Genomic DNA, 72,089 nt, shown 5'->3' with positions numbered 1-72,089 from the left:
GCCCAATTCTCCCCTCTCCCATGACTGGGGGAACTGAGTTGTGAGTCAGAGTGATGAGGTAGATTTTATGGCCAGAGGGCCCTCCCCTGTCATCTTTACACACAAATCTATATTTGATCCAAATACATATTTCCCAAATACACAGTTGTTTTTACATCACCTACACACATCATATATCACATGAGGTAGGCACTGTTCTGACTCTGGCGTTTCTAGGAGCTTGGGTAAAGAAATGGCAACTTATTTTCGATTTTAGTGGGTTATGCAACATTGATTATTCATTAAAAATTATACACATATACACGGCCTGTCCATACATACTCCAGTAAATTCCCATGTCTCTAGCTTAAACACAGAGTCTGTAGTATCAATAAATAGCAGGGTTTTGCCCCAGAACATCACACAAATTGGAGTTTGGGCTTGAATTGTGGGCAAAGTTTTCATTTTAAGGATCCCCAAATTTCACATTTCTGTCATCTGGTTACCAAGAGTTATCAGTGTTTCTGTAAAATATATGTTTGCTTTCAATTCAAAGTACTTCAGTGTTTGAGTCCGCCTCCAAAGTTTGGATGACAGTGATCACATGTCTCTCCTGGCTGGCAGATCTCTGTTGACAGGAAACAGTCAAAATCACCATATCCTATTCAAGGGAAAAGGTCTTTTGTGTGGGCTCCAGCAAGCTGAGGTCAACAGACCAGGGGGCCACTTTGCATTTGGTTAGCATGACCATGTGATATCCTGGGCTTTCTGAGGTGAGAAGGTTTCCCAGCCTTTTGGCCTGTTAATCAAATCAGATTGTCTCTGGGAACAGCAGGTGGTTAGATTTTTAATTAGCCCACAGTCTTTTGAAGTCCCAATTGTCACAGAAGGCTGATTAGCTTCTGAAGTAGCAGTTCTCCTGTCAGAGTTTAGATCGCTAGCGCCACCTTGAGTCCAAAGCGGGTACTGCATGCATTTTTTTTTTGGATCAGTCTTGAATGAATGCATTTCAAACAAGAGATTTTACATGGAAGTATATTATCCAGGTTCAGCACATGGCACTGGTGTGGTTCTGCAGTAAAATAATTTTGTGCCCATAATTTAGCCATATTTGACCTGAAGAAAATGAATTCCCAATAGTTATGGGTTGCTTTTGGCAATCAGCATTGGCCCTTTTGCAATGGTTTCAGGCTACTGTGTGTAGCCCAATGGTGGTTTTAGGCAGTGCCCTTCTGTGCCCACAACATAGGCAAAAATGGGTGGCAGCCTATTCTTCATGCATTTCCCTGTGCATTTTCTGGGAAGTTCTGGCCATCATGATGTTTTCAATGCCAGTAATGCACAGTTTTTGTGGTAGGGCTCGGATGCATGGATAAAAACATCCCACACTTGGTGTTTAAATCCAGGCAAGGCAAATTTTCAGAGGTACAAAACACTGCAATGCGTCCATGGACTGAGGATCTGTGAAGCTCTGCTGCATGCTCCATTGCTTCTTCTTTCTTGAATGAAGACATTTTCAGTAGGGCTGGCAATGGTGCAACATTGATAGGTGGAACCAGGGCTATGGCTGGATTGGTTCCCTTAGGGGGTTCTTCCAAATCTTCCAGTGTATTGATAGTCAGTGTGATTTTCTTATTGGAAGGCACATCAGGCAAGACAGGAAACTCATTGCAATGTACAAACAAGGGCGCATATTTGTTCGTAAATGATTCTTCACTGGCATTCATGTACCTGGAAGGGTTCTTGAAGGGAACAGTATCCTCTAGAACAGTATCTGTCTCAAGGAAAGGGTAATTTGAGGGATGTAGACCAGGAGTCCATTGAAGGATCATATAGTCTTTGTGAACAGAAGGACAAGCTTCAAGAAGCATGACACCAATGACTGTGCTTATCAATAGGTCTTGGACCAGTTTGTTCAAGTTCATGTCTTCACTGTTGATTAGGGTAGTATCAGGCAAGGGCTGGCTTTCAGGTGGCTGGCCTTCAAAGTCTTGTGTGCTCCGGTTGACTGATGGATCTGGGGTATTGACTGAAGACAGAACTGGACTCCATACAGGTGCTGGGTTAAGTTCAAGAGGGTTCTCAATATCTGACTCATGGTCTGGTACTGGAATGTCCATAGAAGCAGAGTATATGTCTGACTTGGTCGCTTCAGTAGAGGCTGTAAGTGTGAGTAAAGGACTGACATCAAGGGCAAGAACTGGCAAGTCCTTCAACTCAGCGGAAACTTCACTCAGAAGGTTTTACTTGGCTTGTGGTGAAATGGCAGCTTGCGCTGTTTGTCCAACTGGAGGAGTGAATTCTTCACTTGTTTTGTAACAGTCTGAGTTACTCTGGCTGGCAAAGGTATGAGCTGTGTTAAGCTTTAGTTGGTATTCATAAGCCAATTTCAGGTCTTCCATCTGCTCTGTGTGGGTCTGTATCTGTTTCTGTGTTACCATTCCAGGCCTTACCATGGCAATATTCAAAGACAGAATGTTGGGTGTTTTACATAGTGCCTCATGGTCTGGTATTTTGTTGACCCTTGTTAGATTCCTGTTAAGCAAGTAGACAAACTCATCATAGAGGTCTTCAGTTTGTCATCTAAGGCACACAAGCTGTTTCTCCAACTGATATGTTCCTGTGGCATCTTCCAGACCTACAATGTCAGACTCTGGTGTAGCAGAAGAGCAAGGTGTTGAAATGTGAAGACTAACCTTTGTGTTGCTGTGGTTAGTAGTTATCGGGGAGGTATTAAGAAATCCTATGACCTGTATTGGTCTTTTGGGCACAGGACCAGCAGCACTAATCTCAGAACACTGAGTGTCATGTCCTATTGAATCAGTGTTTTTAGCAACCTGGAGTGACTGTGCAGCTAGCCATGCTGATATAGAGCAAATTACTTTGGCAACAGGGATCCCATTAATGTATTGCTGTGGTATGCTTTCTGAGGTAAGAGAAGCGTCTGGAGAAGGAGATTCAAGTATATTTAAATGGGGAGTAGTGTGCTCTGGTAGAGGCTCAGTGGAACGCAGATTCTGTGAGGTAAGTACGGAATTGGCAAAAGGTTCTGACTTGACATGTGCATTGGCAGCACTAAAGCTATTATGGGAATTTCTCATGGGCTGTGCTATTAATGTCTGCAAAAAGTGGTTTTCATCTTGCAATTCCTCTATAGATAGTAGCTCAGGGTCGTAATCACATATGTCATTGCAGTCTAACATTGTTGGATCACTGAGCCAGTGTGTGTAGTAAGTATCACGTAAAGAGTAATTCTTTTGAAGATTTGTCTCCCTAAGATTAGCAGTCTCTTAGCAAAGGTGCGTGAACCTACAGTCTTAGGCATGGGTTTCTTTTGCATGGATTCAGATACCTTAGACTTAAATGTGCCTACCCTTACTGGGAAAGCAGAATAATGTTGCTCTTGCATTGTGTCAGGAAGGGCCTCAGGGTAGAGGCATGCCCACTAAGCTAAATGGAGGAAGACACACAAGAAGCTGGACTACAAGGAGTCTTGTAGACAAGAAAGGATAGGCAACAGAGGATGTGAACAAAAAGGGGCAGGGAATACAAAGATACAAACACGCTGGGTTCCCTCTTGGGGTGTACGCAGAATGGGGAAAGAGTGTTCCACAGACCTTTGGAAACTCCTGCCTTCTGCACAGATTTCTATTACAGGGGCTCATGGCTGGGAGCAACAGCAGTGGGTGTCTGTACCTGAACCCTAAGGCACAAACAAGGTAACATTACTCACAAGACTGAAGCCTGTACAGGTCCAGCAGGAACCGAGCAATGACTGCTTCCTGAAACAGGAACCAGTACACTGTAAACAATGGCACAAAGTAGAACACTGAAACGCGACAAGGGAAGGGGCAGAGATTGCCTGCTGGAATCCAACAGTCAAACTCTGTACATAGGATTTACATAAAACACAAGTGAACACAAGAGCAGAAATATACAGGGAAAAGGAAGTCAAAGAGAGCAAGGTTCAGAACAGAGAACCGTAAGAAAGGAAGGGCAGAAACCTAGTATCTAAATGCAGGGAATGGCGACCGGAAACTGTACACGGGAATGAAGAACAGTAACTCAGGCCTGGAAAGGCAAGAGAAGGCTAGCAGAGGGAAATTAAGGAAACAGTAAAGGACTGAAGACTCAAGGAAGACAAGGACAGGAATCATGGACAGAGGGCTGCAGGCAAGGAAGAGAGCAAGGAAGCAGTAGCCAGGAAACAGAGGGCTTTAAATAAGAAAGGGAGCAAGGGGGCTGTAGCCAGGGAACAGAGGGCTGCAAACAAGGAAGAGAGCAAGGGGGCTGTAGCCAGGGAACAGAAGGCTGCAACAAGGAAGCAGGGCTGCAGTATGGAAGGCACAGAGGTGCAGGCAAAAGGCAGGGGAGAGAGGGCTGAGAAGCAGGGCAGCAAGGCAGGAAGCACAGGGTTCTGGAACAAGAGCAGGAACTGGAAGCCACAGGACACAGCAAATATCCAAGGAACAGGGCAACAAAGAGCTGGTAGAAAACTCGATGCAAGAGGCCTGTGAGCCTGCAGGCAGCTGCTTATATACTGAGCTGCCCTGTGCTGAAGTAGGCTACGTAGCAGCACCTGGAGCAGCACACATGAATGTAATTGGCCTCTGCCCTCTCTAGTCCTGGGAAAGCGAAAGCTGCAGTGTTCTCTAAGGCTTCTGGGAATTGCAGTGCTAGAACTGCTGTATAGGAATAGCCAGGAAATGGGAACCTCCACAAGGTGCATTATGGGACATGTAGTTTATAAAAGTAAATATGAACATTCCAAAGCCTTGTAAATGGAAAGTAAAGACAATAATATGAATAGGTGTCGTTCAGGGAGTATTACGGCAACAATTGAGTCCCAAATAGTCCACGATGGGTGCCAATTGGTGTGCCAGTGGCACAATCGTGACATTCAGCTTCACTGGACATGCTTGTGGCTCTCCTGAAGATTTACCTCATCTAGGGCTGCCAATTCCAGCTTCACAGTACCCTACATTATCTGCTCCCGTTGAGGTGAAGACACTTAGGATCTGTCCTCAGCAGAGTTACCAAATAGGATACACGTGGTGCGAAAGAATAATTGATAATTGCCAGCCATCCTTTTTGGACTACTATTCAAGTCTGGATGCCATAGAGCCATGCTGTGGTATCATAAAAAACACGGGCGAACAGGACCTTTCCACTACAAACTCTCTTCGCATCCTGATGAAGGCCTACTAATTCGCAGCTACACAGTTTAGCTAACAAATGGCCGAAACACAGTTGTGTCGACTCCCCCTCCCAGTGTCAAACACACACACTGTTAAAGCTGTGTAATTAGCTAAACTTGGTTTACTTTTTTATTTGTCTCAATGTGACCCCTTACTATATATATATATATATGTTTTGTACTGTGATCCAAGCTCATCGTCTTGGGGGAACACTAATGTATAATGTGGAGATACTGTTTTTAAATTGGTGAATGTCCTGTAAATACTTTTTATCTCAAAATATTTGTGTCATTTATTAAACCATTGAAAAAAGGAAGACATTTTGTTCATGCTTATGCTCTGATAATGTTGATCACTGTGTGAAAATCAAGAGACGAGTGTACACTGGGTTCAGTGACCCTGTTAATTTGTCTGTTTTACTGTTTTATTACTTGTGAAAAAAAACACATCAGAGTGATCCACAAGTCACTCACAATATCAAAATATCAATTAACCACAAGGGTAAAATGAAATAGATGGTGGATTCGAAGCTAGAGATCTGTGCGCTCTTGATCACACTAGAAATTATATGAACAAATAAATAATTGCGAATTGTGTGATGGCTGTGATCACACTTGTCCCTTAAGGCTGGTAGTATAAAAAATGATTTTTAAAATATAATTGTAATCAGATGAAAAATTAACATGAAAAGTAAAATCAGACAATGAATCAAATAATTATTATAGAATACATCATAAATCATGAAATTAAAAGTATCATCAGTGTGCATTCAAGGAAATTAATATTACAATTTAAAAAATGAATCAGCGAGGAATTCCAAAAATCATACCACATTTAAGGTTAAGGACAGGGCAATCAATCAATTTGATGTTGTTCAGGAGTTGCAGGAATACATTATGAAAAAGGATAACCAGAAAATGACCAACGTGGCCTGAAGACGATACATGATATATTTCCTCAGTCTCTCAATAGCACATATAAGCTGATTACTTGATAGTAGTATTAATAATTAGGCCTATGTTAGGAAAAGATGACTATTGGTGCAGCATCACGGCAAATCTGTCTTAAAACCAAGGTCCACCAACAGACTGCCTATCAGAGATACCCCTTGTGATATATGCAAATAAAATATCTGGTGCGCAGAAAAGAAATAAAGAAAATAATAATAGTCATCCAGTGATGGAGTAATCAAAAGTGCAGGAAGTGATGAGTTCCAGTGAGAACTCAGTTAGAATATAAGGTGAAGCTTGTGCTGAATCTTGGTCCCAGATGAAAATTATTAAGGAATCCTACAAAGTCATAGTAAAAAAGGGCATTCACTTAAATGACTGTCTGATATAGAAAAAGTATCTATTAATGCAATAAAGAATATCTGAATGGACAGGAATGTCTCACAATAATAAGGTGTCCACAATATATATGCTGGCAAGATCCAGATTTGGGTTTTGCACAAATGGCCAAATGCCCTGTAAATTAAGTTACAGAGGGATCCAGTAAGTAAATCAATTCAATAATTGGACTGAATTAGTGTAATATTATAATATGAGGCATAGTGATCCATACCTGAGACTCAATTTGGAATTGAACCTTTGAACCAAAGCCCATAAGGGACCCCCTTCGCCTCCCCTAGTAATTACACGATTGGGGACATCTCAAATATTGTGACTTTAGTTTCTCTAAACCAAGAGACCAGTTCAGATCAATATTCTATTTACAAAGTTTACAAAGACCTAGCAATCAATGCAAGACATCTTGATTTGAAAGAATTAAAATCCAAATCCAAATTTACTCCAAAACTTACAACAGACAATGTTATTGAGACATTTCATACAGCTTTGACAAAGTATATTCATCTTATTTGGATATGAATAACAAGGCTAACAAAAGTTCTAATCTCACAACCAATGAATGTAAAGCTTTAGAAAACCTGGCTAAAGATGATAGTATTGTCATCAAAGAGGCAGACAAAGGGGGGAATATTGTAATCCTTAACACATACGATTACATCACAAAGGGTTTGAAACACCTCAATACTCCTGATTGCTACAAGATATTGAAAATGAATCCAACTAAACGCGTGGTAGCTGATTTGCAGGACTTGATCAATTAATGGTATGCCAAAGGGTTTTTGACAGATGATGAAAAAAGATTTCTATTTATAATGGAACCAACTTTGCCCCCTCTGTATTTTTTACCCAAAATACACAAGCTCTACATTTCACTTCAAGAAGTCAGACCAATAATGAGTGGTATCAATTGGGCCACTGAAGGGTTGTTGAAAATATCTTGATGAGGCTTTGAAACCTTTTGTTGTCAAAATAAAATCATATATCAGAGACAACACCCATGTACGTCAGTTTTTGAAGACGATTAGATGGGAACCTGATTATGTGGTGGATACCATTGATGTTGTGTCACTCTATACTAACATTGACCACAGTCTTGCAATACAAATGATAGATTACATCTTTCGTAACACTTCAGTTTCATATTTATATCATGTGGACATGCTGAAGAAATTCTTGAGATTTGTGTTATCGAACAATGTCTGTATCTTTAATGACCAATACTACCTGCAATTGAAAGGGGTTGCTATAAGGGCCTCATTTGCCTCCCTTTAGCTAACCTCTTCATGTCACATTATGAGGAAACACATATTCTTACTCATGAAATGTTCAAATCTAATTTAATAGTCTGGCGACGCTTTATTGATGACATTTTTATTGTCTGGAAAGGTTCACAGGAATCCTTCTGAAGGTTTTCTGAGTATACCAATGCCAACACGTTTGGCATTAGATTGACTGGTAGCTCCAATCCCTCACAAATTGATTTTCTGGACTTACACATTTTTATTGATGAAGGAACTATTCATACCAAAAACCCACTGAGGTTAACTCTGTACTTTCAGCTCAGAGTAATCATCAACGTGCCACCATAAATAATATACCACCTGGTGAGTATCATAGGGCATGATGTAATTGCAGTCACAATACTGATTACATTATGGAATGTAATTCTCTTAAACAATGATTTTTCAATCGTGGGTATCAACCCAACATCATTAATAAAGCATGCGCCAAAATGCTGATAAAACTCAATCTGATCTCTTGGTCGACCAAACAAAGTCTAGGGATTCACCACAATTTATCTCTTTAATTACACAATTTTCCAGAGACTCTTTAATATTGTATAGATTGGTACAAAACACTGGCACATTTTAAGACTTGGCAAATATCTTTTACCATACTTGTCAGAAAAACCCAAATTTACTTTTACCAGAGCACCCACAATCAAAAACAAAGTGAGTCCATCCTACTTTAAGAGTAAAGATTCTACTTCGGATAACAAATGGTTGCACACACCCATTGGTTTCTACACATGTGGGAACTGTAACCATGTCCATAGGCACATGATAAATGTAAATCCTTTACTGACAATTTTGGTACCAAAATCATAATTCGTGAGTTCATCAATTATAAAACGTGTTTTGTGGTCTATGCCATAATCTGTGTCTGTGGCAAATTGTACATTGGTAGCACTATTCATCAACTAAGAATTAGGATTAGAGAACATCTTGCCAGTCTTACAATGTCTGAACCTAAATCTCCTCTAGCCTTACATTGGCAACTTGAACATCAGCTCAACAACAAAGCGATCTTAGATTCATTGGACTTATGAAAGTACAAAGGGGGAAAAGAGGTGGCAATATTGATTTGGAACTAAGACAAATGGAGGCCAAGCTAATTTGTACCACTAGCTGCCTCAAATGGATCATGAGATGAATCTATTTCTGTAATGTGTGATCTGTGTTGTTAGCTAGTGGGCGTATCTGTATTTTGCCTTTCTCCACCAACAGACCAGTCTGTTTGTTTGGGGCTCTTTTGCAACTTGGTATCTAACTCAACATAGGCAATCCAATGTACCATTTACTATTTATGGATTGAAATGTTTTTTTTTCCTTTCAGTGCCACCTTTTGTGGCCCCTCAATTATCATCAATAGATATTGTATCAAATATATATATATATGTTTTGATTCATTACAACCAGATGCATTGCTCTGAATTTTGCTCAAATATGCATCTGAATACTCAACAGGTAATTCTGTTAGAATAAGCAGTGATATTTTAGCCACATATTCTTCTTGAACTAGGAATGACTTTATTCTTGGAGTTTGGCTTTTCAATGATACCTCCAATATAGCATTTTCTTTTCCTGCAATTGATTCAGTATTCATTTTTTGAATATATGTGGTCCAAATCATTATGGATTTGATGTTTTTAGCTTTTACTTATGTTACAACTTGCTCACGATTCAGATGACCCACTAGGGTGCAGTACTTTCTCGTTTTCATTACGGCCGTTTGTTTACTCTGATGTCATATGCATCAGCACATGACGTCATGATGCCGAAACTTCACTTCTGTGACGTTCGCGGGTAAATCTTGCTTCTCACGGGGGCTTTTGTGTGTACGCCGGATTGTGACTTGGGGATTTGTCCCGTCTATATATTTGTTCTCCCAATTTTTGAAGTAAGGATGAATTTTATTACTAGAGCCCCTATTCAACAGTGTTTAGCAGCAGATTGAGAACATAGTTTCTCAGTGTAACTTTGCCTTTTATGACATTTGTTCAGGATATACAGTGCCCCTAAAACTTGCTGCAATAGATAATGCTTCCCTCAAGGGGTTATCAAAGATTTTGACATCCGTGCCGTGCTGGGACTCTCAATAACTACCAATTAAGTCTCAGGTATGGATCACTATTGCCTCATATTATAATATTATAATATTATACTAATTTGGTCCAATTATTGAATTGATTTACTTACTGGCTCCCTCTGTAACTTAATTTACAGGGCATTTGGCAATTTGCACAAAACCCAAATCTGGATCTTGCCAGCATATATATTGTGGACACCTTATTATTGTGAGACATTCCTGTCCATTCAGATATTCTTTATTCCATTAATAGATACTTTTTCTATATCAGACAGTCATTTAAGTGAATGCCCTTTTTTACTATGACTTTGTAGGATTCCTTAATAATTTTCATCTGGGACCAAGATTCAGCACAAGCTTCACCTTATATTATAACTGAGTTCTCACTGGAACTCATCACTTCCTGCACTTTTGATTTATTAACTCCATCACTGGGTGACTATTATTGTTTTCTTTATTTCTTTTCTGCGCACCAGATATTTTATTTGCATATATCACAAGGGGTATCTCTGATAGGCAGTCTGTTGGTGGACCTTGGTTTTAAGACAGATTTGCCGTGATGCTGCACCAATAGTCATCTTTTCCTAACATAGGCCTAATTATTAATCCTACTATCAAGTAATCAGCTTATATGTGCTATTGAGAGACTAAGGAAATATATCATGTATCGTCTTCAGGCCACGGTGGTCATTTTCTGTTTACCTTTTTTTCATAATGTATTCCTGCAACTCCTAAACAACATCAAATTGATTGATTGCCCTGTCCTTAACCTGAAATGTGGTATGATTTTGGCAATTCCGCACTTATTCATTTTTTAAATTGTAATATTAATTTCCTTGAATGCACACTGATATGACATTTAATTTCATGATTTATGATGTATTCTATAATAATGACTTGATTCATTGTTTGATTTTACTTTTCATGTTCATTTTTCATCTGATTACGATTATGTTTTGTAAATAAATTTGGATAATACCAGCCTTGAACATGACCAGTGTGTCAAAACACATGCCGGCTGTTCTCAAATTGAATTAAACTACGGATGATTGTTCACATTTGTGATTGATTGTGATTTCTCATGGAAATTAGTTCTCACTCATATATTATTTGGTGCTGAGCGCGCATCACCGTACCACACATTGAATCCCTATAACCACAAGTGTATCTGGTCACACACAAGCAAGATGAGCAACCACATGAATCTTCACTCAAGAAAACAACTTTGTATCGGTGCATGCCATCAAAGTCAAGCTCGATAGAGTATCCCATAAGTGAGATCAACAAGGTGTGGGTGGACCTGTCCTTATCACATAGGTAGTAACTCAAATTACCTAGCATCATCACTATGCTAGTGGTGCTCCCGGTGCTCACTCAGTCACCCTACAGTGATGTAGGTAACAGCTTACCACAGAATAGTAAAGTTCTGAAGCCCTTAATTACATAACTCTTCTTCTCATAGGCTCACCCCCTTCAGGCTTGCCTACTCACAATTTCAAGGCAATAAAGGTAAATGTTACAAATGAAAGACGAAGAATCTTTTGGGGTAACATCCATATCACACACCACAGATATACTGGTGCCCCACTAACAGCAACCATGCCCACTAGTAGGCAACTAGTTGGCGGGCTGACCCCTCAGAGGCAATCCTGGGCACATTCTTGACCAATATAGATAATGACAAAAAAAACGTAAACTGTTATCTTGAGAAGGAAGGCGAAGACTTTCCATATTAATGTGTATACAACAAGACATAGGTATACTAGTATTCCACCAAATGTAACAATGCCCATTAAAAAGACTCATGGTCTGCGGGCCAACTCCTCACAGGTGGGCCTGCTCACATTCTTGATGGAAATAAAGCCAATACCAATGTTAATCCGAGTTTACATTCGAACCAAAATCAATGCTAAATGTGATAGGGGTCAATATCTGATATTGACACCCTTTATGTGAGCTTAAAATGTGCAAGATCTTCTCCCACTGTGACACACACAACCAAACACAAATAGCATGTAAGATCCCAGTCACAGTTCATACCCCTAGTTGTTATGGAGTCCAAATGATCGATCCATACTAATTCTTTTTGCAGTAATCTTTTTGTAAGATCACCACCCCTTCCAGTGAGATTAACCTGTTCCAAAATGGTACATTTCATTTCAACTATGCTATGTCTGGCCTCTAGGAAGTGCATGGCCACTGGGGACTTCAGGTTCTTTGTTCTTATAGTAGATTTATGTTCGGTCCAAACCTTGACCTTTCTGGTGGTCATACCCACATAAAAAAAACACATGGGTTTTTTAGTAGCGCATATATCACATTCGCTGCGTCACATATGCACGGGGGTTTTAACTGGATTTGTTTCACTTTCCTTTACATACCTTGACTGCATGGTTCCCTTGTGGGCTAGATTTGGATACTTGAATTTTCCTGAAGACAGCATGGAAATTCTGGTGGCAGCAAAGCATATTGTCTGAAGCTGGTTTGTGTTTTTTGTGCAGACAGTATCCTGCATGTTTCATCTGCACATTCATACCCAATGCTACTGTACTTTTTGGAGTTCACCAGATCTGCAATGTATCTCCTTCAGTTTGGTAAGGAAATCTGCGTTCTCCTTGATGTAGGTAGGACTATTCTGGATCAGCGGTTGCTTAACCCTATACACCCTATCCAAAAACTGTGCCAATGGTTCCAGCAAGCTGCCCATAGCGGCTATAATAGGATGTCCCAGCGGCTTACCAATACGTTTGTGAATCTCTGACATCAGGTAAAGGACCAGCATCACTGGATTGTGCATTCCGATATAACTTTCCTACTTTCTGCTTCATCCAAGACTTCCTTAATCAGAACTCTCACTTTCTCTGATGGGTCATACAGAATCTCCTGGTAAGTTTCTTTGTCACTCAACTGTCTGTACGATTCATCCAAGTAGTCTTGCTTATTCATCAACACCAATGCCCCACCTTTGTCAGCTGGTTTGAAAACAAGATCCTGCTTGTCAAATAGACCCCCATCTCGAGAAACTCTGATTCTTCTTCACTTTCACTCTGTTGTTCCAAAAATTGTTCCCAGGGTCTAACCGACAGAAAAAGGAGCAGGATTTTCAGGGTGTAGGAAGCACAGCCCCATGCTCCACAGCTGTCCCAGGAAGGGGAATGGAGGGGCCAAGAAAGCAAGGGGAAGGGGCATGACAGGTGGGCAAACAGCATAGGATGGACACAATGGTTCCCCCACAACTGTTTCAAGGTTCAGAAGGGCTGGTGACAGGAAAAAAGGGGCAGCTGAGCAAACATAGGCAGGCCCCCTTGGAGTGGAGAAAGCTGCTCCCAGGACCCAAAGAAGCTTAGTACATGAAGGGGATGGGGCCAGGTCCGAGGCTGTAAATGTTACACTAGCTGTAAAATTGGCAGATGTTAGCTGTCACCTGAGGCGGGAACAAGTTTACAAGATGAAAAATACAGTGGGGGATGAAAAGTCATATAATACATTGAAATACAAGTGCAGCCATATAAAGTGTGATATGAAAATACACTTGTGGAAATTTAAAATAATGCAATACATTAAAATGCATCAAGTGACATGCAATACATTAAAATGCATTAAAATGCAACAAGTGTCCTATATGAGAAACACAAGTATCCACCCGTGAAGACTCATTTCCACATCTCTCTCTTTCTCTGTTTCTTTCTCTCTCTGTTTCTCAGTCTTTCTCTCTCTCTCTCTATCTATCTATCTATCTATCTATCTATCTATCTATCTATCTATCTATCTATTACATGGCCGCGGTAGTTATGGTTAAGTTGGTGTTTCTATAGGAAGAGCATTTTTTGGGTGGCTTATAACTTCGCTCCCTCTGGAAGAATCCTCACCAAACTTTGCAAAAAAAGTATATGACCCACTCTGCAAAGTTTGGAGAGGTTTGGTCCAGGAGGGGCAAAGTTATAGGGGGGGTCTCAAAACTTGTGTTTTTTTCCCATAGACATAATGGGAAAAAACTTGCGCACGCCTACAGCCCAAACCGCTGGACGGATTTACACCAAAATCGCGGTAGGAGCGGGGGCTTGGTCCCGAAAGCGTACTTTTGCAAATTTGGTGTAAATCCGTCCAGTAGTTTTTTTTAAAATTACCAAAATGTAAGGCAAAAAAATTAGTGATATCTCCGTTCGCTTTGCGTACGGACTTCCGGTTCGCTCTGCGGACAGTGCCCTGATTGGCCGAGCGGCTTGCGTGATGTCCGCGGACATCCGACGTGTTCGCTGATTGGACGGCGTGGGGCGTGGAGCGCGTCAGATTTTTGGTGGCGCCTGACATCTTGCATTCGCGGACGACCGTGTACAGCAAGGTGAAACTTGGTTTAAAAATTGTATTTAGTGGAGTGTGTTGGTGTGTAAGAGTGTTTGGGGAGGGTGGGGGAGTATGAGATAGGTGCAATGTTGTATTTTTTTAATGTGCTAGACACTTTTGTTGTGTTCGATTTGTCTGCGGACAACACGGCTGTTCTGAAATGTTTGTAAATAAACAGAATGGATTCAGTGTCAAGTTGAAAGTATTCTAAGAAGACGTGGGGTCCTGGAATGTTCGCAGGGGGTGTCCTGAAGACGTTGTCTGTATTGTTCGTTGTCAAGCTGAAAGTGTTCTAAGAACACTCGCGGTGTCCTGAAATGTTCGTACATAAAGAAAATGCGGGTGTCCTGATGACGCTGTCCGTATCGTCCTCTGGCAAGTTGAATGTGTTCTCGGAACTTCCTTGTGTCCGTGGCATTAAAATGGTTGAAATGCTTGAATCTATGGGTGTGATATGCTGCGGTGGTTGTGGCCAGGGTATAGAATGTTGGGTGCATGGCCATTTGGCCATGCACCCAAGACTCTATGCCCTGGCCACAACCACCGCAGCATATCACACTGATATGCCATGCACCAAAGAGTCTATGCCCTGGCCACAAGCACCGCAGCATATCACACTCATAGTGGCTTATAACTTTGGGTCAAAAACAAATTTATAAGGAACAATGTTATAAGCCAGTATCGGTGTGATATGCTGCGATGGTTGTATTTATCAGGTTATACTTACTATTTGGTTTAGTAACGGGAGTCCATGTTTTTCTTGTTCATTTCTGTGATAAAAGAAAATAGCATGTTAGTATTAGTATTTTATAAAGACTTATTACATTGTACAATCACAATTTTTTCTTTTTTTTGACCCTCATATTTAGTAGATGACAAACCAGAGTACTGTGCAATTTGCTCAGTTTCTGTGTTTGTTGCTAAAATCATTGGGTCTGTGGGAGAAAATAAATCCATGTTGGATTAAAAAAAACCTTTTTCTGTTATGCTGCAGTTTATTTGTTTGTTTGTTTTCAGTGTTTACTTGTTGTTTCTGGCTAATGCTTTATACATTGGATTGTTCCAGTTTTTGGGAGCAGTAAGACAATAGGTATTTGTTTGGATATTGTAAAATTTTGGAGCAGTTAGATACCAGTAGGCATATTCTAACTGTTTATTTTTTGATATAATTTCGTGGTATTGCTTTATCTATTTGGATATTTCTAAATTTTGGGACAGTTAGATGCCAATTGGCATATTCTAACTGTCTATTTTTTGCTCTATTTGAGAGGTATTAATTTATCTGATTAGTTGTTGTAGCATCTTTGGGCAGTTAGATAGCTTTTGGAATATTGTGACAGTTTATATTTTTTTACTACAAGTGTACTTAAGGTTTAAGTACAGTTTAGTTATCAAATTTTGGTTTTAAGAACATTAAATAAGTGTTTGTAAGATTTTCTGGTAATCTCTGCTTTAGAGTAACGGTACTATCATTACATTCAAACCCATAAATTCTTATCCCATAAACACTATACATGTTGTCAGGATTGTTTGCTGCATTTCTGTGAAGTACTAACATTTGCAAACACAATGGGTCTGTACTGTGTAAGTAAATGTTCTCAACAATTGGTGGTAATTGAAATAGAATATTCATTGCTACATTTGCATAGCAACTTACACCAACTATATTTGAGAGTTTGAATGGACCATGTAGTTCTGTATTTGACTGCTTTTTTTGGAGTTTATCTTGCTTCTTTGAAGAAGTACCGGGTTTACTTTCCCTAATTGATTCTTTTTTGCTTGTGGCACTTGATGAAGTATTACTTTCTTTTACTCTCTTTGGAGGATTTGCAGTGACATCCTGTTGCTTTTCTGTTTGATTTATTTTTCTTTTATAATGTTTTACTTTAGAGTAACGGTACTATCATTACATTCAAACCATCCACATTTCTTTTTTATATATGCAGTGTAGTGCCCTGAGTTGGTTGTGGCTCCTGCGTGGTAGATTATACCTATTGCTGTGAAGGCTTTCCAACCAAGTGATATTTGACCATGTGTGAATCCAGTCAGCTTGCAGTTCTTTTTGGTACCATCTGCATTGTAATGTAGAGGCATTAGTATTGCGTATTTACTATGTGTTTGTATTACTAACGTGGACCGATTATCTGAATTGCAGGTCGAACATAATCTACTGTGGTTTGCATTTTGTACAAGTTGCTGAAATGGAACGGATTCACAATTAGGTATTGATATATACACAAAGCACTCATTGGGGATTTGTTCTTGTGTCACATTGTTGCAGAGAGTGCATGTATGTTTCCACATGTATGAAATCTGGAAGATTTCATTTATAGGTATGTTTTTGTTTTCCAGTACTAATATTAAGTACATTAGAAATTCTTGTGGATCTTCCTGTGAGTTTATAGTGAATTTCACCATTCCAACACAGTAGTCCAATTGTTGTCTTATCCCATAAACACTATACATGTTGTCAGGATTGTTTGCTGCATTTCTGTGAAGTACTAACATTTGCAAACACAATGGGTCTGTACTGTGTAAGTAAATGTTCTCAACAATTGGTGGTAATTGAAATAGAATATTCATTGCTACATTTGCATAGCAACTTACACCAACTATATTTGAGAGTTTGAATGGACCATGTAGTTCTGTATTTGACTGCTTTTTTTGGAGTTTATCTTGCTTCTTTGAAGAAGTACCGGGTTTACTTTCCCTAATTGATTCTTTTTTGCTTGTGGCACTTGATGAAGTATTACTTTCTTTTACTCTCTTTGGAGGATTTGCAGTGACATCCTGTTGCTTTTCTGTTTGATTTATTTTTCTTTTATAATGTTTTACTTTTTGTGGAACAGAATATGTGTTTAGATGGGGAGTGTATAGTGAACGAAGTCTATTGAATTCTAAAATGCAAGGAATATCAGCGTTTATTTTACATGCATCAAAGTTGATTAGAAATAGACTGTCAAGTGTATGTAAGCGCGATAGTGCTACGTAGCTGATGCCTTCTTTAAAGACTGTGTTACCAATGTCTATCATTGCTTTGTCTAGGGTAAGACCTTGTGATTTATGAATGGTGACTGCGTATGCAAGAGTTAGAGAAAATTGTTCTCTGCGTACATACATGTCTTTGAAGAGAAGGAATCGAGCTGTTGAGCGTCCTATTCTTTTTACTTCTGAAAGTTTGTCAAAGAGAATATTGACAAACTGAATTTTGTTGTCACGTGGGTATGTTTGAGAGCCAACAACTGTACCCAGTGCTCCATTAACTAGTCCTTGGTCCACGTCAAGGTTATGTTTCAGCATTACTCTGCAATTTAAGGATAATTTTAATATCTTTTCCAAGCCTGCTGTGTTTGAGATTGATTTTTCTAAACTATTTAGTCTTGTTGTGGCTTGGTCATACATGGGTAGTGTCATTCCATGTACATCTAGTTTGTCTGTGGTGCTAATTTCCATTATTGGTTGCATTTCTTTACTTAACATTATTTCATTGAATTTGAAACAGCTTGCAAGAGTTGGCATTAAGGCCATACAATTGACATTTTTGTGGGCTAATTGTTCCATAACATCTGTAGCACATGCATTATCACCATAAAGTGCATGAATGTGCCGGGTTTTCAATATTGCTTCTGCTCCTTTAGAAAGTATACCAACTCTGATACTTTTTAAGATGTTGGCATAAGTGAGATCTGCAGATTGGCGCATGTTTTCTGTTAATTCTCTGTATTGGAAATGTTGCCAAAGGTTGACATTTCCAATGCTGCCAACAGTTTTACGGCAGAGTTTGTGTCCTAATGTTTTAAAAATAGGCTCACATTTTACTGGTGTCAATTGAAGAAGATCTCCGAAAACAATAATGTGTTTTCCTGCAAAGAACTCTTCATAGTTTGTTTTGAGTACTTCTTGTAATCTGAGGTGAATCAAAGCCAACATTAGGTTGGACACCATGCTCACTTCATCTATTAGTAGCATTTTCATTTGTTTCAATACTCTGCGTAGTTCCATTGCAGCTTCTGCAGAAAGTTTGTAATAATCTAATTTGTTTTGGTGTTCTACTGGCAGGAGTAGTAATCCGTGTAAAGTGACACCACCTATGTTGTAGGCAGCTAAACCTGTGGGAGCAGTGACAACAGCTGACAGTTTGTTGTTTGTCAATTGTTGAAGGAACTTACTGATGATTTTGATTATGAATGTTTTGCCAGAACCAGCTTCACCACTGACATACAATAGTATAGGTTTGTAATTTTGACAGGTGCATTCTTTGTTTTCATGTTGTACACCATGTGCAATTTCTTTTGTTACTTCTTGAAAAATGCTACGTTGCTCATTGTTTAGCTTTGATTGTAGTATAGTTCAGTCTTCTTTTTATTCATACTGACACATGGTGTTTTCTACTTCTATCATAGCTAATTCTGCCTCATTTGTTATTAGTGGGTCTCCCAGTGGTTCTTGGCTTCCTGTGACAGAAGGTTGACTACTGTCAGAGTGTCCTTATCTAGTTGGGCCTGGAGTTCTTCTTCGTGTTGCTGTTCATTGTGCAACATTGTTTTGTACTGTGCAAAGTTTACATCAGTTATACTGCTTTCATTTGCTTTGAAAGCGTCTTCATATGAGTCATAGTTATCTAGTATTTCTCCTTCTTTTCTCCATGGTTTAAAGAGTTGTTGCAGGGACATGTAATATACTTCTTTATGTTGAGGAGTCCTTAATGACAATTTGATATGATTAATTAAAATTGGTTTGGTGAGTTTTACTAAGCTACCTTCACAGTTGGTCACTTTGTATTTACGGTTTTGTTCATCAGGTTTTATATTATTTTTGTATGTGTAGTTTTGGGCTATGTGGTATAGACTCATGGTTTCCAAAGTGGTACTCCTGTTTGGGTAGTATGTGTTCAATACATTGTTTTTTAAAATGTCTTGGCTGTTCGGATCATGTTTGGCTATTGTTTCTATATCTTTGTATGATTTTAGAACTCTTTTTCTAGATTTAGCTGGACCAAGACTTAGACATACTATATTTGCAGATTTACCATACAATGCAGTACCAGTTAATTGATTAGCTGCTTCATAGGATCCACATTCTCTATGGGACAGCATTTTTATGCCCAAGCTGTATAATTTCTGAGACACTGTTTTATCTGATGACAGGTCATTCCAGAGGTCTTGGAGCTCTGTCTTTTCTGATTTGGTTAAGTATGCTGTGACATATTGTGCAACTGCAGTAGAACTGTCTGCATTGTACTACACGTCTATGTTTGCATTCCATAAGTGGGCAATGATTGCATTGTAATCATTGATATATTTTTCTTCTTCTTTTCTTTTTATGCAATATGTATTTTTAGGTGACTTACCTTTAACACTATGTCTAACTGAAGACATGAGGTTGTTCACTTGACTTGTATTTGTAACTGGTCTAGGGAAACCAAATCGGCATTTGGTGTAGTATTTCCCTTTGTTTTTGTATTTGCGACGACAATATTTGCCACATTTGTGTCTTTGGAATTGTAAAATGTTTGCATGAAGATCACTATTTACGGATTCTGATGGAATTTCACAAGTGACATATTTTTCAATAAACTGTAAAACAGTGGCATCACTGTCTTGACCAAATTTAGGAGCATCTTTAATCCATAAAAGCATGTGGACATGTGGTGCTCCTCTGGCTTGGTATTCTTTTCTCCAAAAGAAGTGTTGCACTTCTCCAAGGGGAGGAACGGTTTTGTTACAAATAAAATGTAGCATAGCAATGAAGCGATGGTGAAAATATCTTGAAACATTAACAGGATCCTGTGAACAAAGTTCTCCAGGTGTTAGTATATCTATGTTTGATTTGTTTTCGTTTGATATGCGTAGGAAATCATGTAAATCTTCCCATGCATATTCTGCACAACTTAATGTAACAAACCAAGTGGGTGGGCAAAGGTTTCTGATCATACAACGTACATCTCCATGACGTCGAAACCAGTACTCTTTAGTACCATGCATATTTGCTAATAGATTTGTAAAATTTGCTTGTAAAACCTCATCTTTTTGTTGAACTTTTTGTAATAATTGTGTAGCTGTCATATTTTGAAAGTGTGATCGTGATTTTAATATGTGTGCAACTCCGTAACATAAAGTTGCTAGTTCACTTTCAAAGAGTAGGTGGAATATGTATTCCACATTTTGTCGAAATCTGGGATCTTCAGAATACATTCGTAATGAGCGATATTCTGATGCTGATATTTGAATAGGTCTATCATCGTATCTTCCTCCTTTGCCAGTAGGAAAGAGTAGAGGAAAAGCACATGTTTCTATACTTTTTTCCCATATGCTGATTGGTGATCCTTTTGTTTGACGCATTTGGTAGGTTTCCAGTGCATCTTCTATGGTGTCATTAGAGTGCAATGGATGAATTGTATAATGGTCTAAAGTGTTTGATATTGTTGCAGGATCTAGGAGCTCAAATTGACCAGCTTCTTGTGTCTCTTGGGTTATTTCAGTTGTAGCTTTCAAGTTTTCTTCAATATTAATTTCTTTGGAATATTCATTATTCTCTTTAAGATATTGCAGGGCTTCTCTAACTTTATGTACATCTACGAGTTGTTGGCAAATTTTTTTGTCTTTTGTAGGTACTCCATTTACCAAGATAATTAAAGATTGCTGCATTGGACGTTGCACTCCTAGAGTGTGCACATTTTCTTTTAGATCTAAAGGTAAATACACTACTTTTCCACAAATACCTTTTACTAATTCAGAGGGAGGTAATTTTTGCAGTTTTTGGTTGAAGGCGTATTATTGCTTGAAATGGGTGCACTGTTTGAATTATGATGCTCTCATATAAATTAAGTTGTTGAAGGGGTTTTGGTAGTGGATATAATTCCAAGTTATTTGTGATAGCACGTGAAGGAGTTTGGTTGTTGTCAAGTTTTGAAGTGCAGTAACTGCAAAGTATTATGGGGTCAGTTATTTTGTATTTGTTTTCTGCTATAAGGTAGAGAGCTAATTCAAACCATTTAGAATCTTCATTGTCTTCTATTTTGTATGATAGGTCTACAGTTTTTGTGTTACTTTTATAAAAAGTTCTGCGGCAACATACACAAACGTGGTTTGGTACTTCAGCTGAAGTACTTTCAAATTTTAGTATTTCTTTTTTGTAAGTGTGTAGTGAAAGGTTGCCATGTGCAGATTTGTTTCGAAGTTGGTTTACAGCTAATTCATCTTGTAAGTGGGTTTCACTTCCAAAATATTTTGTCTGGATATAGTCGATTTCTTCTAGTAGGTCTTTTGCTGTACCATGTAGAAGAATGTTATTTAAATTGGCTAGTGCTAAAGCAGGGCTTTTAGCATAGTACAGTTTATAAACTAGATTTCTTATACTTGCATGATGTGTTTATATCCTTTTGATATCATGGAAGGGTGTTTTGCAAGTAGGTCCTGTAATGCAGGCCAATGAATGTCCTTGTAGTCCTGTGTACTTGCATACTGGACAAGCATCCATATTTTGCAGTAGTTTAATTTTGATTTTGTCTTTGCTTTTCACATATTAATTGAGGAATTGGCTTAAAGACTTGAACATTTTTTTGGGAATGTTACACATTGACGTGCATGGCCATTTGTACACTAGATGTTCTGATTCAGTTGAATGGAGGGGTAAATCTACGTTTTCAGGGCATATTTTTGTAAGGAGTACTTCTTGTTCCATTATGGTATTATTAACTTTTTCATAACCTCGACCACTGCTATGTATGGCAATTGTATTTGTTTGCTTTTGTTTGTAGGCTTCTTCATTAGAGTATGGTTCTGTGCTTGTAGTGTGACTCCATTCACCTCCACAGATATTTAAGAAGTTATTTCTGTTGACATTTCGTTTATTGAGAAGTCTTTTTTGTAATTTAGTTATTAGTTTTGTTAGTGGTTTCATTCTCTTTAACACTAAAATAAATAACTTTCTTTTGAGAAGAAGTGCACTGTCTATCAATGCTTCTAAGATTACTTTCCTACGATAGGTTTGAAGTGTTGAACCTGGTTTCTCTCCTGTTTTTATAAGATTTTGAAGGACTTTGTGACGGAACATTTTGGCTAAAATACTTTTCTTGGTATGCTTACTTTGTACTATATCAAGATTTATAGAAGAAGTTTTATTTGTGGTGATAGTTGATTTTCTGTTAATTGTTTTTTGGGTTGTTTTACTTTTTGATAGAGGAGGCAAAGTTTTTGTACTAGAAACTTCTTCTGTTTCACTACATGACTGTATTAGCTGTTGTGTTTCAACTTTTTTTTTACAAATTCTGCTATAGATGGATGTTTATGTTGGAGACTTTTCTTTTTATTTGCTCTACTTCTGCGTTCCTTTCTACGGAGTTGCTTTTTGGTAGGCATGCTTTAGGGTCTGTTGAAAAAAATACAGAAGGTATTGGTTGTTCTGCAATGCATGTGTGTTGTGTGCATGAGTGTTTGAGTGAGATGATAAAGATGTATGTAATGGTGTGTGATTGTGCATTGTGAAGTACAACTACTAGGGATGGGTATTCTTGAATTAATGTGTTAATAAACTGGGGTTCAGATGACAGAAAAAAGTAAGCCAGTGGTGTGGAGAAGTATAACTAGTATATCTAAAGCTACACAATTAAAACAGTTGTTTCTTCTACAACATCTAAATTCTAGTGGCTGAGTTGGGTAATTTGTGTGGAGAAAAATAGGAATTTGTGGGCCATTCTGCCAGTAAATCACTGTTTAAGACGGGAGGATTTTTGTTCAGAATGGTGCAGAATCTCTATTGTTAGGCACAGAAGTAGCATTAATTAACTTTAGAGTGTGTTTGAGTAATAATTGGAATATTATGGCAACAAGCTACTTACTTTTTTTCTAAAATGAGCAGTTTGCTTCTTAGTTGTTCTTTGTAATTCAAATTCGGCTGCTTATTTTCAGGAGAATGGTCTTCACTGCAATTGTAAAAGAAAGAAATTAGTAATTCGGTTTGTATATAGCACTGTTTTTTAATTTAGACATAGATTTTCTAAATTGAAATGCTCAGCGCCTTCCTCAAAACCATTAAAACTATCTTATGACTAACTGTAGGAAAGAAAATATCTTTACTATGGCTTTTCAAAATCATAATGTACCACTGTATACCACTATTCCTGTAACTAACCTTTTCCACGTAATAGTGAGTCCATGTGATAGCCTGCTTTTCCACGTAAGATGGAGTCAATGTCATAGCCTGCTTGTCCTATATAAATGTAAGTAATTATATAAACTAAAAAAATTAAAACCAAGTATGTGTTTGTACAAATATTATTCTTTGAGATTTGATGATAGAGTGTGCATGTAATTTTGTTTGATCATATGTAGTCTATATATTTTATTTCAAAAATGTTAGTTTAACATTATTTGCGTGTGTGTGTGTGTACGAAGAAATTAAACGGTATAAAGGTTTGTAAGTCACAGTTCATTTTAGGAGAATGAAAAAACGATTGTAGATTCATTTTACAGATTATACAAGGTAAAAGTCGGTTAGAAAATGTGTTCATGTACTGTATAGAAAATATGCACACCTGTAGTTTGTGTTCATGCATATGGATATGGACGAAGCTGCAAGTAGAAATCTTGGAGACTTGTCTAGTATTTCTCGTAGATCGTGCTTACCAATGGTATGAGACTTGTAGTCCGAGAGAGATTCATCGTACATTTGCAGTGCTGATCTATGATGATGCAGTTACATGTAGAGGTCTTGGATTTGATTGGTGGATGGTCATGTGATTTCTTAGCTACATCCAATGAGGGAATGGCACAGAGATTGAAGTGGAAATGGTAGAAGGGCTGTCCATGTTACGATACGTTTGCGGACATGGCGGTAGTTTTAGGACACCGCGTATAACATCCGGGGAATTTGGGGTGGGGAGGCATGCAAATGAGATTGAATGTAGCAAGGGATTGGTCAGTAAAGTTTAGTGAGTGTGTTGTGCTAGGAGAGGTTTTCTCAGATATTCTTTTTGCTCAGAGAAGAACAGATAGCTATGGCTGAGTGTTTTAAAAAACAGATTGTGTGGATTTTGGGAGACTCGTGGATACATTGGTTGAAGGTGAATGCAGAAAGCTCTGGAGTATCTATAGATCTTGGATTCCCACATGTGCAAGTGCACTGGCATGGAGTGTGTGGAATGAAGTGGCTGGACTTGCTACCTTTCTGTGCAACTTTGAAGATAGAGGAACATCCACACATAAGTGTAATTCATTGTGGAGGGAGCAGTTTAGGACATGTGTCTGGAATTTCTTTGCAATTTGCAATGAAAGAAGGACTTCAGAAGATCATGGACATGTTTCCAAACTCCAAACTCTAATTTTTTCACGGATTGCGCAGAGAAAAATGTGGCTTTGTTCTTTCTCATGTGGTCCACAAATGGAGAAAGCAAGGCGTAATGTCAATAAGGCTGTTTGTGCCTTCCTAAGAGATTTTGGCATGTCCTCTTTTCACAATGAAAATATTATGTTTCGTAGTACATACATTTTTCGCAGAGATGGAGTCCATCTTATCTATGCTGGCAATCAGATTTTTCTGAGAAATGTACAAAATGCATTCCGACCTTTTTTAGAAATGCAGCATCCATTTCGAAGTAGTGGTTAAGTATTTATAATTTTTGACATACAAACACCTCCCAAAGGCTCTTTTCAGAGCCACCACTTCCTCCCAGAGAAAAATGCAATGGTTACAGGAGGGTAGCATCCCAATTTTTTTATGTTCGCGAACTGTCTGCGGACTTTCAAGAAATAGAAAGGGCAAAGCGTTATTTATCTTTACTTCTGTTTTTTAACTGTGAAAGGCGGCTCTGAAAAGAGCCTTATTTTTTTTTGATTTTTGTTATTTTGTATTTTTTTGGGTTTTTTACACACGACACACTAGGAGAGGAGGGGAAAGGAGGGTAAAGGGGGGACACCAACCACAGGGATAAGAAAGGGCGAGCTGAGAGAGGAAGATGTAGAGTGGGTTTTCTTTGGGTAGTGAGCAGGTCTTCTCGTGCTCTGAGACAATAGTCTCAAAAGCACTGCAAAGTCGCTCCCCCCTGCAGAGTACTGTGTCACAGTACATACATACAACTGTGAACCTCGAAAGGTAAGGGTCATCAGAATTCTGTATGGCCTGTGAGGCAGCTTGAGGAAGACACTGTCCCAGAGAGGGGTTCCTTGTGGTGACAGGATCAGAAACAGAGGATGAAGTAGAGGCAATCAACCTACTACGCTCTTCGCAAGGTACAACCTTGCGAATGGCCCCAGTATGGAATGAGTTCAGGTGTCACTTCATGGTCGTAGTCCCAAAGCTATACGAACCATGCCTCCCGCAACTGAGTACCATTTTGCACTCATTGCAGGTGACACGGTTCGCACAAGCCTTAGGACCATTGCCATGAACGGTAAACAACCGCCACACCCAAGAATCACGCCGAGGGTGGGTAGTAGGGTTTTCCTCTACCTCATTCTCGTCATCCTCTTCTTCCTCCTCTGTATCCTCACTCCGGTTCCCCTCTTCAGGCCCTTGGGAAGGTGGTGGTGGTGGAGAGGGTGGGGGTAGTGCTGAGGCAGATACAGCACCAGGTGGCAGCAGTGGAGCTACAGAAGCCATCAGGTTGAAGATGAAAACCTGCAGGTTGCAGCAAAAATCTCTGTGCTCTGTAGAATAGCCAGAAACACAATGAGAATGAGCTCTAGGGCGTGGTCTTTTATAGGGGTGCTTGTGTGCGGTTCGCGGACATGCGCGCCGTCCGCAAGACAGATCGAACACCAAAAAAGGTTCAAAAAGAAATTTAGGATTAGTATGTGGGATTTGTGGTATGTTGATTTTTGAATGAGAAATATTGTGGATTACTTGTAAATGTACTTTTAAAGTGTTCGGGGACAGTGTCCGCATTGAGAACACGCGATCAGCGTGGGCGCGGTCACATGATTGTTTCATGAGCATGTTCGCTAAGGTAGCAGCCGTCCGCAGGACACCCAATGTACGGACATTGTTTTGCGCATGAGTGTTGATGTTCTACGGACAGTGTTCGGGTCCTGAACTAATTAAAAGTGCATCACACGTAAAACGAACAGTTACGGACAGCCGTTTGTTCTTAGCACAGTTTAATTTACTTGTGCACAATATGGACAGACATAGCGTCTTAAGCACACCTCCATTTTCGTTTATTTACGAACAATTCAGGACACCACAAGTATTCTTAGAACAGTTTCAACTTGCTAGCGAACACTACGAACAGGCATAGTGTTCTTAAGGACACCTCCATTTTCGTTTATTTACGAACATTTCAGGACACTACAAGTGTTCTTAGAACATTTTCAACTTGAATGAGAACATTACGGACAGATATAGTGTCCTCAGGACACTTACATTTTCGTTTATTTACGAACATTTCCGAACAACCGAGCTGTCCGTGGACACCTAGATTGGTTTTAACACAAAGAACTGAAAGTAATTACAACACAATATAAAAAAGTAACTTTATTTAACATATATAAACAACTTATGACTGAGAAGGTGGGGCAGAAACGGAAACAAAAACAGGAGAATTAGGGTTTTCAATATAAGTGGGATCAGGTCAAGAAGGGATGGAAATCTCATCAAAACGTTGTGGTCCATGGAGAGTGTTTGGGGTTAAATGAATGGGATATGGTGAGGTGGGACAATGGTTTGTTGTTGGTGGTTTTAGGTGATCTTCCACAAAGTTCTTTAAATCCGTAAAATTTGCCATAAGTTGGTCCATTTTGTGGGTAATGTGTTCAAGAGTGTTAGCCACCGCTTCTTTTTCTTTGGAAGTTGCAATTTTTGTATGGTCTGTAAAAAAAAAATGTATATGTTGAATGTATACAAAATAATATTTATTAATTGGTTTATATAGTAAAATGTGTACCATTAGGTGGACTATCTTCTAACATTTTGTCTCGTGAGAAATGCTCCTCTAGCCAGTCCAGAGTACTACACATTTCTGTGAGAAAACAAAAAAGTAATATTTTTTTTTTCTAATATAGAAAGTTTATAAATATATGAGTAAAATGAAGTGCACTTACTATTTCTGGTAAGATATGTAATCAGTAGTCTATACGTCTGTTCTTGCTGTTAGTTGTGGAGTGTCTGTGAGGTAATTATGTTGGAAGCCACTTTATCTTCTTTTGGTATATTTCATTTTAGAACATATTATATTTAAATGAATGGTTAGTGTGTTACATATATGGGTTACATTTCTTAAGTATTACTACATATACTTTGTATGTGTGCTGCTTTGTGAATTTGTTAAATGTTCCTATGTTATGATATAACAATTACACATACCCCCCCCAGAGTTTTTAGATGGTGGTACTGTTGTCCGAACATGTCCGCGCACCGTCAAATTCAGTAGAAAGGGTTCAGTATGTTCCATATTACATGTAAATAAAGTCAAAGTTATTATTGTTAAGTTGTGCTACTAAAAAACTATGAAATTCAGTAAAAAAACTTTGTTAAAGGGACGTTATGGTTAAGTTGCGCTACTAAAAACCTATGAAATTCAGTAAAAAAACTTTGTTAAAGGGACGTTATGGTTAAGTTGCGCTACTAAAAACCTATGAAATTCAGTGAAAAAACTTTGTTAAAAGGGACGTTATGGTTAAGTTGCGCTACTAAAAACCTATCAAATTCAGTAAAAAAACTTTGTTAAAGGGACGTTATGGTTCAAAGCAAAACCGAAAAACCCCTGAAATTCGGCAGTTATGGTAAGATAAGCAACCATAACTCGCACCACCGTCCACTGCTAACACTAACACCCAGGACATCAAAGATGACATCACAAATGTCATTGATGACATCACTGATGACAGCACATGGCTGGCTCTCCCTTTTTTCCTTTACTGACATATCTAAGCCACATAGTTTTCTTCAGTAACAGTCAGAAAGTAAAAATTGAAAAGGTACTATATTTGTAGACTTAGGGTCAAGTCATATCATATGAAACATATATATAGCGGAAGACACAGGCTTGAAAGAGAGCAATCCTTTCTGTGCATGAAGATAATCATTAGAGATATCAGCACTTTCTCATAGTTTTATTTTTATTACTATACCTTCCCTGTATATGCTCATATTTGTATACATTGTACTCACACTCCTTTCCTTAGGGTTCACTGACATCATTTGATACACATACATACAGTAAGTAGCAGCTTTGAAACAGAGCAATCATTTCTCTGCATAAAGATAATCAGTTAGGTTATGAACTCTTTCTGCTACTACTTCTGCTTTTTTCCTTAATTCTCTGTCTCTGTATATACACATATTTGTATGTGTTGTTGTCTCTTTGTGTTTTGTCTGTATTAAGTGTAATTGTGTATTAAGTGGGTTTTATTAGCTACTTATTACATGTTTCACAGTACGCAAAACTCTAATAAGAAAGCAGTTATCATTTCATTATTCTACATGGCAAGATTATGAATATTGCACCTTCATCATGTGTACTGCACACACTGCCTACGTTTCTGCATGAGTTGCTTAGTATACTGGATAGAACTTCATAATAGAATGCTATTTATATCAATGCATTGCTTAATGCACTAATTAGCTCATGATATTTATTCAAATGATCGTTCACACTTTTTGGTCAACATGATAAGAATCCCTCCTACAGACTTTTCATGAAAAGTAAATGCACGTGATGTCATCAGTGATGTCATCAATGACATTTGTGATGTCATCTTTGATGTCCTGGGTGTTAGTGTTAGCAGTGCACGGTGGCGCGAGTTATGGTTGCTTATCTTACCATAACTGCCGAATTTCAGGGGGTTTTCGGTTTTACTTTGAACCATAACGTCCCTTTAACAAAGTTTTTTTACTGAATTTGATAGGTTTTTAGTAGCGCAACTTAACCATAACGTCCCTTTTAACAAAGTTTTTTCACTGAATATATATATATATATATATATATTTTTTCCCCTGTGGTTTCTTCCTCTGTCTCTCTCTTCCTCTCTTTCACACGCTGTGTCTCCGTCTCTCTTATTCTCTGGGTCACGGTTATGCTGTTTGGTGTGATTTCTCTCTTCTCTCCCTCTGTCAGTGCTGTCAAGTGTGCTCTCACTATTCCTCACCTCGCTCTCTGGCAGTGCAGTCTGTTTATCTGTACCAATATGGGCTGGCTCTCTCTTTTCCCCTCTACCTTCTCTTCTGTTAGTGCGTCTTGCATGTTTTCTCTCTTGTCTGGTCCCTCTTTCTTCCTCACTCTGAATATCACTGCCTCCACCACTCCCTTGGTTTATCTCTCTTTATATCTCTCTCTTTGTTCAGGTCTCTCTCTTCCTCTCTTGTTCTCCTTCTCACTCTGTCTTCCCATCTCTTTCTCCATCTCTCTCTCTCTCCCTCTCTTGCCTTTACTCATTCTAATTATTTCTTCCTCCCCCACTTTCTGTTCTTAACTGCAAGAGACTATCTGATTTGCCCATCCCCCTTTACCTACAAACATCCAGGAATGCAAAGGAAGGAGGGGCTGAATAAGAGTGCAGGACTGTAGTGGTGCAAAGAGCCACGTTTTTTTTTTAGTAATTGTTTGTGATGTGGGATAGGAGGTACGGAGACTCACTGACTTTTGGAAAGTTGAGGCCAGGAGGGACATCTGGGGCTCTATATGTAAGGGATTAGATATACAAAATCAACCTACCAACAACAAAGTAGGACTGCAACATGACAGTGGATGCAAACACACAAGAAGGACTACACTTCAATAGCTCCGTGGTATTGGGGTCGGATACAGTATGTTCTCTAGTGATGTCATAACTTTGGCAGAAATCACACTACTTGGAATGCTAATCGAGGTCAACTGAAATAAAAATACTATGGGCATCATTACAAGCAAAAAGGAAGGTTGTGTGCTTCGGGAATCGGAAGTGGTTCTGCTCAAGTTTGAGAGAGGCAGGGAGGCTATTCCAGAGGGAGGCCCCTGCCGGGGAGCTAGATCTGCCCCCAACTCTCTGCTCGGAGAAGCGTCTGACCCTCAGAGAGTTGGAGATGGATGAGCGGAGAGCTCGAGAAGGAAGATGCTTTGGAAGAGAAAGTTGGAGGTAGAGCAGACCCAGGCCCCAGAAAGCCTTGTGGATGTTGCAGAGGGTATTGAAGTTGATCCTTGCAGCCACGGGAGCCAGTGAATAGATTTCAGATCTGGAGAGAAACAATCCCTGGGCTTGAGACCAAGGACAAGTCTTGCAGTCCTGTTCTGGATAAGTTGTAAAGGTCGAAGAGTAGAGGCAGGAAGGTTTAGAAAGATGCTATTGCAATAGTTTAGCCTAGACACGATGAGTGCTCTGGAGACAGCAAGCTTCTGGGGGAAAGTCAGAAAAGGAAGAATACCTTTGAGAAGGTGCAGCTGATAGTTTGACTTCTTAGAGACATCAGAGATATGAGGAGAGAAGGAGAGGGTGGAGTCGAAGATGACACCAAGGTTCTTAGTCTCACAGGAAGGAGCGGGAAGAGGGACCAGAGTGGGCGGCCAGAGAGAGAGAGTAAAGGAGGGAGCGGGTGTCCCAAAGAGGAGGATCTCAATCCTACTGGCATTAAGGTAGAGATCATTGGTGGCACACCAATTCTGAATTACGGCCAGAAAGTCTGGTATGAGAGAAGAAGCAGAGGTGGCTAAGGAGAGCCTGAAAGAGAGCTGTCATCCGCATAACATTGAACTTTGGAGCAGAAAGTAGCGATGTGGTGGGCAAGAGGTGCCAGGTAGTGGTTGAAGAGCCAGGGAGAGAGGTTAGACCCCTGAGGAACACCATAAGTAGAGAGAGAGAGAGATAAGAGAGGAAAGACTGTTGGACCTGAGAGGGTTGGCCGTGAGAAAATAGGTCAACCAGTCCAGGGCCTGATCATTAATACCAAGGTTGTCGCAGAGGCAATTGAGCAGTATGGCATGATTGACCGTGTCAAAAGCAGAGGATAGATTGAGGAGAATGAGGATGGAAGGGAGATTAGAGTCAAGATTGCAGAGCAAGTCTTGACAGGTGTTCAGAAGAGCTGTTTCTGTGCTTCTGGCAGCTCCGAAGACAGACTGGTGGTCATGGAGGCTACCAACAGATTCAGTATGTAGATTAAGCTGGGAGATGGGCAGCATTTCCAAGAGTTTGCCCTGGAAAGGAGTGATGGTGATCGGGCGATAGCCATAGAGGAAGGATCAGCCAAGAGCTTCTTTAGAAGGGGGTCCACAAGAGAGTGCTTAAGGGGGAGGGAAAAGTTCCAGTGGCAAGGAGTGATTGCAGAAATTAGCCAAGGCCGGAGCAAGGGTGTTGATGTGGTATTTGATGGTTCTGGATAAGCAGGGGAGAACCTGCTTTGTCAAGACCTTCATAGATCAGACTTGTCTAGCAAGATCTCAGGGGTGAACAGGGGAAAGGAGGAGAAAAGAGGAGGAGAGACGGCCTCAGATGGACCAGGAGTGGTAGAGGAGGAGGAGGAGGAGGTAGAGGAAGATTTTACTGAAAGTGAATCCTTTCCTTTACCTCCAAACTCAGAATTCAGCAATGCAGTCGTAATTGAGGTATTTCTGATGCACCCAAAAAAAAATGTTGCAGTAACAGAATTACTGTTACTTTTTGACCACTTTGCTGGATTCGTAATGAGGCCCAGAGTGTTCTGGCTGCAAAGTGTGATGCAAAGTGTGATAAAAAAAAGTCTTGCAGTACTCGTTACTTTAGGTCATTTTCTCACCATCGTGCAAACAAAGGTAAATAACCTTTTCACATGATCCCCTTTTCCCCTAGAAAAATAAAAGAGAATACTAAATAATCGATTGATATTTTTTAAAGCTATTATGTGAGAAAAGGTATAAAATAAAGTAAACACTATTTTGAAGGTACACATTTCTTTTAGAACTATGTATATGCGTTAAGAAGTTCGGATGCTTTTTCTTCCACTGAAAAACATACCTGAATAAAGTTTTATGGTTTTTCATTTATGTTGAACGTAAGTGGCACATCATTTGACATTTAGACACCTATTTTACAGAGAAATAAAACAATTCCAGCATTACATGAAAGATAAAGAAGTTGAAAAACATTGTTAAACTGTTTATAAAAGTTGGTATGGTTTATTTTTCTATAGCTAAAATGGTAATACAAATCCTAAGCAAACTGCACTGGATTCTCTATGGGAAATAACAGTTCCACAACTTTATCTAAAATTTAGTAAAAGGCATTTGTGCAACCTGGAAAAAGCCTGGATTGTGGATGTATTTAGTGAGGTTCCTAGTGATTCCATCGGCAGCTAAACCGTCGACAACCATACCATTCACAAAAAAACATCTAAAAACATTGAATGCATTTTTTTTTAATTTCCCCCAAACCTCCTTTTTAAAAATATTAAAACACATTTTTTCTAAACTAAACCCTTTGCCATTTAAAAAAAATCCATTAAATGTTTTTTTTCGATGCATTTTTTTCAATGGTATGGTCTGTCTATGCTTTGGATTCGATGCAATGACCGGATACCATTTAGTGACTTCAGGGAAAGCCCCATACTAGAGTATTTTCAGACATTTTTGTGTCTCAAAACGTCTGCAAATGCCGGTTAGAACATTACTTTTACTCTTAAACCAGACAGCGGTTATTCAGAAACAACTTACACCTCCGCAGCAAAATGAAGGCTCTCCATCAAGAGAATGGATGGAGGTTAAGAAGGACAAGCAATGTCAGCACAGCAGCTCACTCTCTAACGGTCTGCAGCATCTCTTCCCTGAAAGGGGCTCATTCCTTCTGACGCTGTGATATCAGCCAGCTCAGGGTTGGCAACTAGAAGCAAATGATCATTGAAAAGTTAATGATCTTCCCAAGTGATTAAGATGATCGATGCTGCTAATGGCAGTGCAGGTGCTGCAGAGTGTTTGAAAAGTCATCTGACTTTGAGTCTGAGCGATATACAGAAATGCAGCTACACATGATTTAAAAGGGCAGCAACTCTCAAGTCTTTAAGACTGGGCCGGTTTACAGAGGGCAGCACCAGCTGACGGTTTTTGCATTGTAAGGTAACAGTGACCAGCCTATGTTCTTAAATGACTGTGGTCTAAAAGAAATGGGCAACATGAAACATGCACACAGACTAGAGAGAAAACATAAAAACATACGCTATTGTCTTTTCTGTGTTTTCAATAGCGCTGGCGTTTACTGCAGCAGAATAATCACAAACAGCAGGACACAGATCACAGAAAGGATTGATCATGGGAAGGCTTGTTTCGCGGCCATTCTGGAGAGTGCAATTTCGAGTGTTTTCTGCAGTATTAGATTTATACAAATACAACTCTGAGGACTGTGCTGATACACTTGGGGCCTCCCCTGAGATGTGAGGGCATGTTCTATTTCCTGTCACGATGGGGAACTTCAACAGTCCTTGAACAGCCCCTCCCCCCGTGACATTTTGCAGATGGACCCCCATTCTCCCTAGAATAATACAGACCTAGGTACTAAACCGGTCAGTGGAGAAAGTCAAACTGGTTGAAACTGAGAGGACTATAGCGCCAACGGGAGTCCAGCTGCATGTCCATCAGCAAATGCATTAAGAGTGTGCCCACCTTTTCCTCACTCACTGATATCCCCTGACTGAAACCTGCTGTCCTCGCCCCTACATGTCAGTGTACTAAAATGAACGACAGGAGCAACAATGCAAGCAAGACAGGACCCTTTTGGGTTAGACTCACAACCACGGGCCTTATACCTTGCCACGAGACGTAAACCAACAAAGTTCTGAACTTGTACTCACTCTGGGCCATATCCCATTCTCTTGCTTTAAAACAGAACCCAGAAGATCTCTGCCTCCCTACAAAGATCAACATGATTAAGAACCCGAGTGGCTACATCATCACTCTACCTTATGGCCTCAGTTTCACTGAGTTTTTGTGCAGGGCAGTTTCCGTGAGTTAGTCAGCCACATTAGTGCAATGGAACAACAAACATCAGAAGGTGGTGAAAACTGGATAAAGTATCTCACTTCTAAGATAGTCACACGCATCATAAACATTATTGAGGATTCTTTAAGCACGGGCAAAACACTCAGGGTGTAGATCAACAGCTATGAACATCTTATTGTGATTAAAGTGTCTGCCCTCTTAAAAAGCACAACATCGCCTAGTGGTGGACCCAAAAAGTCCAGTCTGGATAAAGCTTCTATCCATGCCAGAATATATCTTCTTCTGTCCTTGACACGCACTGATTGCTCTAAAATGGAAATCCATATGAGGAGACATTCCTAAGGCTAGTGAGGAGAGCTTCTGGCCGTGCGTGTGAGGATTTTCAGGAAGCAAAACAGCTCACGGAGAGTAGCAGCTTCTGGGAGCTGGTTGCATTTGGTCGCCAATACGAGCGCTCCTCTGGTTTCGAAAGTTACACCCCGTTGGAGATTTGTTAAGAGCACTTTAGCACTTTGTATTGTTGTAGGGGCACTAATCTAAAATTCAAAACGAAAAGGAAGACCTATCAGCACTTTAAAGGGTATCGCAGCGGGCACCAACAGCAGAGGGTAAAATGATTTGTACAATGGAGGAGATTAGCTCAACTATGAGCTCTCTTAAATCGAGTAAAAGCCCAGGTCTGGATATGGTTCATCACATTTCTTTATACTGTTTCCTGTGATCTGGGCACCTTTCTTAAGGAACATGTTTAAAGCAATGGTACACTGCAGTAAAATACTCACTTGTTGAGGGATAGTGATTGTGTTTTCAATTTACAAAAGGGAGACTGGGAGTCCCACATATGTTATCACCCAATTTCTCCACTAGAAACAGTTCTATGAAGCTGCTAGGCACAGTTATTTTTTTTTAAAATAAAGTCCTGTTTAAAAGAAAACAAATATAGCTCTAACACCGTGTTTTTTTTTTGTTTACAGTGCTTGGGCACTACACAGTTCAAGGGGCGATCAAGTGGCGCAGTGGCACAGAGGCGCTTCAGATAAAAGTGCGCCGCCAGTTCACACACATGTAAAGTGTCAGTCAATGACTTTCTAATAGCGAGTCCCTCACTAATTGAAAGTCATTGACTGACACTTTACACGACAGCCAGTGACAGAGGCGCGGCGCCAACGCCTATGCAAGAATCATGCTGCGCCTTTGGATCCTGGTATTTGTTTGTAGTCTAGGGGTGGGGGCACCCAAACATCACACACAGGGTCCTCGTAGACTTGGGGACGGCACTGGCACTATATAGCAGGGTTTGAATATATATCTGTTACTGGTTAAGTCCATGCAAATAACAAAACATTATATATGGCTTTTCTGGACTTATTAACCGTATTTGACTCTGTAAATAGAATGTGTTTATGGCATATGCTGCAAGAAATGTGGATTTGTCCAAAGTTACTATAATTACGGATCTTAAAACACAAATAAACTGGATCTGTTGTCTGTTATAAATCAAATGATGCTATGACATTCCTTTTTCCTATTTAGTGTGACGTTGGACAGGTGTGTTTGCTCACATCAACACTTTTTAATCTGTGTACTAATTATTTGTGGAAAGGTTTATGTGATGTATAAGCAGTTGGCTTGTAATGTCAAGGTGCCGGTTGAATTCTATGCTGAAGTTAGTGTTTTACTGGCAAAAACAGGACGATCCCTGCAAACACTTTTAATAACATATTTGATTTACATGGCAAAGCAAGGATTACAAAGAAATATATCAAAATCAGCAGTTATGGTGTTCTCATGTAATCTCATTATTAAATGCCCTTACTTTATTTTTTTTATAAAATCTGATTTTAGGCCTGTGCTCTGGGCCAATATGATCAGAAGTGTGGGGCTTTAATATAGCATTCACACCCCTGCTGGGGGGCAGACATTAGGTTTAATGGCCTGCCAGCCCGAGCTTTGGGAGACCAAAAGCAAAGCGACGGCCTCAGCTGCAGCTGCGAGCCATTAAACCTCATGTCTGCCCCCGAGCTGGGTTGTTAATACTATTCGCACCACAGGATTTACCGGGGTGCGATAGATTTCTTTTTTTTCCCATCCGACGTGAGATGAGCTCAGCGTGAGCCCATCTCAGGTCAGAGAAAAAAACATTACATCCAAAAATGGCCACCGTCATTTAAATGGAAAAGGGATTAGATCCCGTTTCATATGACGGCAGCCATGGAAAACATGTTCCAAAATGGCCACCATCATCCATAAGGGACCTAGTCCCTTTTTCTATTTTAAAGGCGGCAGCCATTTTTGTTGCTCATTTTTCATTTTTTTTACTTTTTGTTTCTATGCCACGGGCGGTGAAAGCACAATCACGCCCGGGAATGGCAGATTGTGATTGGTCAATTAGTCTTTCCCGGGTGCAAATAAGGGCTTATTACTGCTATGATTAGAGAATTAATTTTGTAAGCGAACGTTGGGTCATGCTCTATTGACTCTGACCTGGGCCTGCCACAGGAGTTAGGTTATCCCATAATGACGATCTATTGAGTGTGGTGAAATGGCTCTATTGTTGAAGGTGATTTCATTGGAGAAATCTAGTTTGTGGAAACCTGTTATTAAAGATATTCAGTCACCTGAAAGGGCTTGTAATGCCCCTTGGTATGTTTACACATTGAGAACCATAACTATAGCCAAACCTGATCACGGTAATGAAGATTTTAATTGGTTGACCACCTTGTCCAAGAAACAGGTTAAATATTGTATCGATGTGCTTTTGATTGATTTTTTAATGAATCTGATGGACTAAAGAGAATCCAAGGAATTAGTGATACAGATCGTTTTCATAAATTGTTGTGCCAGAGCAAAAGAGATACAGGCCAATGTCACAGGGTCCTCACTACTCAAACATAGGGTAGTGCTCGATTTAGTTGTTTACAGTTGAAGTAATCCTCCAACTATGGCAGAAAAACCTATGAAACAATGTGTCCCTTTTTCTCAAGAGCAGTCGAAATAGAAATGCATTTTAGATTTTTTTTTACTTCAGTATAATCAGTTTAGGAACATACTTTTATAGCCAGAACATAAACATAAGACAATGCAGCCCAGCTTTTGTGTTCATTGTTGGGTATACAGGACCCATTAATTGCATGGACCTTGACAAGTTGTATAGATGGAGCCCTTTGGGTAAGAGAAGTGAAGTGCTTTTTGGGATATGTACATTGATTGTAGAGACTTGTTTTACAGCATTAGTTAAAATTATTTTTTGTAGTATGAAATTAATGTGCATTGTCTACTTGAATTTATTTGCCTTTAAAATGTGGTAATTGCTTTTATGGAATTGTTTTTATATTCTGAAGAAAAGCAATTGGAAGAAGAACAGTAACATGAACCAACAGATAAATAACAGACTGGAACTCCAAAACAATATTCCTCTATAATCCCAAATCCTGTTTTCTCCCCAACTAACCGATTTACCTCTTAATCTCCTACCTACTTAGACTATAAACAATAACCACCACACACTCAGAAACATCAAGTCTGCCAGTATCATGATAACCTTGACAGATTATGCCACAACTCACATGCTGAGTTCTATCACCACTCCCCAGCCACAAACAACCTGTCCTGGAAGCACTGTGATTTATCAGATCGTGGGCTGCCCTTTCCAGATAAAACACACATCCCACATAGAAACATGCTGGCACACAGGACTGGGGTACTTCCAGAATATCTCAGGTTTTGCACCTGCCACTTTTCCACTAACAGACCCTACACCTCCTCTTGATTGAAGAGTCATTAGCAGCAATGCCACCAAATTGGACCAGCGTGATATAAAAAAACATCTTCACATTACATGATGGCATGTTATGTTATTATATTTCCAGTTTTTACATAGCATACACAATGCACACACGTGCATCAGAGCGCTGTACAACATAACATAAACAAACACATAATAAGACCATGAATAAAATACACATTCAGATAAACACCTCTGAAAACGAATAAGATCAATAATAATAATTCACAGCCAAGGTTTTAGCAGTTTCTAAAATCTTATCAAATCAGTAGTCAAGCCAAAATTAGGTGGAAAGGAATTCCAGTATAAGAGTCTCACACTAGAGACGGATCGCCTAAGCAAAGGAACCTGTTGAAATATCTGGACATCCAGGAGAAAAATATCTGACTGCACAGTGCCTAGCCCCCACATCACAAATGTATTGATCACGTAATTGGGCATCAAGGAATGGACAGACCTATGGGCAATCCATTGAAACCTGCTAGCCCCCGCAATTAATCTCGCCCAGCATGCAGAACAGGTCTTCAAGGCAGCAGGGGTGGTCTGAGTAAAGCCCACCAACGTCCCAACATTCCCAAAATGAATCTGCAAAAGAACAACATCAGAACTAAAATACAAAAGTGAGAAGCAGAGACAGAGCTTGATAGCTTTCAAGGAAAACAAATGGAATTGTGCAGCTTTCTTCAGAGAATGTATGTGCGAAATAAAAGAAAGGCAAGTATCAAAAATAAAATCCACAGATTTAGACAAAGAGAAAAAGGCCAAAGGAGAACCAGGGACTAAAGCATCTGGCATCCAAGTCACAATAGATACCCTTATACTAGAGCAAGTAAACAAAAGAAATTCTGCCTTAGATGTGTTCAGCTGTAATAAATGTGAAGTCATCCAGAATTCGATGCCTTTAAGGAATTCCTGGAGATGGTGGATGTTGACCTAGATGTCGTTTCCTGAAAAAGTGGTGCCATCAGTGTACTGGTGCTTAGAGAGGCCTCAACCATCTATCAGATCCCCATGTGGCACTTGTATAACAGGTTTGTTCCCCGGTAAAACCCAAAGCACCCAAAAGGCACGGGCCAGAATGGACCTGTCCCACATAACCAAATGTAAATGATTAACCAGGACCACTGGATAATCTGACCCACAATGTACATCTGATGTCATAGTATATCAGGCATCACCCATAGTCAATTGTCACTAAGAGCTCCCGCAAGCAAGTTCCCCGATCATCCAGCTCTCAATATGCATCATCCAGCACTTGCACAGTTCCCGTCTCAGTGCTGAAGTCAGAAATGAAGCACTGGAAACAGGATGAAAACTGAAGAGACAATCAGGTTCCAGATTTGGTCATCTTACCAATGACTTTTCCTGACCTTTTTTTTAGGTGGTCAGAGAAGCAGCTTGAATAAGAGAAAGGTTCACTGAACATGGTACTAGGGGAGTAAAATAACTTAAATGCTCCTTAAGCTTAGAAACACTCCAAAGGTTTATCGAGGTCCAAGGCTTCGAAATCAACCCAGTCTGAGTAGCAGTTACAGAAGGGATGTGATTTTGACTAACAGTAATAGAACACCATGATAATTGGTTCCATGTTCGTTAGTGCACTCTCGTAATGATATGATAGGTTATTTATAACACGCTTAATACCCAGAGGATTCTGAGCACAGACCCAGGGATCGAACCTGTGTTGCTCCGTGTCGTCTTGTTTCCAAGGTGAGCACGTTGCCCCTGAGCTATCCTCCCAAGATCGGGAGGATATTCTTTTATAGACTATGAGCAGGGGGAAACAGCCACGAGCTGAGAGCATGAGAAGATGAAGTCGAGGCTCATGAGGGGGAGTTGATGGAATATTAGGGCAGTGGGTGTTTGAATGAGAACATCAGATGGGTTCAGGCTCGTGCCGGCTTCCATATCATCTTAGTATGTTAACTGCAATTAATACTGTTTATATAATCTATTTCGTGCTGTTTCAGCATTACCACAAGTGATGATGAGCAAGGAAAGCACCCACTGTGGTGCCAACGGCCTGCTGGCCACAATGCCATCCGTCTGGGCTTATGGTGAGAGGCGAACGACGCGAAAGTCTCCAGCCAGGCACACCAGCTCTTCAGCGTCGGGCTGCCACTTTGCTCAGCAGCGGTAGAGCAGTCAGTGCATAGAGCAGCAACTGCTGCACCAGAGCACAAAAGTGAGAAGTGAGGGTGGATGCACGGGCGGAGCAGAAACTACAACGAAAACTAGCACTCAACAGGAGGAGGATCAACACTCGATCTATCCTCTGCATACCACCAAGTGGTTTTACACCCTGAATCAAGGCATTTGACATCTTTTGTGACACCACTTGGAGCATATCGGTATATGCAAATGCTGTTAGGATTGGTATCGGCTCCTGCTGTGTTTCAGAGGCTGATGGAAAATTTATTTGGGAAGAAACAGGGCACAAAATGTTCCCAAGATGATATATTGACATGTGCAAAAACTGAAGTAGAGTATGATGATAGCAAGAATGACTGTTAGGTTTGAGAAATGTCAGATAAAGGTAAGTGGGGTGGGCTGCTTGGACATAGAATGAAAACAGTAGGTATAAAACCAAATCCAGAGTTAATCAAAGCCATGGTAGAGGCAGAGCAACCCACTGACAGGGCAAAATTGAGATCATTCCTGGACCTGATTGAGATTCATTCACAATTTGTAGAGTATTTTGCAGACAGATATATACACCTCTAAGGGAAAGGCTAAAGAAGGCATCACATTTATATGCAGTGAGGAATGCAACAGAAGCTATGAGAAACTAAAACACAAAATGTCACAGGCACCAACGCTTCATAGGTTTAACGTTGGAGCAAAGACATATGTAATGACAGATGCCTGTGAGTATGGAGTGGGGGCAGTTTTGAGTCAGAAACCAAATGGTATTGTGGGACGTTTTTACCCATGCATCCGAGCCCTACCAAAAAAAAAAACTGTGCATTACTGGCATTGAAAACTACATGATGGCCAGAGCTTCCCAGAAAATGCAGAGGGAAATGCATGGAGAATAGGCTGCCACCCATTTTGCCGATGTTATGGGCACAGAAGGGCACTGCCTAAAACCACCATCGGGCTACCCACACAGTAGCCTGAAACCATTGGGAATGGCAATGCTGATTGCCAAAAGCAACCTAGAACTGTGGGGAATTCATTTTCTTAAATCCCAAAAATGGTTGCATTACCAGTACTCACCACTATCAGAAAGCCGGCGTTTTAAAACCACCAGACTTTTGTGTAAAACTGAATAAATGAAACAAAACCAGACCAAGGAAAGACTTGCTAAGAGGTGGTTACAATGTAAAACTATATTCTGAAATGACTTGAAGGAAGTAATTATTTAATGTGTATGTAAAAATCGTTAGTGATTTAAAATTACATGCACCCATCACATATCACATGAGGTATACTCTGTTCAAACTCTGCTCTTCCTGGGGGCTTGCATTCAGAAATGGCAACATTTTGTGCTTTTTAACTGGTTTTGCAATATCGGACATTAACCCAAATTTACACACATGTGCGCAAGGAGTATGGACATTAATTGATGAAGTGTCAGATTTTTAACATGCAGACATTTGGAGTGAGACCCTATTTTCCGCTAGCAACCCCCAGATCATACCACCAGGTCCTAAAACCTCTTAAAATGTGGGCAGAAAAATCACAAGAATTATGGTATCATTTAGATAATTTATTTATAAAAGAACATCTATGAAAAACACTAAGGCAAATCACGGCAAACAAATCAAACACAGTTACTCTACGAAGTAGAAACGATCAATCCCCCTAGCAATATTTCGACAACTCTAGGTTCTACCGGTACCACTTATTTTCAGACAGAGGTGTATACCTCAACCTAGATGACACTGGAACATTAGTTAGGACGGGAGAGAAAAAGATAGGCAGGTCATTAAATCAACACAGTTCAATCCTTCGCGGATAAAATGCAAGGCAGGAAGGCAAGAATCACAATAGATCACAAAGTTCAGAGGCCAGGCCCGCTCGGAGAGAGGCAAGGCGCGATGTCCCAAAAAGTCTCTAGTGGAGATGCATTCAAGTCTTTGTAGCAAATTGTTATCGGCAGGTTGAACCAGTTCAGAACTATAAATGAGAAAAGCTTGGAGTCGACCCAACGGAAAGGAGAGGATTAAGACACCTCACTCGAACCGATCGAAAGGGAAGCCAGGCGGACACGGTACCTTGTTGTGGAGGGCAGCTCCGGCGGGGGCAGTTGTTCCTGGTGGTGGATGCACGTCGGGTCTTTGCCAAGAGTAGAGAGGTTCTCGTCGTCGAAGAAAAAGGAAGTCCGGTGCACCACCAGGGAAGAGACCAGCCGCGGAGTGCTCCGTCACAAGGCACCACCTTTTGGTCGCGATACAGGGGTAATGGCTGTCCGGTTGCCGAGGTGCTCTGCACGGGCAATTCGACCACTGCGTCCTGAGGCGAATATAAAGCAAAGGGGACTGGTTGTTCCCACCAGTCAGGGGAAGAGAATCTCCGGCAGGGAGATCTCCTCTGTCGTCGGGAAGTGGTGAGTCGGTTCCGCAGGGCTCCACCGGAGGTGTCGTCGTGCAGGTCGGCTCAGCGTTACCCTCGTCGGATTCTTAGGTCCTGTGGCGACTTCTGAAGATCCAGTCCCAAAAGCCCTGCTTTTATGCAGAAAACCCCCATTCATTCAGCCTAGCTGTCAATCAACACATGCTAAGTGGTGAGCGGGAACGCTCACCACTTGGGCCAATCACTCCAGAGTGTGACCTGAGTTGGCAAGGCAACTCGGTCCAGGGTGCCTAAACCCCCTCCCACACCCCTGAGGTAACCCAGACAGAATGGCACAACTTTGGAGGGTCTCTGTACAGAGCCCGCCAAAAGTGGAACAAAGGGCTCGACCTTTGGTTTTAGGTGTCACAGAGACGAACACAGACGCCATTTTACAAACCGAGTTCTGGCAGAAAATACCATCCGATAAACTTATTTAAGATAAGTAGATCGGTGGTACGTTAGAGATTAACGAGAAAAAGTATCAATCTCCAACAATGGGACGAATCCCATAGGGTTATGTTCGGGGTCGAACATAACAAGTAGTTTCCACTGCCACCAGCCAAAACTCGACGAGGGGGGACGGGACAGTGCCCCCTCGAGTAACAGATCCAGGAGTAATCGAATTACCCCTACTAGTACGTCCACAATAAGATGGTTTGTACTAGTTCTGCTAGTAAATTTAGGTCTAGTAAAGCCAATGGTGACTTTACATGCCCGGGGAGACAGTAGTCAGTCCCCGGGTATGGAGTCTATGGTGGAGGTCCGCTAGGACGCCCCAGTGTTACGGCACGTAGGGTGCGGTGTAACACACATAGAAAAACATATGAGACCCTATGGAGTAAAAGACCCCATAGCCCATCGAACACATTGACATCACAAAGGAATTACACACATACATGTCCAAGAGTGGGAGAAAAGGAGTCTCACTCTTGGCAGGATGGAACAAAACAAACTCCAGAAATCCAGCAAAGCTGCTGGGGGACTCACTAGGTTAGGAAATTCAGCCTAAACAGAGAATTCTCCCTAACAACGACCTGGCGGCACAGATGCAGGCTCTTAGTCAGGAAAGGGATACCTTAGGCCAGGAAGTCTGCCACTTAAAAAGGAAAATGGAAGAAAATCACCTGTCCCTCCAGGGACTAGGTGACCTCCAAAAAGAACACCAGAACTTGTTAGAGCACACCAGGAGGGTGGAGGAGGCTCTGGCAAGAAAGGAGCAGGCCAGTAGGGAAGGGACTCAGGAGGTAACCCTCCTGCAGCAAAGACTGGCCCAGTACTCCAGGACCAATCAGGAGGCACAGAGAGAAAATGAGGCTCTCTGTCAGCACAATGATAGGCTCCAAAAACAGGTAGCGATGCAGGAGAGACTGATAGAGTCTAGTAAGGCCTTAACTGAGGAACTGAAAGCGCAGGCTCTTGCATTGCAACAGGGAGCAGGGGCGGATAGAGACCAGGTTTGCTGGGAGAGGGAGACTCCTGAGCATAACCTCAGGAGCCCTAGTACCAGAGGCCTTTATATCTCTCAGTCCCTGGACTCTGCCACCCCCATGTCCCCTCGCGCACATGAGCCCAGGGCCACGGGGTTGGCAGATTACTATCCAACCAGAAGTATGGGGCTCATAGGCCAGAACCTCCCAGGAATGGAGGGGCGGGCATCCGGGTATGGGCACCCAAGCACAGTGCAATTTAGTGGGGAACCCCAGGAGAGTAGGCCCATTAAGGGCATCCTGAAAACTTCTGCCCAGTTAGGTCAGTGGGGGGGGGGTACCCATCAAATCCTGGCAGCAAGGAGGAATCTGAAGACTCCTCTGAACGGGGCAGGACACAGGAGACCAGGTCCCCACATTCTGCCAGCCATTCCCAGGCTCGCAGAATCCGGGAAAACCTGGAAGAGCAGACAGGAACCTCTGGGAGCAGTGCCTCTGAGTCAGAGGATGAATGGACCAGGGTTACCCGAACCAAAAAGGCCAATAAGGCAAAAAGGGCCTTGCTTAAGGACCCATTGAAGCAAATAAAGGCAATAAGGAGTGTCATCACGCCTTATCATAAGAACGCCAAGTATTCCGTTTGGGAACACTTGGAGCTCTATGAGCAAATGATGGAGACTTTCCAGTTGAAGGACAGCAGTAGCTGCATCCAGTACATCAAATGGACATTCTCCCCAGCATACTGCAGTTTCTTTGCGGGGCTGGAGGACCAAAATCCTTTAAGATGGTCCACCTATAAGGCGGCCATCTTGAAACATTTTTCTGTTCACAGAAATCCTCAAGAGGCTCGCAAGCCAGCCTACAATTTGCAATGTGGGGAGGATCAGGCCCCACAAGAGTTTGTGCAAGAATTAAAATGTGCTTTTGCGCAGACCACCAGAAGGGTGCGCACAGACAGCAAAGAGTTTGTCAATACATTTTTCCATGCTCTCCCTAAATATATAATGACCCAGCTCGTGAGAGATTTTCATGAGAAAAGATCTTTAGACTGGGTCATTGAACAGACTACCCGGATCTATGAGGTGCAGAAGCCTATTGAAAATAAAAATAACGCGCCGAAAAACCCCAAAACCAACAGCACCCCTGCTGCTGCCAAGGTGGCAGAGGTAAAGGTTGCCCCCGTTTTAGATTTGGAGATGGGGGGGCCTAAAAACCTGCCTGCACCAAATAATTCACAGCCCAGAAGGCCCTCGGGCCAGTCACAGACAGGGAGTCGAGGAGGTAGTCCCACAAATGGGGTCCCCCGCTCCCCTGACTATGTAAGTCCCCGCTACAAGGGAAAGCGACCAATCCTGGGTTATGTGTGGACTCCTCCAGCCCAAGGGGGGGGATCCAGCCAAGCACCTGACCCCGGGAACTTCCCTCCTAACTTCCCCCAGGAGGGCAGAAATTCTCCAAATCCTGGGCAGAACTTTTTCCCCAGGTATCCACCCAATTTCCAGCCCCAAAATCATCCAACCTTCTTTCCCCAATTCCCTGAGACCAGACAACCTAATCCGGGAGAGGGGAGGCCACGGGTGGAGGGGTACCAAAATCTTCCCAACCAGGGGTACTACCAGAGAAGGGATAGCTACCCTTCCCGGGATCAGCCCAGGGGAGAAAATAGAGCCCCGTATCAGCCTGAGCGGGTTTCACAACTTGAGCGCCAGGTCCAAATTATGGCACGAGATCTGGGTCACATACTGAGGGCTCAACAGAACCCTCAGATGAGCATGCCACCGCTGAATGCCCCAAACTCGGGATCTGGCGCTCCAGAACAATGACGGGGGCAGCACCCCGATAACCCACCGATTCCCAGGGAGGAGGCACAAGGGGAAGGGGGGTGTAAAGCCTTGGAGGAAGCTTCCTTCCCAACTTGTAAACAGCCCCTGGAAAACCAGGAACCGGAAATAAAATCTCCTACCCCTGAAAGTCTGCCACCCAAGGAGCAGAGAGGAGGTAGGAGAAACAAAGGACCCAAACAGACCCACTTTGTGGAGGAGGTTCAGGTCTTCCAATTTGAGGGAGAGGGATCCTCAGAAGATCCTGGGAAAATGATCTTCTCCTTCAGAGATGGGGGAACTCCTCCCAAAGAAAAATGGGTTCCAAGCGATTCCTATCCAGACTGGGGAGATATGGAGACTGAGCTACCGCCGCCCATCATCTCATCCCAGAACCCACAACACCGAAATCCCCTGGTTCAAACCCATCCTGGTGACTGCCTCCAAAAAGGGGGGGGCGGCCCAGAACCGGAACCAGGGGAACCCACAATGGCTCTGATCTCCAGTTGCCAACTTTTTCTTTCAGATTCCCAAGACTCTCCACAGAATTCTGCCCAAATCTCTTCTCTAGCAATGTCCAAAACCAGAAGCCCACCAGTTGTCCAAAAATGTGCATTATCTGTGCCCCCTTGAGGAGAAGGAGGGAAGATACTATGCCCCGGTACAAGTACAGGGGCAGGGTACAATTTTGGCACTGGTGGACACTGGATCCCAAGCCACCCTTCTGTCCAAAAGGTCCTTTGAGGAACTAAATGCAGGAAGGGGGGAGAATTACCGTATTCCTCTCACCTCTCTTCCTGGACAACTGCAGAACTTTAACGGGAAGGAAATTCCTGTTGAGGGGACTGCAGATTTGGACATCAAAATTGGGCGACACAAGGTGAAACACCTGGTCATAGTAGTGACTCCAGAGAGGGCACCCCTTGTTTACTAGGCAATGACCTCCTGAGAAGGTTGTCACCCCTAATAGATTGTGTAAACAAGGTCCTCTGGACCCAGACTAGCCGACCAATAAAATTGTCAACCATGTTAGTTTAAACGGCACCTGCCACATGGTTGAACAAAAATCTGACCAAGTAGAATTTCACTTCCAGAACAACCAAATTCCAGACGTGACAGTAATAGCAGTACGGCAACAGACTGGTGATGGGGGGTCTTCTCTATTTCTGAAAATCAACCTTCCTTCCAGTTTAAGGTGGTCTTCCACACTGGAAGGAAACACCCTGGAATTCTTTACTAATCCACAATCAGAAACTCCCACTCCTATAGTCCAGAAAGATGTGAAATCAACTCAGAGCCTGGCTGATATTCAGCAAATTGTAGAGCAGTTGTTCATCTCTGTTCAGTTAAAAGATGGGAAGGACTATGTTCTCGCTCGAGTGTGTGTGAACAACGGTAAGAGCTTCATCAGCGAAGCCATGTTCTGCCAACTCCCAAAAGATCCAGCCATTCCCACATTCAAACTGATAGACAAATGGGAAATGGACCTGGAAGCACCTAATTCCAAACATCTCCTGCCAAGCAGGTGTATGCTCAAAATCTCCATTGGCAACAAGAGCATAGTCCATAATTGTTGGGTCGTGTGAGATGTCACTGCCGCCTTTTACTTAGGCAGTGACATTCTCAATCGCTTTGCCATTAGGTTGGACCTAATAAACTTCAAAGCTTGGTCCCGATTAGCGGATAATCCCATGGGCTTTGATGATCCAGAAAAAACATTTAGGTCAGCTCAATTGCTACCTTATGCAGTTGAAATTCAGATTAAAGAGGAAGTCACCATCCCAGAAAGGACCCGACAATTCTCCCTGGAAGTGAAAGTTAAAAGAGGACAACATTTGAAAAACCCTGATTCTTACATACATCTAAACGCTTCTCTCCAACAGCAAGGGTTGGGGGTAAACCCAACTCCATTAGTCAATATAGAACATGACACCATCCCAATAGAGGTGGATAACAACGACTTAAAGAGTATTGCTCTAACCGCAGGCACCATTATTGGAATGGCGGTTGATGACCGACATTTCTCCATTGATCTAGGAAATTAACTGTTAGGACCAATCCCCAAGGACTGTTTTGACGGTGACAGTGATGACAACACAACACCAGACAGGATTTTCACCCGGCTTGGGGGGAACTTCCTGGTGTACACTTCTTGCCCCTATGGTAAGGAAGATGTGACATGTGACTTCAGGAGGGATGAGGTGATTTTCCAGGTCCAGGAGGGTTGCCTTTCCCACCTGAGGCCTCCAGTCCAAAATAGGCACTCTGACCAGGGACTTCTCCACCCAGCTGGAGGAGGCCGCTGAGATAGCCAAACCAGAAGTCTTTCCAGGCTTCAGGCAGATGGTGGAAGAGAGAGTCAACCTAGCTGATGCCTGTGTGGCGCTGGAACAAAAGCAAAAGTTGAAACAAGTTTTCTTGGATTTCCAAGATCTCTTCGCGGTAGACTCATATGACTGTGGTCGCACCGACATCCACACCACAACAATTCCCACAGACCCTGGAATGACTCCAGTGTTTGTGAAGCAATATCGTTTGCCTCTCGCATCCATGGAGTCCCTTACTGAAATAATTAAGAACCTTGAGTCCCGGGGAATAATTTGTCCAATACACAGCACCTTCAATAATCCGGTGCTGGGAATATTGAAGCCAAACGGCCAGTGGAGACTCTGCGCCGACCTCAGGGAGCTCAACAAACGGGTCCATACTTCCCGATGGCCTCTGCCCTACATTGACCAAGGGCTGGCCCAGATCCAGGGGTCACAGGTATTCACTGCAATAGACCTGACCAATGGATACTGGACTGTGCCTGTCAGTAGGGAGGACCAATACAAGCTGGCTTTTACCTTTGGGGGCCAGCAGTACACATGGACCCGGACTCCCTTCGGATACCTCAACTCCGGCAATGAATTCAACATTTTCCTACACAAGGCCATGCCCGACCTGGGTGCAAGGGGTAACCTGGCTTATGTAGATGATGTCCTCATCAAAAGTTCATCTGTGGAGGAACACCTAGCGGAGATCCGTTATGTTCTGACCCAGTTGAGGGCCGCCGGAGCAAAACTTTCCTTTCAGAAAGCACAGTGGTGTAGAACCCGTGTTAATTTCTTGGGGCATGAGATTACTCCTCAGGGTCTCTGTCCCCAGGAAAAGAAAGTGGAAGCACTTCAGAAACTGAAAGACCCCACAACTCTGCGGGAACTAAGGAGCCTCCTTGGACTGACTAATTACAGCAGAAAGTTCATTGAGGGCTACGCAGAGATCACCAGACCCCTGATTCATCTCCTGAAGGGGGGGGGTCAAGTGGGAATGGGGTCCAGAACAAGCCGAGGCAGTAAGACAACTCAAAAGAAGCCTCTCACAAGCACCCTGCCTAGCTTACCTTGTCAGAAACAAGGAGTTCTTCCTGGAGACAGGGTTCTCTAATACGTGCTTGACGGCAGTATTATACCAAAAGCATGACAAGGTCAATAAAGTAATCTCCTATGCGAGCAAAACTTTATCCTCTGTGGAGGAAAAATTCAACGATTGTGAGAAGGCACTCCTGGTAACGGTGTGGGCATTGAAGAATTACCGCCCGTTCATCCATGGGGAACACATCATAGTGGAGACTCCACACCAGCCTCTGTAATATCTCCAAAGTGACAGAATCCGGGCCGGAAATGTGAGTAATTCCCGAATTACTTCCTGGATTCTGTCAATGCAAGGCTTTCCTGTGGAGGTCAGACATGGCCAAAACAAGAAGAGTCCCCTCGCGCAAGGTCTGGCTGACTTGCATGATTGTGCCAGAGAAAACTGTCTCGAGGACGAAAGTCTAAAAATCAAGGACAACATGGAGGCATACCTTAATTCCCCACACAAAGTCTTTGAAGAAGACAAGTGTGAGGGAATGCCCACTGTCTATGTGGATGGATGCTCTTACCATGTTGACAAGGACGGGGAGAAAGAACTGGTGGCTGGGGTAGGGAATGCATGGGTGAAGGAGTTCCCAGAACCCTCCGCTGGATACAAAATTGGTCCCCGTAGTAGTCAGGTGGCAGAATTGATGGCTGTGTATCAGGCCATCCTCACTGCTGTCCAGCATCAACTCCCCGAACTGGTCATAATCACAGATTCGGATTATGTACGGAACGGGTTGGTGGAGCACCTGGTCAACTGGAAAACCAGAGGCATGTTATGCGCTAATAACAAACCCCTGAAACATGGGAAGTTAACCCAAAACATTGATGATCTGGTCACATCGAATGGGATGACCATCTACTGGAAAAAGATCAAGGGTCATTCCAAAGTAGAGGGACCAGACAAAACTGGAAATGACTTAGCTGATCAGCTGGCCAAAACCGGGGCCATCCAAGGGGATCTAATAGAAATAGAGTCCCTGTTGGGGGAAATCGAGGTCACTGCTATCACTAGGTCCCAGACAAATGCTCACGATGATCTTTCAACTGCACAATGGAGTAAGGAGACCCCTGATGCTGATTTAATTACAGCTCAGAAGGGGGATCCAATTATTGGTAAGTTTTCCCAAAACATTGAGGACCCTGAGAACTTTCCCCTGACGGATACCGATTACATTGGGAAAGAGGACCTAAGAGTGTTGATGAAATGTCCAAAAATGTTCCGGATCCGAGATGGTTTGTTGGTAAGGAAATCCAAAGCTGGCCACGATCAGTGGGTGGTTCCTACCTCATTCCGAAGCCTGATGCTAAGTCACGCCCATGATGCGGCCACCGCCGGTCATAGGGGTTTCACACAACACTGAAAATCTTAAGAGAGGTTGCATACTGGCCACACATGGGGCAGGACCTCGACCAATACTTGAAGGGGTGTCTTGTGTGTGCACAATTTCAGCCATCATCCCTCACACACCGTGCGCCTCTCCAAAAGAGGGGGATGACACTGCCATGGTCAGATTTACAAATCGACTTTGTAGGCCCCGTGATTCACTCCGCTAGGGGGAATAAGTACATATTGACTGTGACATGCTTGTTTACCAAGTGGGTGGAATGTCTCCCAGCCCCAAACTGCAAGGCAGAAACGGCAGCTGCCTTGATGATTAACCACATCTTTTCCCGTTTTGGTCTACCTCAAAGGATTGAGTAAGACAGAGGTAGCCACTTCACCAGTGAAGTGATGACAAAGATGTGGGAGATACTGGGGGTCAAGAGAAAGCTACACATTGCTTACAGGCCAGCTTCTTCTGGAGCAGTGGAACACTACAACCGGACAATTGTGAGCATATTAAAGAAGTTTGTGGCAGATTCTGGGCCAAGTTGGGATATCCGATTACCTCTGGTCCTAATGGCCATCAGATCTACCCCTTCATCTGCAACCAAAATGTCACCATTTGAGTTGATGACTGGATGCAAGATGGTGCTTCCTCAGCATTTGCTCTACAGAACCCAAGAGCAAACGTTGATAAATGCCTCCACAACTCATGAGTATGTGGAGAATTTAAGGAAACACCTTCAACATGCTTTTGCCTATGCTCAGCGGAATCTAGAAAGATCAGCCAAGAGTATGAAGACCCACTATGACCTGAAAACTACCCGGAAGGAATATCAGGTGGGAGACCGGGTCTATCTATACAACTTCCAAAGGAACCAGGCCAAAGAGAGAAAAGTTTTGCCTACATGGAAGGGACCGTTTGAAATTATAGACAAGATCTCCCCTGTGGCCTACAAGATCCGCATCCCCAAAGGCGGTTTGGCAGAGGGGGAAGACAAGTGGGTCCACATAAACCAGTTGAAGTGTTGCCATCCCAGGCACACTTTGCAGCAACTGGAGGAGTCCAATGTAATCCAAGAGGGTACCGCTCCAGAGTAATTCAATTCCAACCCTAAAATATCCTACATATAGCCTATCAAATTCTGTGTTTCTCAAGTTTATGTGTTCCTGTCGCTTAATTTAAAAAAATGTGCATGTTCATATCTGTTGAGTTCTAAAATATATATGCCACCCCACTATATCAATGGTGGGGGAGAAATGTCCATGAATAGGTATTGCCGCTTTTCCTTTGTCGTCCTAGGAGAAAGAAAACCTGGAGACTGGCCAAGGAGGACGATCCGGAGACCGGGAGCAGAGAACCCAAGGGGCCCGGGGTACCGCCCAATATTCCCATCAGGACCGGCGAGGAGAACCGATCGATCCGACCGGATGGAGAAAAAGATGCTGAACTGTGCCATCTATTGGAAGAAGATGAGGAGAACATCCCATATCTTGCGAGTTCCATCAGTGAAACAGAATGGCCATCGCAAGAGGGGGGCTTGTGGGATGTTTTTAGCCATGCATCCGAGCCCTACCAAAAAAAAAACTGTGCATTACTGGCATTGAAAACATCATGATGGCCAGAGCTTCCCAGAAAATGCACAGGGAAATGCATGAAGAATAGGCTGCCACCCATTTTGCCGATGTTATGGGCACAGAAAGGCACTGCCTAAAACCACCATTGGGCTACCCACACAGTAGCCTGAAATCATTGGGAATGGCAATGCTGATTGCCAAAAGCAACCTAGAACTGTGGGGAATTCATTTTCTTAAATCCCAAAAATGGTTGCATTACCAGTACTCACCACTATCAGAAAGCCGGCGTTTTAAAACCACCAGACTTTTGTGTAAAACTGAATAAATGAAACAAAACCATACCAAGGAAAGACTTGCTAAGAGGTGGATACAATGTAAAACTATATTCTGAAATGACTTGAAGGAAGTAATTATTTAATGTGTATGTAAAAATCGTAAGTGATTTAAACTGGGGGACAAAAAGTGACATTTTATCTGAAACCTGGCTTAATGAAACTGAATTCTGCCTGACATCTACCCCCACAGGAGTTAAAACCTGCTCAGCCACTCCTCCCCTTGCCAAAAGGAGTTGTCACCTCTCTGATTAGATTAGGGTTGAAGCAGCTACAGGGAGTTGAACAAAGGCCTGTCCTGGGCCCAGGCAGATGGTTTATTAGGGTGGTCGTAAATGGCTTCCCCTTTTGAACAAAGCCCTTCCTTGACTCAGGCAGATGGTTTATAGGGGAGGTCGTAAAGTGGCTTCCACTTTTCTGCCCACATTTTAAGAGGTTTTAGGACCTGGTGGTAGGATCTGGGGGGTTGCTAGCGGAAAATAGGGTCTCACTCCAAATGTCTGCATGTTAAAAATCTGACACTTCATCAATTAATGTCCATACTCCTTGCGCACATGTCTGTAAATTTGGGTTAATGTCCGATATTGCAAAACCAGTTAAAAAGCACAAAATGTTGCCATTTCTGAATGCAAGCCCCCAGGAAGAGCAGAGTTTGAACAGAGTATACCTCACGTGATATGTGATGGGTGCATGTAATTTTAAACAACTGTGTATCTGTGCAATATGTATTTGAATCAAATATAGATTTGTGGGCAAACTGACCAGAGGAGGATCCTCTGGCCCATAAAACTTACAGCATCACTCTGACTCACATTTCCTTCCCCCAACCATGGGAGAGGGGAGAATTGGGCCAATGACAGGTAGAGAGGGGCAGGCTTAGCTAGGCCCAGGCACACACCCACTTTCAAAACACATAAAAAGAGACTGCTGGGACAGGTAGAGACATTCAAATCCAGTTGCTGCAACGCGCTCTGCCGGACCACACAACATCCAGAAGATACCAGATCCAACACTTAGACTTTAAAACTCCAAAGAACTTGATTCAGAACTCAAAGCAAGGGCCTAAACCCACAAACTGAGAACTCTTCTCAGCAGGCCTCAGCATCCAGCAAACCTAACATCGGTAGCAGCATCCAGGAGCCGTGCAGATCAGCGATGTGTCCAGAGAAAGCTGTGCAGAAAGATCCAGGAGCTGTGCACAGACGCTGTACCCAGAGATCCAGGAGCCGGGCCAGGCGCAGTGTCAGACCAGACCAGCAGAGCAGAGACCAGACGCTGTGCGCAGAGACCGTCCGGGGCGAAACCAGCACCGAAGCCATCTTGACCCGGTCGTGAGACCTAGACCTTCCAAATACATTGTGAGTACAGCTAGGACGGTGTGAAACCAAATCTCTTAGTTTCCAGTGATATAATTCAACCTTTCTAATCTAAGTAGAACTGCCTCCTAACTGTCAATTGTCAATTCTGCAGCCGCATAGCTGTCACCTGTCATTTTTAAAAGCTGTCACCTGTCAATTTGAGTTACTTTAAATTCGAAAAACAACCTTTACAAAATCGATCATATCTCGGGAACCGTTTGGGCTAGAAACTTGCTGTAACTTTTCTCTGAAAGCTTAGAATCTAAGCTTTTCAACGAATCTAAAACCTCTTTTGCCGATTCACGCATTCGCGAATTTTGCAGCAATTTGCGATTTCAGCTGATTTCTCTCACGTGTGAAAAGCGTCAGCTTCCTTGCTTTACTTTGCCAAAAACTCGTTTAACCTGCTAGTTACTCCTAGAGCATTGTTAAAGTGATCCTGAACTCATATAAAGTAGCTACCACTCACCCTGAACCTCCTAAAGGGAATTAAAACCATTTTCAGCATATTCCTCACTTCATTGCCAGCACATATAAAGCATTTTGGGCCTGTGTTTCAACTTCTATCCGTAGTCTAAGCTTGCTGGGGTGAACTGAATTACATTTGATTGCATGTCTGAGAACTGTGTGCTACTCTTCATTTCCTTACATTGCATAAGGGGGGGGAGTGGATTGCCAGAGAAAAGTGATTACATTGTTTTGTTGAAATCATATTGAGTATTTTCTGTACTGCATTTTCATTCAACATTGCATCCATCTGAACTTTTATAAAGCATTCTCTACCACCTTATTCTTCTGTTCCTATTCACAAGTGTGCTACCTCATCCTTATACTACTCCTGGGTAACCAAATCAGTTTACTAGTAGGACATTATTCACTGTTGATCACTGCTCATGTTTTAAGTGTGATATTAATTATTAATTGATCATAAAAGTGTGATATATATATTTTGTTTAATTCTTCTCAAATAAACCTTTTAAACTTGAAAAACAGAACTACTTCTTGGCTCAGTGGGGTCAGGGGGATTCTAAGAGAGGGGTGTTATATAGGGGTAGTTGTCCAGATTTCATGAACTGGACATAAAGATATATCAATAAGGGTTTCCATTCCGTACCCCAGACTAGGCATTGACTTAGCTGTAGTATTTAATTGGATCTTCTTACAGTATAGAAGTGCCTATTGCATATGCATCCAGATTGTTGTCGGAGAGTGAAATGAGGCATGCTGTCATAGAGCATGAAGCGCTGGCATGCTATTGCGGTTGTTATTATATTAGAACATTCATATGGGGAATACCATGTACTTTACAAGCCGATCACAAACCACTCGCACACTTATTTATGAGAGCAGGTTAACGAAAAGCGTCACCCGGTACAGCGAGATGGCCAGACAATTTGTAGGAGTACAATTTTGAATTGGAATATATATCTGGAAAGAATAAGAAGGTAGCAAATTACTTGTCATGGAAACCAGATAAGGAAGTAAAAAAGAATGAGCAACCAGATGTTTTGGGTAGCATTAGTGCTGGAAGGTATATATGTGGTGGTAGATAAAGATGAGTGGCATGAATGTTTACAAGAAGATGAAAAATTGAAACATATTGGTGAGCACATAAGGGAAGAATGACCTAGACAACCAGAATGCAATGGGAGCTATATTTTGATTATGGTTGAGTTGGTAGAAGGGACACAGGATGGTGCCGTCTACAGGCATCCAATCCAAATTGATTGAGTTGGCCCATGTATGGCACCTCGGAAGAAGCATGACCAATCACAGGTTAAGGGAGATGTATTGGTCACTCGGTATGGATGCAGAAGTAGAGGTCATCTTTAAAGAGTGCTTACCATTTGCTGTAGTGACAAGAGTGCAGTGAAAAGGAAACCAGAGTTGTTTCTGGTACCAGTGCCAATAGAAATGTGGTCTAAGTTGGCTTTGGACATCATGGGTCCTTTAGATGGCCTGGGTGAGAGTCGTTTTGCGATAGTATAAATGGACTACTTGTCCAAGTGGTTTGAGGTGGAGTTTGTGCTGAATATCATGACAAAAAGAGTAATAGAATTTTTTCAATGTCATTGCAATAGAGAAGAACATCTGGACACTCTGGTCACTGACACTGGAGTACAACTAGTCTCAAAAGGGATGAGAGGATAGAAGCAGTAAACACACGATTGTATAATCCCAAAAGTAATGGTTTGGTAGAGAGAATAAATCAATTGATTAAGGATAATATGAAACTGTCCTTGGCCAGTAACTTGGATTGGTATTTTGAATTGGAGCGCATGGAATTAGCGTATAGGCACAAGCTGCATGTGGCAACAGGAGAGACATCTTTTGCCATGATTAGAGGGAAGAGATCTCAAATTGAATCCCACATGGTTGGTGGGGTGAACGATCATGAAGCATTGATTTGACAATGGTGATAGAAAGGATTAGGGAATACCAAAAGAAGTACAAAAAGTATCATGATGGTGACAAGAGTGTGAAACAAATGAACATACATGGAGGTGATTGTGTAAGGATAAGGGATCCCAGGGTGAAAGTTGAAGGTTTATCCGAATGTCTAGCTCCTACCAAAGTCATTGAAGTCGGCAAGGTATGGATCTGTGTGGAAAATGGAAAAAGATGGAACTTCGATAGAATAATAAAAGTACATCATGGTTCTCCCATAAGAGAAACACAGGAAGATCAGGACAATGAAGGATGTTTTTTCGAAGACGGTGTGTAAAGTGGCAGTGTTGGGGAAAATGAAGGGCACAGGAAGAATCCTACAAGATCCACAGTGCAAAATAAAGCAGGAGATTAATATGAATGACAAGGTCTAAGTGAAATAGAAGTGGATAACTGCGGAGAAAGAAGCAGAGCGAGTCTCCGTGGCACAGTCAGTAAGTGTTCTGACTTGTACCTGAGAGGTTGGGGGTTCGAGCCAAACCCCCAACTTCAAAATGCTGAAAGTGTTGTGAAAAATAATTACGGTTTTGCCGGTCAAGTGGCACAGCGAGTAGAGCGCTCGCTTTGACATCCGTGCAGAGCCTGCTAACGCAGGTTCGAATCCCGGTGGGGCCAAACTCAGCCTTTCATCCTTCCGAGGTCGATAAATGAGCACCACACACCGTGGGTAATAATAAGCAGCGCTCAGATACCTGAGTGTTCGTAGCGCTATATAAATGCCAAATTATTATTATTATTATTAATAGAATGCGAAAAAGGCCTGTGTATTTGAATGATTATATATTGAGTTCATTACCAAAGGCAGACACAGCAAGGAAGGGATGCAAATTACTGTGATATGGGTAAAATTTGAAAATAAATGAAAGGAAATAAATGTTGTTACATTATTAGAGTGGTTATTACATTCTTAAGTTTTATTATAGTTTGTCTTGGTTTTAGCATGTTACGAATTCTGCATTAACAAATGTTATATGAAAATTGTAATTTTATGAATTCGTTATGTGTTATTATAGTTTGAATTGCTGAAAGTATGCATTCATTTCTTGCCTAAATATATGGAGTGTATACTCCTTTGTAATGTTGCTGGGTGCAGAATGGAAGCAACAATTTTAAAATATGAATTGTTGAATAAAAGAAGATTTTAAATCGAACTAATCTTTGGACATTGATGTTCTTGATGGGATTGGCGACTGCTTGAGCCTTTGATCACCTGCTGCTGTCAGTGCGACTCCCAGACACTGATGGTGCACATTGGTATGAGAACTGCTGTGTGCAGGCTCTATACAACTTCCTTATGATATGTATGTGGTAACAGCAATAAATACTGTTTTCATAATCTATTTCGTGCCGCTTCAGCATTACGGCATATTCCATGTTGTAGAGTGTGCTCTTGCTTCACAGCTATGTTCATGCTATATCAAGACCAGCAGATACGCACAGAATGAAAAACATGGGCAACAAGTCAACTTGGTAGTTAGAGTTCATCTCACCTGTCCACTTTTAGTCTGGTAAAGGTTCCAATATTGTAGCAGTTCAATAAGCTCATTATGGGTGCATATTTTTACAATGTGCCACCCCAAGGCGACCTTGTGATTGACAACTACAGCTCATTTACTATGCCCTCCAAGGTCAGATGGTAGCACATGCCCTCATCAGATCTATACATTTTTGCCTACTGGGAAACCCATTCCCTCCATGGCCACTCCCAGAGTGGCAAGGTAGTACGTGAACATGGAAAAGGCGAAGGTAGCTTGGACCTCTGGATTACTGTGCAGAGTGTGGTCAACTGCTCAACTCAGTGAAAGTTGCAAAGTCATTGGCATCTATGATTCTTTTGATTAATGTTTTTTGTTTTGGACACAGCCGCAGTCTGAGGATGTGCAGGAGCCACTATTGAAGTTACTTGGCTATGAGCCCAGCTATTTCAACTTCAAATGCAGCAGACACAGCAGTGGTGCCTGTTCGGTGGTGTTACACAGACCTCAAGAATTTTGGGTGAATAACAGAAACCGTAAGTGCCACCAAAAAAGAAAGGGGATGATATACACATCCTAAGAGTGGGGCCAGAGGTCGAGGTAAACTTTGAATTGTTTTTTTTTATTTGTTTTTTGTTTAATATGTTTTATTGGAATTATTGAAACTATCAACAATTGGATATAAACAAAAGCAGTAGTTCTTGTAACAAATACCTCCATAAGGAAGCGAGTGAAAACGTACAATATAAATGTGTGGTAATGAGGCATGGTAGAAGATAACTATAATATTAGAAGGTACAGTCCAAATAATACAGCGTATGCAAAGTGCAGTTGTTCAGTAATAAGTAAGATATCAGCGATATAAACAAGATAGTAATTATACCACATCTAATATGCTATACTATAACATGCCTCTGTAGTATGATCTGCGTAAGTAAAAGGATAAGATGGACTAACAGGGGGAAGACGAGCTACAAAAGATAGACAATATACATTAAGAATATAGGGAAGGGGGAGAAGCATAAGTTGTTCATTTGAGAGCAATCAGATGCAGAAACAACAATTAAAGATACACTAGTAGTGACTAAGGTAAAGATTATGATAAGTAGTTCATGTGCCATGTGCAGGCATGTTATGAAAGGTTAGATAATTACTGAAATGGAGACATTTGGCATCATGTTTAGCTGATGCATTGAGACAACTGGCCATGCAATGTTCACGTCTTTGTGCTTGACAAATATTATTCCACCAAACCTGTATACAAATATTTTCACATTGTTTCCTTTTTGCAGTAATTAACTTGATAGCAATGGCAATAAAAAGAACACACAGAAGAAATGAAGTAGCCAATTCATCTTTACTGACTGTGATACTGCCCAATACAACATTTGTGAAAGTAAAAGGGAGGTTAATAAAAAATAAATAAAATCAAGAGGATCCAAACTTCTTGCCAAATGCTATGAATATAGAAACACTCATAAAACATATGTTTTTTAGGAACCTGGATTATTCTTACAAGACCAACAATTCCTGTCGGATCCATGCTGAGTCTTGAATATCTTTATCAGGGTTAGGAAAGCTCTATGTAAGAAGAAGAAGAAGAGGTTTTTTATGATGTTGACCAAGGTGGATGTGCGTTTCCCCTTGTTTGAATTGATTTCTGGTGATGAAGGAATTGAAAGCTATGAATGCTAGTCATGGGAACCCTTCTCTGTGTAGAGTAGCCATCCAGCTGTCCACCCATCGATAACAGTAACTCAGGTGATGTCTGGTAAATAGGAGAGATTGTTTGGTATTTCTCATTCTCTAAATAAAAGCAGTACAATTAGTAGGAGCTACAAGAGATGTATTATTGGCAAGTCTGAGGCCAGATATTGTTATCTGTGTTTAAAGATATTGATAATTTATACCTGAAATGCAAACTCGACAGGTGCACTTGAATTTGATTGCAGGCACTAAACTGGTTCCACTTTATTCTGGTGGCAAGTAACCTCATATGAGTACACATGGTTATAAAAATGTTAACACCTTCCAAATGCCTTCCAGACCAAGAAGGCCTCATTGGCCCAGATTCCCATTGCCCTTCAGGTCTGACACTCTCTACAGCCCCCACCAACCCTTTCTACCCCACTAGTTCCCATATATCTCATATGTGTTTTGTGATTATGCAGGGTATTCCCCTGACGTATGTTAAGGGACAGGAATTAGAACACAAGGTGAATCAGAAAAATGATACAAGAAAAAAACGACTGTCAAATACAAGGTAATGTGAAGCTCTCCTATATTGTGACCTGCTGACATGTTTGTTTGGCCTTGCTGCACGTGGCTCTGTGAGGAAAGAGGTAGAAGGGGTTGTTAGTGGGATAGTGGGAGAGGCAGAGGCACTTAATGGTGTTATTCAGATTATCATTGGCTCCAACTAATGGCAGCAAGCGTCCTCCTTTTATCCAAGATCTGGACTGGAAGCTTGCCCAGGTCTAGCAATGGTAAGGCTCAGCACCATTCAACCTGGCAGTGACTATTCAATAATGGATAGCCACTTGCCACAACATCTGCCCAGCATAGACATTCAAGTACCCGGGAAGTGTACTGGGACCAGACAGTCCCAGCCGTCACATCTGGGCTCACACACAAACTGCCTTTTTTCCAAGGAAAGCAGCAGCTTTTTCCGGGAAATGGATTCCCTTATATCGCAATTCCAGACCCGAGAGAGCAGGAAGAAGGCCAAGGAACAACATGGCCAAAGGACAAGCAAAGACATTGGGGCACGTCCATCTTAGGGTGCTAGCTACCATTAGTAGCCATTGGCAGTAAATGCAAAAGTGCACAACTAAAAAGTATCAAACACAATACAAACATATCCACTGCCACCAGCTCATCCTTTGAACATTCTAATTGTATCCAAACAGATACTACAGAACAAGTTACAAGGATATAAAGTGTCCTAACCACTCTTAACATTAGAGTGATGTGTACAATTGCAACAATACAAGCAATCCACAGAGACATACCCTCTCAGTACTGATAGTCTTTGAGACTGATTAGTTTCTCTGTATGCATGAGCACAATATGTAGTAAACAAAGCAGAAGCCTTTACTTCCCTCCAAAAGGCCATTTCAGGATTAAAAACAAAGCAAAAATGGTATCCCATAGAAGTCTATAGGAGAAAAGCAGCAAAAAAAAAAAAAAGAAAAATGTTCCTAACAGTGACATCTGAAAAAAGAAATAGGGTGGGAAAACACTTGATCCAGGTGTGTAATCCCAGAAAAGGCTTCAGACCCATCTTTTAAAAAAATGTGTTGCATGTGATCTGCCCTGTCAAAGACTCATGATGCTTACATTGTAATCCTAGCAGCTATGTCTGTGTGCTGTTGAAGATTACATGGTATGATTGGCTGCATGCACTACACTGGAATTCAGTAGCTTGGATTCCTTTTGATTATGACAGTTATTTGTGGGTGCAAAATGTTTATTGGTGTTCAGTTGATACAAATGTAATTTGCAGTTCACATGTCCCTTTATTTTCAGATTAATCCAAGATTTGGCAACAACAGAATTTTCATGATCTCCTTTATATCCTCACTCTCTTGAGGTATTTCACTGCTTTGCTTTCATTATCTCTGAAATGAAAGAGGCTCTAAGAACCTGCTTTATTTTCATTTTCACACTTTGTCACACTTCGTCTGTAGAAGCAGTGCCAGAGGCTGCAGTAAAGTTACTAGAGGTTGCAGCTGCTACTCCTGGTCACCCCAAATGACATCCATGGGTGCTTGTAGGTTGGCTTGTAGGTTGGCAATTGAACTGATCCTGCTTAACTGTGAAGGAAGATTGGTATGCATCCGAGGAACAAATTCGGAAACAGGATAATTCACTTATGCAGCAGAAGCATGAAGTGTAGTAGATGTGTAGCCTTCTGCACAGGCGGGTAGTGCAGGATCTTCAGTCATATAATTGACCTCTCATATTCAGCCAATGGCCTGTTATGTTATTACATTTCTATAGTGCCAAAACCCTAAGGCATCTAGGCACTCACTCACAAGCAGAAAGAGCACAGTGACGATGGCCGATGATTAAGTAAACAGTATTGTTTTCAGGAACTTTCTAAAAGCCAAATGATTGGTTTCTTCTCTGAGCACCAGAGGTAGATTATTCCATGCCTTTGACACAAGAGGTTGATTGAAGGTTTTTGGTGGGCTGGTATATAGTAACCCTTTCTTTAACTAGCTGGGACCTGCCCCATAGATGCATTTATGACAAAGAGTCAATCTGAAAATATCTTCTCTGCTGGCACCCCCCAACAGGGCCTTTCAGTAATCCAGGCGTGGAAGGATAACGGCCCTAACTAATTTGGCTCTGATGCTTTTGGAGATTAACAGAGCCACCTGTCTCAATACTCTCAGATAATATTGAGTGTTCTTTTCAATGGCATCTACTTGAGCCCCTGCATTCAAAGAAGCCTCCAAATATGCACACAGGGTATTTACCTTATTGACCACTACTAGATGGCTGTCCTCCACCAGGACACTAGAGAAAGTGGGGGGTAAGGTCTCGCTACACTTCTTGGACCCATATATCATGAGTTCCGTTTTACCTGCATTTAGGAACAACCAGTTTGTGGTCATCCAGTTTTCTATGACTCTGTAGACCTCGTTTAGTTTGTACTGATATTCCTGATAACTCCTGACAAATGGAAGCCGTCAACATAACTTGTGAAGAAAAAGCTCAGTCTTTCCAGTTCTGTACATAGAGGTACTATGTAAATGTTAATGAAAAAGGGGATAAGCATGCTCCCTGGGGGACACCACACATAATGGTCTCCAACTCGGAGGATGAGTCTCCCAATAGACCCTAGATCTTCTGCCCTCCAAAAAGGATCTGACCCAATTTATCATCTCGCCGGCAAGTCCACCATGTCTTGAGCCGCTTCAATAGTATCTTATGGTCTAGTAGATCAAAAGCCGCGCTGAGATCCAATAGTATCAACAGCCCGGATCGACTTTTCTCTACTAATGTCAGCATGTAAGTCTGAAGGTCCACCAAACACTCTCTGTGTCGTGGAAATGGCAGAAGCCCGATTGTCGTTCATGTAACCTACCGGTGTTTTCAATGTGGAGTTGAAGATGGGTTGTAGCCACCTTGTCAACCAACTTCAGGAAGAACAGGGTGTTTGTGATTGGCCGAAAGTTTGCGGCATCCTTGGGATCTAAGCCTGCCATTTTATTAGTAAGGGTGTGACTGCCACTGCTTTGATAGCTTGTGGAACAGTACTATGCTTAAATCAGGCATTGACAAATGAGCATAAAAACAGTGCAATGATGTCCAAATGGTCCAAAATTATCTTGGAAGGGATAAAATCCCCAGGACAGCTAGTCGGGTTCATAGCTCACATAATGCCCACAATTTCGGAGACTGAAATCTTTGGAAATTTGAATCCTATAGGGGTTGATTCCAGCTCTTTATTCCTGGATGGCGTATAATCAGTCATATGACTAATTTCAGCACTCCTGGAAATAGGGGGATCTATGTCTAGATTTTGACTCTATAGTTCTTTCCTGATTTATTTTAGGCACATAATTTATTTGCAAAGGCCTTCTGTGTTCTAGTACAATCCTCTTGAGTGGGTGTAATGGTATGATTTAATACTTCCAGTTTTTCCCATGACCTGAAGAGACGGAAAAGCTTCTTCGTTTCATTTCCTGCTGTTTCAATCTGGTCATTATAGTAGGTGCGATTGGATTCCATGATTTTTTCTTCATATTCTTTTTCATGAGATATCCAAGCCATTTTATTATTTATATTTTGATCTTTGAGCCAGATAAGCTCTGCACGTCTTTTACTGGCTTTTAATTTAGTCAATTCAGGTGTAAAGTAAACCATTTTTGTTGATGAATAGTTTTCCTAGTTGCTTTAGGCTTCATAGGGGCAACATCATCCAGCAGGCTTGTCATTTCTCTATTGTATTCCTCAACAAATATGTCTGGATGATCTAGCTCACTAGTTTTTCCATAAGGGAAACCATACATTCGGATAGTTTATCTTCGGTAAGCGGCTTGTAGTTTCTCTGTGTGATCCAATCCAGAGTATTCCCTTTAATATGTGTCGGGTCATTATTGTGCACCAAGATATTATTTTTACTGAACAATTTTTCCAATTCCTTGGCTTTTTTATCCGTAGCATTTCCTTTCCATAGATTGAAGTCCTCTGCTAATATTATGGTGGAATTTGTCATCTGCATGGCATTTAACACATTTATAAGGTCCTCATTAAAATTATGCGAAACTCCTGGTGGCCTATATACAGTTACCAAATGTACACTACAGTTGGGATTCGGGATGAATGTAGTATGTAAAATATCACATCCCTCACAATCAATTTTAGTTTCATGCATTTTTAGATCTTCCTTGCAGATAACGGTGACACCCCCACCGGGACCATCTTTACGGTGTTTCCCAAAAAGTGTGTAGCCTGGTGGTGTGACCTTTTCGATAGTAGGCTCATGTGCTTCGGATAACCAGGTCTCGGTAACACACATAATGTTGATGCTATGGTCAAGGATATAGTCCCAAACATCCAGTGTGTGTTTGACCAGTGATCTGGTATTTAAAAGCGCTAGATTCAGCAGTGAGGTATTCGGGGGCGGGGGGAGCAGTTTGGTTGGCTGTGGGAAATGGTTAATCACGGTATCATGTTTATCATTCTCCCTGTCAATTTGTGTTGTTTCAACTAGGGTGTTTTTATTTCCACGCTCCACCTTTAACTTATCCCCTTCATCATTACGGGACCTTATAGTTACAGTCGATATAGTTGGTCATGTGCGCGCCTTGTCCTGTGGACAATCTGTCGATTAGAGCCTGACCACCCTGACACCTCCGCAAATACCCCCATCATCTCCCCATGCCACCTCGACTCCCTCAACGCTTCTGCGCACGCTCACTCTCCTTCTGCAGAGCACTTGTAGGTGATGTAAAGGTGGCCCAGTTTTGCAGGACTTTTGTGTTGCTGCTAGTTAAAATAATCCCACAGAAATGCAAATTCCTTCTTAGCAGGTGTACCACTGTTATGAAATGTTGTCCATGGCTTGTTGCTAGGAAGCAAGATGGCATAACGCAGTGCTCTTCATTTACATTGAGCCACCAAAAAGGTACATATGACATCACATTTGCATAAGATTTATTGTGGTTATGCACTTTATTTTGCACCCAAAAATTGTTTTTGTATAACAATTGAATTGTTAATTAATTGATTGCTATGATATATATTTGTTATAGGTTTTTATCGTGTACCTATTGATGTATGGTATGAGTGGATTGATGTATGTTGAATGCCTGTGGATGAATGCTTGAATGATCTATTAGTATGAATTTTATGGAACTAATGTGTTTTTTTTTAATTCTCTTTCCTGCTATGTAAAATGATTGGCTGAGTGCAGATTAAATTGTGATTGAATTCACATAATGACAAATGTATCATGTATAATGAAACCCTTGATACTGTACTTTCAAATTGTACCCCCTGGATCTTCTTTTCGAGATGAACTGTTATGTTAATACTCTAATCTAGAGTGTGGGGGTCCCCTGTGCCTTTCAGAAACACATCACATTTGCAATTGACAAGAAATCAGATCTCTCGTAGCACTTATTGTGCAGCAAAAAAATACTACTTAAACAGATTTTTCTTGAACCTTTCTTCACAAACATAGGTTGGATGTTTCTGATATTATCCATATAAATGTACACAGTGACATCCAGGTCAGCCAATATTTTAAACTGATGGAGTCACAAAAGTATGCAAACATAGCATTTATTGAAAAACTTCAATCCAAAAGCCTTTTGCAACAAAAAGACAACATTGGTGTTTGTGGGGTATTTCTCACATTTCTCTATCTTCCTTTTCAATATTCTGATTGTGCATATGTTCTCCACTGCTAGATCGGTTTTGAAAATTCATCACATTTCTTGAACATTGCAAACCCTTCCACACAGTTCCTGGTATGAATATATGTATGAATGCGAGTTTTTAAATCGAGAACCTAGCGGGGAAGCAACATAGAGCTGTACAAAGGGGACACGTTACATTTAGGGTTCAGGGATAACAGAGCTGCTGGGAAGCATAGGGGGTGCACGGAGGGGGTTCTCTAGAGGGGTTTGAATAGGGCTGATTGCTGTGACCAGTGATTGCCGAGATGTTCTTTGGGCTCAGGTCCTTCATGAAGTGCAGGATTCAGGGGATCAGCTTTATCTGTGTGAGTACTGTGTTCCAGAGACACAATTCATAACAGGAAAAGACCTGTTTCCTGCTTTACTTCCATCTTGAAGTTCTTTGTTGCCAATCTGTAAATGTTGCAGCCTGTGGTGGTGCGCTGGCCTCTGGACATGGTGAGCTTCTCGGCCAAGTAGAGTTGTGTTTTGATTACAACTGCTTTGTCAGTATTGCAGGCAGTCTTGAATATGATGCCAGCTTGAAGGGGTAGCCAGTGCAGCTCCCTGAGTGGGCAGGTGATGCGGTTGACTTTGCTTAGTCCCGTGATGAGACTGCTGCAGCATGCTAGATGGTTTTCAGCTGGGCCATGGCGGCATTTGGGACTCCTGTGAGGGGGGTCAGGCACCGTCCAGGTGGGCAATGACATGGGCTTGGACAACTGCTCTGAAAAATGGGACAAGGCTTGTCTTTGCAGAGGGGTGCAATCTGGTACCATGCTGCTTGGGTCTTCTTGGTGATGTGTGTTTTGAACGAGATGTCACAGTTGATGCTAATAAAGTCAGGAATGTTGTACCGGATCAGAGTTGAGGCATGAATCCGTTGAGTTTCCTTTCAGTCAGCCAATTCTGGAGTAGAGAATTCTTGGTCAGGTTTTCTAGGAGAATGAATTTGGTCTTTGTAGAGCTGAGCAATGCAAATACGCTCATTTCCATAGACTGCCTGCTCCTTTGAAGACAAATAAGGTTGAAGAAGGTCGAAAAGCAGAAAAGCATTTTTAGAAAGGTATCTGTATGAAAAGAACTTTATTTGGGTAGGTTATGATTTGTTTAAGGTAGAGGAAGGCAAGTTCGTTTATTGACGGTTAGGAAGCCAGTTTATCCAGGATACACCTGAGTTCAAGTGCGTAACTACTATCAGTGCAGTACTTTCATGGGGAAAGAGGTGGCTAGTCCATGAAGGTCTCCTTTAGTAATGAAGCCTGGTAAAGCTGGTAGGTGGGAGAGAGTCAGTTGATCGGACAGATCAGTGGCCCATCCTCAGCCCAGCCTTAACCTGATTCACTTTCGCCTGGTTCTGCCCATTCTTGCTTCTTAATAGACACACAATTTCAAAGCCTCCTGATCTGGTTTTAGCAACCTTTGACTAACAGCTTCTGACGTTTTTGGCAAGTACTAGATAAAACAATAAGAAATAAGAGTACAAATCACTGCACCAAATCAGGACACCCAGGCTCCACCACTATTCCCAAGTGGACCTGGGTGTTCACATAGTGCACGGCAGTGCACCACGTTCATTGCGTCTGTTTTTGTGCACAACGAGCGCAATGGAGAAATCTCGGCAGCACTTTTGTAAAATAACGACATAATCGTTATTTTTCAAAAGTGCTACAAAGAACATGGGTCTGCCCTCAGAAACATTTGAGCCCCAGTCTTAGCACCTAGCTACTGATAACGCACTCCCAGCCCTAGCTAGCTTCTGCTAATACACCCACCAACCCTAGCTACCAACACTACATCCTTCTTTACTGAAACCAACAGTAACAAGCTAGTCTATCCCAACCCTATGGAATAATTCAACATCTATGCTCACCCTAAATCTATGCTTACCCTAACACACCCAAAAGTAAGAAGCTTCAGCATTGTGTCCTACCCTGACACAGCTGAAGCTGCTTACTTTACTGGTTTGCCCACCCACCTGCACTGTGACCAGCTTCCTGTGGCACTCCTCCACAATACCGGCACCAAAATGGTACTGTATATGTGTGCCACTTTAGCGCATGTTTAAAAGTGGAGGAGTGCCCCAAGAATACCTGTCTAAAGTGGCAGGTAACGAATGCGGCGGTTGCTAGGTTGTTTTCCCACCCATCCTAGCAACTGTCACATATATTCCGACATTGGAAGAATGCGCCACCTTCAGAATACGTCTTAAGTACCGAAAAAGGTTGTTAACGCTTTTAACAACCTTATTGGCACTTAACACCCAGTTGAGAATCGGGCCCTAAGAGCTCAAAATCTGAAACATGTTCAGTTTAAGGTCCGTGGGTGTGAAATATGCTTCAGATTGGCACCCACTCCAAGAAAAAGCATTCTTTCTCCATCCAGAATTCGGAATGCCTATCACTTTGAGCACCCATTTCGTCAAGAACATAAGTGCAACTATTCAATTCATAGAGCTGTACTTTGAAAGTCTATCCGTCCATCCATCCATCCATCCATCCATCCATCCATCCATCCATCCATCCATCCATCCATCCATCCATCCATCCATCCATCCATCCATCCATCCATCCATCCATCCATCCATCCATCCATCCATCCCACCAATATCACTAGCTTTCCATACACCCACTCGCCTATTTGGCCATCCTGCCATCCTTAAAGCCAGCCACCATTTAACCAAAACAAGACATGCATCCATTCATCCAAAGCATTCATCCAAGCATACACTGAAATATTCATCAAATTCATCCATACATATATCCATTCAACCAACCTACCTTCCTTCCTTCCTTCCTTCCTTCCTTCCTTCCTTCCTTCCTTCCTTCCTTCCTTCCTTCCTTCCTTCCTTCCTTCCTTCCTTCCTTCCTTCCTTCCTTCCTTCCTTCCTTCCTTCCTTCCTTCCTTCCTTCCTTCCTTCCTTCCTTCCTTCCTTCCTTCCTTCCTTCCTTCCTTCCTTCCTTCCTTCCTTCCTTCCTTCCTTCCTTCCTTCCTTCCTCCCTCCCTCCCTCCCTCCCTTCCTTCCTTCCTTCCTTCTTTCTTTCTTCATTTATTCATTTCAATCATCAATTTATGCAATTTACCCTTGAATTCAAGCAAATTATCATTGTATACATTCATGGCCTATTGAAATTCAGCACAGCAGTCTAGACGAATACATTAACCCTTTTCTGAATGGATAAGACCGATTTATGCAATTTGCAGGGTGTGAAGGGGCGTTGGAGCTTTGTATGCCATATCTTTCGGAAAATAAATCCCTAGAGATTTGGACTAAAATACCCAATACGAAATTGAAAAGGGATGGATTGAAAAACGATTACCCATTACTGTTTGCTAAATGAATGTAATTAGCGCATTACATGCAAGCTTGCGATGGTGATATGGCGTTGAATGAAGGCTTTCAACATGTAAAAAGAAATCCATCTGTGTCATACAGAGCTGGGGGCAGTGACCGACTATTAAACGCCAGCATCCTTGAATGCAGTATTGCAGCAATAATCCAAAGATACAATCAAGACTGCCATAGGTTCAGAAAAGAGCGGATCACAACCCGCTTATTTTAGTTTGTAGTTCGGAAAGGGTTGTAGTAGATTTATAATAACCCACCGCCCTCCACCCCCTTGTCCGCTGCCCCCCACACGTAAATCTCTCTGCCTTGAAAGCGTTGTGCTGGTTGCCGTGCAAAACTAAAACATTTAAAGATTTTCCACTTGTTTGATTCATATTGTCTGTATTCAGGAAGGAGCAGAAATGCATTTGTTTGACTAAGACAATTCCCTAATAATTTATCTAATTTGTGACTTCATTTGTTTACATGTCCTTGCAGTTATTTTATTCTTACAACACTAACCTGTTGCAGACAAGAAGGAGCACATACATTAGCTTGATATTTTCCTATGCACTAAAATAGCACAGATTATATAATGTTCTATAATAGAAATGTTACATATAGCTGTAATGCAGTAGTCCTCTGGCTTCTAAGCGCTGGAATAATTGATGTTATTGGGCGATCATGGGGGAAAAGCCAGGTTTAATAATTGCAGTACTGAATTTCATTGGTAGAGAGTTAACGATGAAGAAGGAATTGAATGAAATAATATATATGTAATTGTATATGTATATATTTCTTACTTCGTTACTTACTTTTTCCCTTTTTCATTGTTTTTTAGTGTAGGGTTGGTTTTATTCTTCTTGCTATTTTTATGTTTCTTTTTTTAAGTTGATGTAATAATGGTAAAGGTTTTGTGAAACCAATAAAACGTTTAAATAAAACAAATACAAAAAATTGATGCTATTACCTAATGTTGTGTTTTTGTTTCATCACCCCCTCTCCCCCCTCCCCAGAAGGGTAAAGAGCTGTATTTGCTTTCCCATGAATCGAGCCAGTGAATGGCGCTTGTGCACAGATCCCTGTATTGACAGCCTTACTTGTTGAGCTCTCATACTCATATATATCTATAAAGGGAGGGGCTACGGCATGAGCTGTTTCTAAGCTTACAATTCAAGTGGGGCTACGTTTAGCAATTCCAGCTAAACAGCAAAGGAGCTGATTCACAAAGAAGTAACTATGAGTAGATCTTACCCTTGATTCAAACCTGGAGAGCGCTGTTTGAATCATTAAGAAGTTACTGATAGTAACTCTGACTTACTCCTGATTTACACCGAATTTCCTCTGTGTAAAATAGGCGTACGTCAAAGTTACTGACAGTAGCGTCTTCATGTGTCAGGGTATATTCTTTTTGAATGGGCCACAGCACCTTTAAAAGACAGCTGGAATGCGATTTGCATCATATTTAAATAATACTTGATCTCAAAACTCTTTGACTACAAACCCAATGGGGCTCATTTTGCAGGTCCCTGAAAAAACACGCTGGTGACCAGTTATGTTTACACTTTGCGTGGAAAGGTCCCTGCCATGTAATCTTCCTAATACGTCGAATCGCAAAAGGGGAATGTAAATAGGCAGTGCACGCGCCACCCTTTTGCACAGAGGCATTGGCAGAGGTCGCAGATAAGTCACCAAGGTCACAGCTGCGACCCCTGGTGACCTCCAAATGACGTCCATGGATAGGTCAGCAGCTTTACTGTGAAAGAAGATTGTTATGCATCAAGGAAAAAATTCTCCCCATGCCACCTCGACTCCCTAAACGCTCCTGCATGCCCTCACAATTTCCTTCTGTAGAGCACTCGTAGGTGATGTATAGGCGCTCCAGTTTGCAGGACTTTTGCATTGCTGCTAGTTAAAATAATCCCACAGCAATGCAAAATTCTTTCTTAGCAGGTGTACCACTGTTATGAAATGATGTCCAGGGCCTGATGCTAGGAATTAAGATGGCTCAACACAGTGCTCTTCATTTACATTGAGCCACCAAAAAGGTACACATGACGTCACATTTGAAAGACCCAAACCTTTGTCAGAAATGCAGTGCAGGGAACTAAGGTAAATTGGACCTCCGATCAATCGCTGCACTTATTGTGCAGCAAACAAATACTACTTACACAGCTTTGTCTTGAACCTTTCTTCACAAACATAGGTTGGATTTTTCTGATATTATCCATATAAATGTACACAGTGACATCCAGGTCAGCCAATATTTTAAACTGATGGAGTCACAAAAGTATGCAAACATAGCATTTATTGAAAAACTTCAATCCAAAAGCCTTTTTCAACAAAAAGACATCACAAACCCTTCCACACATGTCCTGGTATGAATATATGTATGTATGGGAGTTTTTAAATCAGGATCCTGTTTGGCAAGCAACATAGAGCTGTAGGAAGGGGACAGGTTACATTTAGGGTGCACGGATTCAGAGCAGCTGGGAAGCACAGGGGGTGCATGGAGGGCGTTCGCTAGAGGGGTTTGAATAGGGCTGATTGGAGTGACCAGTGATTGCTGAGATGTTCTTTGAAGAGTCAGGTGTTCAGGTCCTTCATGAAGTGCAGGATTCAGGGGATCAGCTTTATCTGTGTGAGTACTGTGTTTCAGAGACACAGTTCATACAGAAAAATATCTGTTTCCTGCTTTACTTCCATCTTGAAGTTCTTTGTTTCCAATCTGGAAATGTTGCAGCCTGTGGTAATGTGCTGGCCTCAGGAGATGGTGAGGTTCTAGGCCAAGTAGAGTTGTGTTTTGATTATATCTGCTTTGTCAGTGTTGCAGGCAGTCTTGAACATGATGCCAGCTTGAAGGGGTAGCCATTGCAGCTCCCTGAGTGGGTGGGTGATGTGGTTTACTTTTCTTAGTCCAGTGTTTAGACTGCTGCAGAGTGCTGGATGGCTTCCAAAGGAGTCATGGTGGCATCTGGGACTCCTGTGAGAAGGGTATTGCCAACATCTAGGTGGGCAATGACCAGAGTTAGGACAACTGCTCTGAAAAATCGGACAGGGCTTGTCCGTGCATAGGAGTGCAATCTCGTACCATGCTGCTTGTGTCTTCTTGGCGAAGTGTGTTCTGAATGAGAGGTCACAATCAATGAAAATAAATCCAGAGATTTTGCATTGGATCAGAGTTGAGGCATGAATCCGTTGAGTTTCATTTCAGTCAGCCAATCTA

This window comes from Ambystoma mexicanum, chromosome 3p (assembly GCF_040938575.1).
Source record: "Ambystoma mexicanum isolate Mex_15411 chromosome 3p, UKY_AmexF1_1, whole genome shotgun sequence".
Classification (NCBI taxonomy): domain Eukaryota; kingdom Metazoa; phylum Chordata; class Amphibia; order Caudata; family Ambystomatidae; genus Ambystoma; species Ambystoma mexicanum.
This window is presented reverse-complemented; position numbering follows the sequence as displayed.